Source organism: Balaenoptera borealis, assembly GCF_965194805.1.
Source record: "Balaenoptera borealis genome assembly, chromosome: 13".
NCBI classification, from domain to species: domain Eukaryota; kingdom Metazoa; phylum Chordata; class Mammalia; order Artiodactyla; family Balaenopteridae; genus Balaenoptera; species Balaenoptera borealis.
In genome coordinates this window covers 57,704,989-57,772,610 of record NC_138870.1, presented here as the reverse complement: position 1 = coordinate 57,772,610, position 67,622 = coordinate 57,704,989, and the positions used below count along the sequence as shown (strand labels likewise).

Sequence of the window (67,622 nt, the reverse complement as noted above, 5' to 3'; positions counted from 1 at the left end):
TACTTCTCAACTCCTGGACTTCAGGTGCACCTTCCTACCTTGCCTGTGGCCTCCTGTCTGTTCCTGCTGTGATCCACTCTACACATTGTTGCCAGATGAATTATCTTAAAGCATACTGAGCAAGTCACTCTCTTCGTCAAAGAGCATTCAGTTACTCCCCTGCCCTACTGAAGTTAAAAATGCTTGTATCTTATTTTTCCTTCACTTAAAAAATGCCTTACGGTCAGGCAGACTTCTCATCTTGCCCAGACATAGTGCTTTCCCACTTCTCTGGTGTGCAGACGTGATTTCCTCTGCCTGGAATGCCCCTTCCCACCTCTGCCCGTTATTCAAGGTCCATTTACTTTCTCCAAGAAAGAGCACCTCTTCTCATATTTCCAATTTAATGTGGTCTCTCCTCTATTGAATCCCCATAACACTATTGCTCTCTTTTTTTGTCACTTGTTTTCTACCTTCCTACTAGAACAAGGGCTTGCAAACTTTTTCTGTAAAGCCAGATAGTAAATATTTAAGGCTTTGTGGGCCAGATGGTCTTTGGTACAACTACTAAATCCTTTGTTGTGCAAAAACAACCACAGGATACATAAAGAATGAGTGTGGCTGTATTCTAATAAAACTTTATTTATGGACACTAATTTGAATTTCATGTAATTTTCATGTGTCACAAATCTTCTTTTTAAAGAAATCATTAAACATGTGAAAACTATCCTAGCTCATGTCTGTAACAAAAACAGGCAGTGTTTTTGTGTACCCTTTTGTACTCAGGGCCAGCTTCGTGGGCATGTGACAGGGACCTGTGCTTAGAAAGTCCCCATGATCCTTTTAATGCTCTGATGGCACCATCTTGAATTTTTTGTTTGTTTGTTTGTTTTTAATTAATTTACTTTTGGCCGCGTTTGGTCTTCGTTGCTGCACACGGGCTCCCTCTCGCGGGCTCTAGAGCGCAGGCTCAGTGGTTGCGGCTCACGGGCTCAGTTGCTCCGCGGCATGTGGGATCCTCCAGGACCAGGGCTCGAACCCACGTCCCCTGAATTGGTAGGCGGATTCCCAACCACTGCGCCACCAGGGAAGTCCCATCTTGGAATTTTTAATGATTTTTGAACAAGAGGTCTGCATTTTCATTTTGCCCTAGGTCCCTCAAATTATGTAGCGGGTCCTACTGGTACTAGGAGATAAAGTCCATAAGATAGGGATATATATTTCTCATGTTTGGTATGGTGGTTTTCATATAATAGGCATTGTTGAATTTTCTGTTCCTAAGGTACTGTGGAATAGTGGAGAACACGAGAGTCAGAGTTCAGCTCCACTGCTTATTAGCTGCATAGTCTTGCACAAATTCCTTAATCGTGTCGAGGCATAGTTTTCTCATCTGCAACGTGGGGATATATAACCTCTGCCTTACAGAACTGTTGTAAGAGAAAGTAGAGAAAATAGCCATGTCTTAGTCCCTGAGACTAGAAGAAGCTCAAAATTAGTTTTTAGGGGAAGTGAATTAATAGTGTGCTCACCCATAACTCTTGCTGTATTTAACCTGATATGGTATTTCTGATTTTCCATGTATTTGCCTCCTTAGAAGTTTTACTTCAAATACCATTTATATCTCATTAGTTTCATTTAAAAAGTCCACATAAGTAAAGGTCTTATTGCAAATGCAAAATTAGATTTTAAAAAACCTTCACATTTACAATTTTCCTAAGTAACAGTTAATGATTATTTGCATTAACAAGAGTCATGCTGTTTAACTTCCAATTAAGCATGGTTATCAGTAGCATTGAGAGTCATTAACCCTAAATATTATTATGTTATTTCATTCACAAATGAACAATATTGAAATTTGATCCTTCAAGGCACTTTGGTACCGGTTTTTCCCTCTGTTGTGTAAGTGTGTGTGTGTGTGTGTGTGTGTGTGTGTGTGTATGTGTATAGTATATGATTATATAAATGTAGTTCTATTTCTTTGCAACACCTTGCATAGCTGGGGTTGGAGGTTGAGAAGGATAAGAGGGCTGCTTGTTGATACAAAAGAGGAAAAACAATGACTTAAATCCCAAGTTAGTTTTGTTCTGTTTTCTTGGTCCAAGATTGTTTCAAACGCTATGCAGTTATTTTAGAAATTCTAGCACTTAATCACGTGAGAGACCAGGTAAGAGCATATTAGATCATTGCTATTATAGGAAAACAACTCAGGACTCATACTCTCCTAGGGTAGTTTGTGTTTCTCTAAGATTTCTGTTTTGGGGAAACCATGTACTTATAAATAAGAAAAATGAGGCAGTTTGGCATGTTTTCTACTCTGTGTAATAGCTATAATAACTGCTTATTTGTCTCAAGACATATTTTAAATTCTGTCTGTACTCTCTTTCAGCAGTTGTAGGCTTGACCACCAAACCTGCCTACACCACATTAAATAACTCTAACAGTTCTGTAATTTTGTCATTGATAATGTCTATGGTGTAAGGAACAGATTATACTTAAAATTTCCCCCTTTCTTAAGCTGTAGCTGAGAAAAACCATACAAATGAAAATGACATTCCCAGAGCCATCATGTAAATGAATGTTGAAGTAGAAAACCACTGGAAGAACCAGCCTCATGAAATTCTCCCTGTCATGAAATTTTCAAAAGAAATTTAAATTAAGAAAATCTTCAAAAACCGCATATAAATACTTTCAGAATCTGGGCTGTCTCCAAATCAAACAGCTAATAAAATCATGCCAAAGATGCTCAAGAGTTAGGCATCCCCTTAGAACTTATCATCATGATAGTCCTGGCTTCTACTCCCAGTCACTCCCAAGTCTTGTGTATGAATCACATACCTCAATAATGATGACCAAATTTCAGGAGGTTGGTTTGAATGATCCAATATACAGATGAGAAGCCTAAAGCTTAGGAAGGCTAAGTGACCAAGGCTATATATAAATATGTGGGCAGAGTTGAAATTTATATCTTAGTTTGCCTGCCTTCCTTTGGCACCATGCTGTGCTATTATTCCTTTGTTAATGCTGTTCTTTCAGCCAGAAAATCTCTCCTGTCTCTTTTGTATTTATCTAAATCTTAGTCATTGTTCTAGATCTAGTGGTTTCTTGCTTCTCTGAATCTCCCTAATAATTATTGTTTGTACCACTCATTTGGTACTTATCAGACATTGCCTTACTTAAATTGCTTTTGTCTTCTCTCTATCCTGAGATCCTTGAGAACCAAAAGCATATCGTACACTTCTTTGTATTTACCATACTGCCTGGCATCACATATTATAAATAAAATGTAGTCTGGGGGGTCTTGCTAATCTTGGTTTGATTCTCCAAGCTGATCATAGTGGATTTGTGACCTCTGGCAGTTATTTAACCTTTCAGAGTTTCTTATTAGTAATCTTTAAAAATGTACATAAAAGTATCTAAAGTGTAGGGTTTTAATTTTTTTAAAAATAAGGGACCAGGTATAAAAACGGAAGTAATACAGGGTAACAGTTAAGTGGATTGGCTCTGGAGTCAGGTTGCAAATTCAAATGGAGGCTCCATTCATCTTAGGGAATTTACTTCTGGTGCCTGTTTTCTCATTTGTAAAATGAATACAACAATAGAACCTACATTATGGTATTATTGGGAGGATTAAAAGAGTTAACAATACAAATAGAATAGTGCCCACCACAAAGTAAGCACTCTGTAAATGTTAGGTACGTCATCATGAAAAGATTCTCAATAAATATTGGTTCCTACTACATCCTCTGGCACAATAAAACTTTGTACAAACATGGTAAGAGTTCAACAGATGCTTGTTAAACTTTCCTTTTGCTTTGCTTATGACAGTCCTCAGTGAAGGATTGGTTGTGTTCTAAAGTTTCTTTATGTCAGTAGTTTGTAACTTGAAAATACTTATGCAATGGAAACAATGCTATAAAGTTTATGGTGTGGGTACCTTAAAATATTACCTGATTATTAAGAAAGCTGAAAAAAAACCCTGTTTTAATCCATTGACACTAAAAACACAGTTCCAAAGGTACTATTTCAACTGCTACTAATCAGCATTTATAACACTGTTCCCTTAGTTTTCATGGCACCTTATTCTTGAGGTTTTGTTCTTTTCTCTCTAGCTTTTTCATCTCCCCCTCTTTACGCTATCCCTTCTTCCTCCTGACTTTTAAGGGTCGGAGTCCCCAGAGCTTGATTCTGGGTCCTTTTCTTCTTGGATACTTTCTTCTAGGCATTTCTAGTCTTTCCCATGGCTTTATATGCCATTTAAATGCCAGTGGCTCATAGATCTATATCTGCAGTTCAGACTTCTTTGCCAAGCTCCAGTTGCATAGGGCCAATTGCCTCCTGGAAAGCTTTCCTTGGTTGACCTCTCCAAATATGCTCTTCCTCCAGGAATCCTCCATTCAATAAATGGTACCAGCTCCCTAAAACAGAGAACTATCACTTCCCTCTGCCTTATTCCACATATCAAATTCTTCACCAAATCCTGTTGATTCTACAGTTGACCCTTGAACAATACGGGGGGTTAGGGCCACTGACCCTCCACCCAGTCAAAAATCTGAGTATAATTTGTAGTTGGACCTCCTTATGAGGGGGGTCCTCCAGATCCTCAGTTCCTCATCGGCAGATTCACCCAACCTCAGATAGTGTAGAACTGTAGTATTTACTATTGGAAAAATATCCTCATAATAAGTGGCTCCGTGCAGCTCAAACTCATGTTGTTCAAGGGTCAACTGTACTTCCCAAATCACTAAAATATGACCACTTTTCTCCATTTTCATTGTCTGATTGGTTTATGTACTTTTGCCCTTCTTCCCATCCATTGTCTAAAAGTGGTCTTAATTTTTTAAAGAAGCTTTTTATAATGGAAAATTTCAGTTACACATAGAGGAGCCCCTATGTACACATCTCTCAGTCTCAACATTTATCCTAATTTTTGCTACTCTTGTTTCATCTGTCCCCTCCCTTTTTTTTTCCTAGTTGGAATAGTTTAAAGAAAATCCTGTAAATAATTTAGTATGCATTTCCCACAGATACGAACATTTAAAAAACATAACCACAATGCCGTTATCATACCTAACAAAATTTTTAAAGTTTCCTTAACGAAATATAATACCCGGTCCAAATTTAAAATTTCCTGATTGTATCAAAGATGGCTCCTTACTGCTGGTTTGTTCAGTTTGTCATCCAAAAAAGTCCAAACATGATATTTAATTGTTATGCCTCTTAAATCCCTTTCAATCTCTAATAGCCCCTCCTCCATTTGCTGAGTGGATGACCATTTGTATTCTGCTTTTGTGATGTGCCTTTCCTTATCTTTCAGCTTCTCTATAAATGATATCACTTTTGGTGGATATCTGTGGCAAAAATCCTATAGCCTTGACATTACACATCTTTATCTACAAATGCTAGATTGAGTAAGTAAGGACCTCCCTTTCATATATTTATGTTATGTGAAGAAAATATGGAAGATGGATTGAAAACTATTTATTCATATCAAAATCCAGATAAGAAGTGCATAAACTACATACTAAGAACTTACCTCACTTGATCCTTTAAAAAATCCTTTGAGTTTTTTATCCCTGTCTTCAGGTTAAGAAACACATTGAGAGAGGCTAAGTAAAAAATACGGGGCTATGGTGTCAGTCTGAGACAGGGCCAGGCCAGAATTGAAGCCCTGGACTCTTTTTCCCAGGGACTCATGGTCTCTTCATCCAGTCATGCTGCTGTAGTAATAAAGTAATGAAGTAATGAAGGATGGTTTAAATAGGGGGGAAACTACCAAAAGACAATTCTGGTAGATGCTTTACCGAGATAAAAATTAAAAAAAACAAAAAAACAAAAAACCCGAGTCTATGTCAGGGGGAGTAGATTATTTTGGTGTAAGGTGAATCTATTTGAGATAATAATATATTTGAGAAAATAATTACTCAGTGGGATTCTGATAAAAATTGGTAAAAGTCTGATGAAAGTTGAACAGTGGCAGAAGCAGCCTTCTAAGGGCATTTATCTCTGAGTGCCCTCCTGCTCTATCTGATTCTGTCCATTTCTTTTTTCTTTTTAAATTACATGCTTTTGCCTTTTTAAGACGGACTTTAACATCACTAATGTGCTTATACATTTCCTTCCTGCTTCGCTGTAGGCCTCAGAACCACAACTTCTTTTCACTAGGATCCCTTTCCTCTCCTAACTATATCTAAATTCTTCAGTGGCTTGTCATGTCCTTAATGCCTAAAAAAGCTTGTCAAAAGACCATGTTAGCCAAGGGAGAGAAATTATTTTTAAGATATAGTTGGCCTGAAAAGTTCTGTTTCACCAGTCTGCCTACATGTGCCTACATCTACCCCAGCTGTGAGTTAGCCCAGCCTCCTCCTGCTGTTCTTCATGCTACTAGTTTAAGATAACACAAGAATCTCCCTAGCTAATTACATGTTTATAACTGATTCATACATGGAGACATCCACAAACAACAAACAAAAAGCAAAGAGTAACTGACCAATAGCAAAGAGAAGGAAAGTATTTTAAATGTCTTGGTTAATGGATATATTCCCCCCAAAATTGAAATGTCAGGGAGAGTAGATTACTTTGTTCATAGCAGCACTGCTCACAATAGGCAAAAGGTAGAAGCAACCCAAGTGTCCACTGATGGATAAATGGAGAAACAAAATGTGGTGTATGCATACAATGGAATATTATTCAGCCTTAAAAAGGAAGGAAATTCTGATCAATGCTACAACATAGGTGAACCTTGAAGACATTATTATGCTAAGTGAAATAAACCAGCCACCACAAGACAAATTTGCATGATTCCACTTATATGAGGTCCCTAGAGTAGTCAGATTCATAGAGACAGAAAGTAGCATGGTGGTTGTCAGGGACTGGGGGGAATGGGGAGTTAGTGTATAATGGGTACAGAGTTTCAGTTTGGGAAGATGAAAATATTCTGGAGATGGATGGTGGTGATGGTTGCAGAACAATGTAAATGTGCTTAATGCCACAAAACTATACACGTAAAGATGGTTAAATTGGTAGATTTTAGGTTACCTATATTTTACCACAATTTAAAAAATTGGTTAAGAACCTGGGCTCTGGGTGAGAAAGCCTGGGTTCAAATTCTGACTCCATCACTTCTTAGCTGTGAGAATCCACACTATTTCCACATCCTGAGTTTGAGTTGCTTCACCTAAAAAATTGGAATAAGAAGAGTACATACCTAAATGTATGACAGGGAGAGCAACAATTCCTAACCAAACTTGTCTCCTCTCCAAAAAACAAACAAACAAAAGCCTTGTGAGGATTAAATAAAACAGTCTATCTAATATCCTTTGTACATTGCCTTGCACATAGTCAGCACTCAATCAATGTTAGCCACTATAATTTTATGATCATTTATTTACATTTAACTCACTTTTAAAGATTAGATGGGTAGATTTTCTTATGTGTTTTAGAAATTTACTCCAGATTTAGATCTCTTAATTATGTGGTTCCAGGAGGGTGATTTCAGTATCTAGATCAGCTACAAGGATAGCTGATCCAGAGATACTGATGAATAGCATGAAGTTCTGATGAGTTTGCAAAGTTTGGTGGAAAAAACAAAGGTATTGAGTAACGATAAAAGTATCCCTTTATGTTTGGGAAATGAAATTTTCAGCCACTTTCTCTCAGCTCTCCGAAAATAAGTAGCAAGAAAAATAATATTGATTTTTGAGTATCCTGAAACTTGAGATAGTTTTTCAGTTGTTTGGTAACATTTGTTGTGTAATCCAAGAGATACTCTCCAAGTTGCAACCACAGGAAAATTTCCCCCAGCCTAGATCATGGCTCTCTAGGAAGCTGGACACTGAGTATACATCTGCTAACTTGAATAATTACAGAAACATAATTGTGAAATGTCTCAATTTTACACTCAGAATTATGATCCCTTTGTGAATAATTTTGCATGTATGTGTGTGTGTGTGTGTGTGTGTGTGTGTGTGTGTGTGTGTGTGAAGGAGAAACAGTGGAAAAAGCCGTGGAGTTACTGCTTTTGGAAAAGGGTAAACCTGAATAATACAGAGGAGACAGTGTGCCAGGCTTTTTGCAAACGAATGAATCCTCAACCCTTCAACATTGCCACTATCATCCCTGCATTTTAAAGACGAGGAAGCAGGCTCAGAAGTTACCTGTGTGAGCAGTGAACTGGAATTTCAAAGTAGGTTGATTTGGCTCCAGGCTGTGTTCTTTCTCTCAAACCACACTCCCCAAACCAGAACTTCTTGCCACTTGTTACTGTCACTGGAGATAGTGTCACTTTTGGAGCTGCTCAGGTTCTGAAATCACCTTCTGGAGACTGCTGCTGTCCCTGGACGATTGTAATGGTGGCTCTTTGCTCACCAACCCACCCTCTGCTAAGAGGGAGAAGCTGCTCCTCAGAGGAGGTGAAACAGAGGGCACAATAAAGCCCCTATTGCCCAGAAATATTCCTTCTCCTCTTTTCTGACCTGCAGTGGCCACTATTAAAGCCACACAGTTTGGAAAACAAAAGTGCCATTGTCTTCAGAAAGCCCCTGTTACAGTATACACATGCTACCTGGGAGTCAGAAGCAGGCAGAGATTCTTCCAGCTCTCTCTCTCTGTCTCTCATTAGCACAGTTTAGTTTATCAGATAAACTCGTTGTCTCCTGGAAAGCCTAGAAAGACTATCTCAGGGAAGACATACTTGACAAGCAAGTGTCACCAGTGCTCCATGAGGCCAGCAGGTCTGGGTAGGGGTCCTGAAACCCACATAGTGATGGGACCCTGGGAGTGGGCCTCAGTCACGACTGCCTGGGGTGGTGATGGTCTGCTGGTTGCAAGTAGGAGATACCAACCGGAGCTACCTGAAGCAGAAAGGGAATGGATTAGAAGAATTAGGGAGGTGTCTCAGGGAACTGTGGAATTATGGGACAGCCAGGTCTCAGGAAGGGAGGAGCCAAGGAAAGTCCTGGGACTGCAGTGGCAGTTGGTAGAAGTCCTAGCCTATAGCACTCAGTGACTTGACTTGGCTCCTGATTCCAGTATATCTTAAGTCTCAAGTGAGAGTGAGAATATGATACGTTCAGCTTAGCTGATTGTTCACAGTTGGCTTGATCAGCAAGGGTTGTATGGGGGGAGGGGCAGAGATTGGTACAGTGAGAAGTTCACACAACAGAAAGAGGAACCCTCCCTGTGGGCAGATGAGGCGGTTTCCAGGTAAGAGGGGCTGGGCTGACACTGTATTAGACACCTACCACATATTCCTTAGATCTTATCTGGGGAGTCATTCTGGAGGGGGAATTGCTTAGAAGCAGTGCAGCGTGGTGGTTAAGATTGCTGGCTTTGGAACTGGATTGCCTGAGCCTGAATGTCAGCACCGCCACTTCCTGGGCAACTTGCTTAAGTATTCTGTGTGTCTGTTTGCTTCTCTCTAGAGTGGTGATAATAATAGTACTTACTACATCAGAGCATTAGGATTAAATGAGTTAATACCAGCAAAGAGCTTAAAACAGTGCCTGGCACACAGTTAGCCCTGGATAAAATCACTATTATTATCTGGCTTTTGAGGCATCATAATATTCATTGAAATTGTCAAACAGGTTCACCTTACTTTAAAAATACCCAGTGGGGCTCTTTTAACATGTAATTTTATGAAAGAAAGAGGAATGCAATGAGATAAACACTTTGTTATGAAATACCTGTTTGGCTGAACTCAGGCATAAATACAGATGAAACAAATATCAAGAAAAGAAATAAGACAAAGAAAATAAAAACACTAAAAGAAAAAATATGGTTGCAACATCAAAAGCACAGTCCACAAAGAAAAGAATTGATAAATTGGGCTTCATCAAAATTAAAAACTTTTGCTATTTAAAAGGTGCCATTAAAAGAATGAATAGACAAGCCAAATATTTTGAGAAAATATTTGTAAATCATATATCTGATGAAGAACTTGTATCCAGAAGAAAAGAACACTTACAATTCAATAATGATAATAAGACAAATAATAAGACAAATCAACTAATTGAAAAATGGGCAGAAGATTTGAAAGACATTTCACCAAGAAGCTATCTGAATGGCTAATAAACACACAAAAAGATCCTTGACATCCTTGTTTTGGGAAATGCTGATTTAAAATCACAGTGAGATACCACTATAAACTCTTTGAAATGACTGTGATCCAAAAGATTGACTTTATCAAATATAGGAGGTGTGGGAAAACTGGAATGCATACCTACTACTGGTGAGAATATAAAACAATGCATTCACTTTGGCAAATACTTTGGCAATGTCTTAAAACAGTAAAACATAAATTTAGCATATGACCCAACCATTCCTTTCCTTGGGTATATACCCAAGAGAAATAAATAACATATGTTCACACAAAGACTTGTCTAAAAATGTTCATAAAATCATTATTCATAATAGCTAAAAAATGGACAGAATCCAAATGTCCATTGACTGGTTAAATTGAATGTGGTATTATATAATACCATTCAGCAATAAAAAGAAATCATTAATGTATGCACAACATAGGTGAATCTCACAAACATCATGCAAAGTGAAGGAAGAAAGACACAAAAGATTATATCTTGCATATTCCTATTTATATGAAATTTCTGGAAATGGTAAATCTACAGAGACAGAAAAACAGAACAGTAATTGCCTGGGCTGGGCATGGGAGTGGGGATTAACCACAAATGGGAATGACAGAAATTTTGAAGGTGATAGAAATGTCCTAAAACTAGATTGCAGTGACAGTTGTACAACTGCATGAGTTTACCAAAATCACTGAAATATATACGTGTTAACAGGTGAATTTTATGATATGTAAGTTAGATCTCAATAAAGCTGCTTCTGTCCTATATTCAGTCATTTTGACTGTTACCAGTGAAAACTAAAAATAATTAAGAAAGAAATTTCAATTATTAGATTAAGAAATCTAAGAAATCTTAGACTGAGAAATCTCTGTCTTAGTCCAACACTATTTGCTGAACCTCGTTTTGGTTTCATAATGTTTTATGCCCAGTCCCACCCCATCCCCCCACTGATCCACCCTAGTGTAGTGACTTTCTGTTATCAGGGCTGGTAAATCATGTATAGACAATGGAGTCTAAGAGTACTCTGCATCGAAACTTTAGGGAGGGTATCTTATAAAAACTGTATTTATATAGCTCTAGCTATTCCCATTCTTATTTGCTATTGTACAGATTCAAGCATTACTGGAGTGTAAGAAACCATTCTCCAAGGAAAATTCTGATTTCTACAGCTGCCTGAGAATACCCAGGAATTTCTTTTCTCTCTCTTCAATGTGTCATACTGCCCTAACCATGACAGGAAGAAAACAACTTTTAGGTTGAGTGCGACATCAAAAATGCTTCTCCTATAACTGAAAAAAAAAAAAACAAAAAAATCATTTGCTTGATAGTTATTTCCTGTGTCAAACTATCAAATGTTTCCCCTGACTGCAGCCATCTGGGGGTTTGTTGTTTGTTTCACGCCAACATGTTAACATAAAGTACCTGAAGGGAACGACATTCATTCATTTATCCGTTCATCCATCCATCCGTCCATTGACACATTCGACAATGATTTCTTGAGTACCAGATATATATCGTACACCATGCTATTAAGGATGCAAAAACAAGTAAGAAAGACATGGTCTCCACCCTCACAGAGCCTTAAAGTCTGTTTTGGATGACAGCCAAAAGTCAGCACTGAAGACACATTTTTCCACTTTCCAGGTTTTCTCGGGCTGGCCTCAGCTCCTCCAGTGGCGGCACTGGTGGCATGTCAGGTGACCTGGTGACTATGTGGTACCTCTGGTAGTGGAAGCAAGGAGCTCCCTGCTGCCGGCAGTGGTTTTGATTCATCGGCAGTGTTACTGTGGCAGGCTTCGGAAGGACAGACTTTGAAGCAGCCTCCTCTTTAATGGCAAGTGGGAAAGTTTTAGGGGGTGGCTACAAGAGGTCTTAGGTGGCATCTGTGGCCTCCAGCACCTCTGCAAATTATGTAGAAGTCAAATGCAAGTTAGGAGGGTTTTTTAAAGTGAAAATATGCCTTCTGTACTTGCTTGGAAGCGTATCAGATCTGAAGGTAGAGATGAGAATTCATTTGTTTCTCAAATATTTCATATTTTTGTGAATACATAGTAAATCAAGGTTGCTCTACAACTCTGGCAGTATTTTCAGTTCAGTGGTGTGAGGTAGCTACGCAATGTCATTACATAATGTTGTCTTTAGAAAGGGAAATTAAAACTAATGTGCTCAGTTGGGCCTCTACAGAGAAAGACAGTAAGTAATCAGCCAATTTATAACTAGGACCAAAAGATAGAGTTCCAACCTTTACTTTTGAAGGAAACAATAAGAAAAAATACAAAAATGGGACAGTGCTTTATATAATATGTTAGTTAAAACCTCGTAAGAACACAGAATTTGCTGGATAGCATTTCTGGCCTAAACTGACTCTGCCGATGGTGGAGTCTGAGGCTTCTTGAGTTAAATGATTTGCAGAATGCTATAGAGTCTGATCTACTTAAATACATCAGTCCCGTGGAACTGCTATGGTAGTTCCTTTTCTCCTGCCCCTCTGGAGATTCCCACTATTGAAAGTACTTCCTGTGAGGTCAGGGATGACAAACACATGGCAGACATGCCCGTGCCCAGGGCACCAACTCACTATTATAGTCCTCTCTACCACTGAGCCCAGGTATGGCCTCAGCACCCCAGGTCCCACTACCAACCAGTTGGAATTAACACATGAGATGAAGCCTACTTATCACCCTTGGACTAGAGAATGAAAACAGTGGTGTTAACTTTAAAAGGTTATAGTGGAATGAAAACATACTTCCTGACAAGGAAGAGATTGCCTTGACCAGGAGTAAGAGCTTCCTTTCTATGAGATTAAGACTTGGTTCTGAAGAATCAGGATGGAGAGTCTGAGTAAGAGGAAGACAAGAATAATAGTGACCAGGTCTGGCAGCCTGAGGGGCAGGCACGGCCAGGGATGCAGCACAGAGAAGAGTGAGAGATGAGAGAAAAACCAAAAGTGGCTTCTTTCACAGTTCCCTGGGGTCATGATGCTCTAGCTCTGTCTTTCCTTAGCGCTATCCTGAGGAGTTCGGTGGAGAATGACTCAGAATGAGGGCTCTGAACAGTGAGTCACCTGCCACTTCCTGCATTACCTGGACTTTTTGGGAAGCTTTCCACCAAATACCTGTTAGACAGCCCAGCCGCATCCACCTTGTGACAACTAACAACATCGTGCTTTGAAGCAAATCTGAATAAATAGTCGAACATCCATGTGCCGATCATTCCAGTAAAAAGAGAAATAAAGCTTTTAGTGACTTCAGAGACAGTGAGGTTTGTGGCCTCACAACGAATGGCTTGAAGTCTCGTGAGCGTAGCCAGCCAAATCTGGGAACTTCCACTTAAAGTTCTCTGATAAAATAACTTAATGATGGGGATAATTTTATTGGCCCATTTAATAGAATGATAAAGACCATAAAGCAATCTCACAAAATGGCACTTTTTTTTTTACTAAATGTGTGGCCTTGGGCAAGTCTTTCTATTTCTCTATTTTCTTACCTATAAAGACGATTCCTTTCATAAAAAGAAAAGTGATAGCAAAATGTATTGAATATATACTGTCTGCAAGACACTGAGGTTGATCCTGGGGAGTCATCAAAGATGGAATAAGCATAGATAGTGGTCTCAAGGAATTTAAGACTTAACAAAGAAGAATAAAGACAAGCAGAGCAGTAACAATACAAGGCAGACCAGGAGATGGGTTTCAAGAGAAATGCAAAAATAAAAGTGGTAGACGATAGATCACTGACCGCTTCCCAGTCATTGAATTTATTTGGGTTGGAAAGGTGTTCAATAAGAGCTGGTAGAAGTGTTTTTTCATTTTTAGTTTTGTTTTTGCTAGTGGAGAAATAAAAGGCTGATTCCACGTATTTTATTCTCTTATGCATCATTCATGGAAGAAAAAAACAGTGAGGTGGTAAATAGTTTGAAATTAATACATATGAGGCTGTGGTGTATGTTTCAAAATTATAAAGAGCTCAGCCACAATACATTAACGCTGGGAAACGTCAAACTTCCACCGACATAAGCCAGAGGTTGGGAACTAGTAATGGTGTTGAACAAGGAACAGAACACAGGTCTGATGTCTTCAGATCAAACCGTCTGCTCATTAGAGCCAAGCTGCCGGTGTGAAAGAAACTTTAACCTTTTGTCAGTTTAAGAGACATTTACTCTTCTTTTGACTCCAAGCTGAAAGAAGCACTTAAGAATTTTAGGCAAGCTAAAAATAAACTGGGGATTCCCCTGGTGACACAGTGGTTAAGAATCCGCCTGCCAATGCAGGGGACACGGTGTTCAAGCCCTGGTCCGGGAAGATCCCACATGCCACGGAGCAACTAAGCCTGTGCGCCACAACTACTGAGCCTGCGCTCTAGAGCCCGCGAGCCACAACTACTGAGCCCATGTTCTGCAGTTACTGAAGGCCGCGTGCCTAGAGCCCGTGCTGTGCTCCGCAACAAGAGAAGCCACTGCAATGAGAAGCCTGCACACCGCAACGAAGAGTAGCCCCCGCTCACCGCAACTAGAGAAAGCCTGCACACAGCAATGAAGATCCAACGCAGCCAAATAAATAAATAAATGAATAAATAAACTGGTCTTCTATAGTCCTCTTCCTTTCAACAGTAGGATTCTACTGTTGAATTAACAAACTTACTTAAATGAAAATAAAATTGTGATCAGTTTCCTTACGTCTTCCTTCTTCTCTCTTCTGTTGAATCCCGCTGTAATTAGCATTTTAAAAAAAATATCTAACTTTAGTCAAGAAAACAAAATTGAGGATGTAGGCTGTGTAATTTGCTAGAATTTTATTTTGTTGATTAACACAACTCTCATCCAATGGGTTTCATATTTCTACAGTTTTGCACACATTTTTTCCCCTAGAACATGAAGAGTAACCCTAAAAGAAGAGACCCAGTAGCAAGAATTCTCTATCTACATCTCTTCTTATTCACCTTAAACATGGAGCAGATTACCATATTTGAAATACACACGTTTAGCCTCAACTCAGCTGAAACACATTGAAAATGAAGTCAAACAGAAATGGAAGAAATCATGTCACTGATATTTCATTCAAACTGCTTTTCTAAATTAAGAGTTTCAAATGCACTATGAGGGCCTAATAATTGTGGTTGTATCATCATTTCTAATGTATTAAAAAAGTTTAAATAATTTACTGTAAACCACATAGTAACTTAAATAGGGCTGAAACAGAGCCCAGAACTGGTGATTTCTAATGAGAAGGGGCACCTCTGCCCTGCGACATAAGATGTCACATCACCTGGCTTGTCCAATTGTCCACATTCACAAGCCTGCAGACTCCCTTCCCAATTCCTACTAAGTAATGTATTTTATTGCCTATGAAACCCTTATTTCCTGTTCTCATTTGCAGGACTAGATTGGTTCTTTTGTCATTAGAGCCACAGAATATATATCTGAATTTTAATATATATGATAAATATACGAACAGTATGCTTTTGTCTCAGTAATGTGTTTCATTTCTTTTTGTTTTTAAAGTATTTGATGGACATCTTTATTTATCTTTTAAATTTATTTTTGAAATATTTTCCTATTCATTTGGAGGTTTACAGCTATATCCTTTTGCCTTAGTTTGAAGCTGTCTTCCTCCCTTTCTTTTCCTTGCTTCCTTCCTTCCTTTCTTTCTTTTCTTCTTTCCTTCTTTCTTTCCCTTCCTTCCTCCCTTCATGCCTTCCTTCCTTCTTTTCTTTGTGGAATTTCTATTATTTGATAAAAATTATGTAACAAAAGCTTAGAAATCTAATAAGGGTCTCAGATGCCTAAGTATTTTCCCTTAAAATGTGACTAACCTTGCTTAATATTGCATTCAAGGGTCAAGTTCAGACTAAATTATTTGGTGTCAAAGACAAAAACAACAGCAAAAGTCTACTTACCAAATGTCAGGAGGACAAAGCCGTGGGTGTGATGCCCTCTCTCTCTCTCTCTCCCTCTCTCTCTCTCTCTCTCTCTCACACACACACACACACACACACACATACACATAGCTCACTTGATAAATGGTTGGCAATTTTTGTGGTGAATACTCTGGGGCGTGCTATTTAAAACAGACCTTATTCAAAGCTTTTTTACTTGAAGTAGGTCATTCTATACTTTTCAACATTCAGATACAATATTCTCTACAAAATCTAGGACTTTTGAGGCTAGAAATCAAATTCACTTCATCAAATAATGTGTTGACAGTTTCTTATTATAAATATTTAAAAATATTTACAGAGCTGAAAGAAATATATCTTTATCAAGTTTCTGTTTTATGTCAGGCATCTTACATTGAGTCCAGCACCTGAAGATAGACTTTGTAGATTGAAAACCGAGCCCTGCCACCCTCCACCTGCATGACCTGGGCAAATTACTTAATCTTACTGTATCTTGGTTTTGCCATCTGTAAACTGGGGGTAATGACAGGGCTCAGTTCATCTGCAGTTGTGAGCATTAATTAGATAATACCATACAATATTTAGCACAGTACCTGGTCCTTAATCAGCATTCATTCTTACTGTTGCAGTTAGCTACCTTCACTTAGAGTAGCTCCCGCAGTCCTTATTATCCTGTGAGACAGGCATTATTGCATCTATTTAACAGATGCGTAAACACATAACCAGTGAAGTTTAGTAACTGACCTCAAGTCCCGGAGCTTTGCACCAGCAGAGCTGGTATTTGCACTTCATCTGTCTAGTTCCAAAGCCTATGCACCTCACTGTACTGAGTTCTCCTTCTGCATATAGATTGTAAATCATTATAGTACATTTTCTATATGATTTTTGACTTTTAGGATAAATTAATAAACTTGAATTTATCAGGTATTCCAACAACCAATTAATTCCAGTAACAGGAATATTTGTGGCCATTCTAAACTTTTATGAGAAAGAAACAGATGATAAAAAAAATCAGTTGATAGGGAAATTTAGCTGAAGAAGATAGAGGAGAAAAGAAAGGAAGAGGAGGAAACACACACACACACACACACACACACACACACACACACACACACACCAAGCATGAATTCCAAAGTGCATTTCAAATTTGGGACAGATTCAAACCAATCTCTTGCCCCATTTACATTATGCAAAATTATTTTGAAGGCATCACAATGTGGCTTGAAGAACATAGACTTTGGAACCATATAGAATCCAGTTATTAGAAATCCAGCTCTGCTGACTTGTGGAGCTTCAGCCTCTGTTTTCTTATCTCTAAAATCAGGGCAATAGTATATGCTTCATAGGTTTGTTAAGAAGATTAAATGAGACCAGGTTTGTGAAATGCCTGGGATGGTGCCTAGGACAGATATGATGCCCAGTGAATGTCAGGCTACCATAGCATACATAGCTTTTATAATAAGTTTTTGAGATTGTATAAGGTTCTCAAAAGTCTCCTTAATAATGTTAAAGGATGTTCAATATTAGCATAATCACAACACTGTGGAATTTTAGAGATGGATGGTAAATTAGAGAGCTTTATAGTTCAATTACTTCATTTTATGTTTGAGGAAATTGAGACCCAAAGAGACTAAGGGAACTGCCCCAAATCACATAGCTAATTATAACCAGAGTTGGGACTAGAACCTGGCCTCTTAATTAATGGTTCCCCTAATATTTTTAAAGTTCTCAGTGAATGATCATACCACTTGAGCAATAAATTATGAAATATGAATATCTGTGAGCAGAGTTTAGGATTTCAAAGAACAATTATAATAAAGTTAGACATATATTTAATGATAGCCATAAATATTATTGTGCTGCATGATAACACGGCATAAATGGTAAGTAGTTCATATTAACGTGTCATAATTATTTTGCACAACCAAGCCTAGAGAGGGGAAAATAAAAAGAAGAGCAGGAAACTGCTCGGAGTGCCTCTTTGTAGGCCTGTGAATCTGGGGCCTTGGTAGCTGTGGTTTTCTGACAAAAGGTAGGGGGGCTGAGAGGTGGTTTTGGAAGGAGAAGGGACAGGAAGTTCTCTTGAACTCTTCTTCTCTTGGGAGGAGGGACAAGCACTCACCTCCTTCCGTACTGATGGAAGAATCAGCCAGCATTCTCTTCCTCTTTCTCCATCAGCTTCTTGCTGGGATCTGGAAGTTTCAGCTACCAGAATCCAATCCTTAGTCAGCAATGCCAGAGTCAACACCCAGCATGGAGTGATGGACTAGCTCTGCTTTTAGCAAAACTATCACCTGTTTTCTATTATCACTGTGTCTGGACTCCTGACACTTCGTAGTCATCACCCTGATACACTGAGGGCCTCCAAGAGCACCTGGGCCATGGAGCACCCCCCAACTTGGCCACATGGGGAGACTTGGCTGCATAATTACCCCTGTGGTCCTTGAAGAAAGCTGTAGGTTCTCCAATTCCTTCTTCTCTTACTCCCAAGAGGAATGGGTGAGACCGCCCTTTCTCCCCTCTCCATCAGGACTCGCTCAAAGATGTGCTTGAGGGAAAGGCCCTCAACACAAAGCTATTTTCTCCACAACGCTCACCTGGTTCCTATCAGACATTCATCTGGAGGGGTCCCTGAAGTAGGACGTCTATCATTTACACTTGGGATAAGTGAGTTTAAGCAGAGTGCTTTTCTAATGTTTAAACAGGGGGAAAGGGACTTCTGAGGAGGATGGGGGAGGTGAGGGAGAAGCAAGAGGTACATTTTGAGTGGTGGGAGTTTTAGGGGAAAAGAAGCCTTTATTGGGGGCCCTCGAGGGGAACTTTGGGTAGCCAGATTGTGGGGATGAAAGAGAAAACGTGCCAAGGGATAGGGGACATGCCGATGTGCAGAGAAGGAGAGGAAGAGTCTAAAGACCAACTTCCTGTGCATGCCAAATCTTTCTAGGACCTCCCTTTCCCTCCCTTCTGTCTCTGTTCCTACTCTTCCTAAGGAAAAAAAAAAAAAAAAAAAGCTGATATTTAAATCTGTTTGAGTCTCTGACACACATCATCTCTGGAGGGGTGAGACCATACACATTGCTCACTCAGGGATGATTTGTGGAAAGATCTTTGCAGAGACAGGCCCAGGACAGCTCTTGGGCAGTGGGTGAGTCTATGTCTTAGAAAGAGTATGAGGATATTCTCCGCCTGTGCCTGGGTGCAGTTCAGCTGGCTCTGTCACTGGTGACCCTTCCCCTGCACCTTGCTATTTGGGTCGAATTGGTGCCTATGTTCATTGATAGGCCTGCCTTCTTGATTCAGGTCACCCAGTCAGTGTGTGGGTAACTAAGTGGGTTGTGGGGAGGGCCCAGGTGGGCATGCACTCTGGGCCTCCTCCGAGCTGCGTTACTTGGGCCTGGTGGCAACTCTAGCTTTCCCACAGATATTGTTATTGTCCCGGCCACCTCGTCGTTGCTCCTGTCACTCAGGCTGTCATTTTTATTGTTCTTGCTTTATTCCCCCTTTTACTGCCACCACAAGCAATGCTGTCAGTGTGAAGACACTAGCTCAGCATTGCTGCTCTTGCTGGGCTGACCCTGGAATCAGAAGAGAGATTTGCCTCTAGAAGGTGATGGCTCTTCCCATCAACCCGGGCTAGTCTAACTTTTAAGTGGGGAATGTAAGTGTAGGTTTTGGAACTGGGAAGACCTGCGTTTGAATCTTAGCTCTGTGTAATCCTGTGACCTTGGGCAAGTTATTCAAAATTTGGGACTTTGTTTCCTTACGCATAAATTGGAGACAATAATGCCTCCTCACATGATTGTTATGAGAAACAGAGGTACTTTATGAAAGATACCTTGATGGAGCAGAAACTTAGTTAATGGTGACTGAGATCATTATTTAAATGGGCACAGTTCTTTTGGTCAGTATGAGATAGATAGACCAGAGTTCCTGAGGTGGTCATGGAAACTAGGACACTTCTCATGACCTTGTTATAGTTGATCGGTGATTTATGGATGGTGTCTAGGGTAATCTCTGTTCCCAGGAAATGTAGCTAACTTCAAGATCTTATTTCTGAGGCATTCTGGATAATGGGATTTTATGGAAAAAATTTTTCACCGCTAACAAATTAATAAATCATTGGACTGTTGAGCCTTTTCTTAATGAACCCAGCTTGAGCACAGAAATAGCTGGTCTTTTTAGAGTTGGCCTAGTGGTTGTAGGGACCAAAGGCAGTGTGACTGTCTCAGGTATGTTTAGTTCCTTGCCAGTAGGATATCACTGAGAGAGACATATTATTAGTATTGCATGGCCCTATTGCCTGAACCCAAAGACAATGGCACTGGGTCTGTGGCCATGGCTGTATGTAGCCATGGAATTGTTGATTTGGAATCCATCTCTAAAATATGCCCAAAGAAAGATGGTGGGTCCCAGCCCTCATCTTCTTTGAGGCAAGGCAGGAAAGGAGTTCCTCAGAGCAACAGCATATTAAGGAGGGGTTCCTCACCCTGTTGGGTGTTCCAGGATAACATCATATATACTGATACCAACATTGATATCCAAAACAATACAAATGCCCCTACTAACATCAATATTCTATTAATGCTGATGCCAACACCAATTCCAATATTATTAAATGCCAGTACTAATGCTCCTACTATTTCTGATACAAACTATCATTTCCTGAGCATTAATGTATGCCAGACACTATGCCAAGAACTTTGGAGGTAATATCACATTTAATCCTCACAAGACTTTTTTTGATGATAAAATATATAGTGCTTGGAATATGCCAGACGTGGTTCTAGGCGTTTTACAGTTATTTATTTACTTAATTCTCCTAACAACTCTAAGAGACAGGAACAATTGTTATCAGGAAACTGAGGATCAGAATGGCTAAGAAACTTGCCCAAGCTCACACAGTTAAGTTAAATATGCGGCAGAGGAAAGATTTACATTAGGTTTCTCTGACTCTAAATCTGTCAGATTTAGTATTGTGTAGTGCATTTCTGTGTTTAGAATTGCCAGGACATATTTATATATTTTCTGTAGATTTCTGCATCTATTAATGACATTTCTGATAAATTATCTCAACAGAATACATCTTTTTGTTAAAAGATCATTTCATCCTCAAGTTTTGCTCCACTTAAAAATATCTTTTAAATAAGAAATATTTTCTCTTGGTTTTTTTTAATTTCACTGAACTTATTGAAGTTTAGGCTTCCAAAATTATGCTAAGGCTGGGATATTGTCCATTTTTATAAATAACACTGAGGCTGTCTTTTCAGGTCTCCTGTATTTTTGAAAAAATTTCAAACATATTCTTTGTGATGAGAACTTGATCATCTCTTACTTGGGTATGTCTCTTTAATAGTAGACAAAGACACCAGAACTATTTCCTTCAACTGTTCTTATCAAGCTTCACTTTACTGTAGAAATTTCTTTCACTAAATTGGAGTTTGGGGAGTAGAGCTTAATGTTCATGGGGAATTTTTGAAAGAATTTGATTTTTATTATTTTTCTTAGTTTCATATTTGACTTTAATGTTCAGAAGGATGCACCCAATAAGGCCTTTGAGACTGAGGTCTTTTATCTGCAGATAAGCCAAAACATAAGCTGTCCAGAGAAAATGTACAGCCATTTTCCTGGGTCTCAATGAGCCACTAAAGAGATCCTCAAGGGGCTGGCTGGTAGTTCATGTTTCCTTTAATCCATGCACTGGCCTATAACTGCAGTCTGATGTCATTTGTCGTTTGCAGTGGAATTAACATTTTACAACACAGGCCTCTCTGGATGACAGTGGCTGGAATCAGACATCCATACATTACGGCTTTCACAAGGTTCTTGAACTGTGAAAGGTGCTAAAATCCAGGACCAATCTTGTCAAGGCATTAATCGTCTCACAAACCAGAATTCCTATGTGGTCTCTGATGGAATGCAGAAATCACGAGGATTCTTTCATGATTTAAAGTAGGGTTCTTAACCTGGGAGTCATAGACTCCCAAGGCAACTGTGTTAGAATTAAGTGGTCCATGGACCTGACTGGAAAAAAATCCATATATTTATTTTCACTCATCTCTAGCTGAAACTTAGAATTTCCTTTCCTTGTGAAGGTAGGCTACAAACCACAATAGTATTACCTATTGATAATACCTGTGATTCTGTCTCCAATAGAAATCATAGGTATTTTCCCTTTATATTACAGTTGTTACCAATGTCACAAAATATCATTTATCCTCCTCTCTAAGTCATCGTAATTATTTGACATTACTGTACATCTTAAAATTTAATGCTTTAATAAAGAAGCACATATATTACAATATCAAATTCAAAAAATATGTTGATAACCGTACTTCGATATTATTGGCTTGCAATCCTATTACTTTAATTTCATAGATTTGAAAACATTTTTCTAAAAGGGCTCCACCAGATAAAAGGGAGCCCTCGTACATGTAGGAATGTAAACTGGTGCCACCACTAGGGAAAACAGAAAGGAGGTTCCTTAAAAAACTAAAAATAGAACTACCATATAATCCAGCAATTCCACTCCTGGGTATATATCTAGAAAAGTCAAAAACTCTAATTAGAAAAGATACATGCACCCCAATATTCATAGCATCACTATTTACAATAGCCAAAACATGGAAGCAACCTAAGTGCCCATCAACAGACGATTGGCTTAAGATGTGGTGTATATATACAATGGAATATTACTCAGCTGTGAAAAGAATGAAATATTGCTATTTGCAGCAACGTGGATGGACCTAGAGAATATTACACTTAGTGAAATAAGTCAGAGAAAGACAAATACTATATGATATCACTTATATGTGGAATCTAAAAAATAGTACAAATGAATCTATATACAAAACAGAAACAGACTCCCAGACATAGAAACAAACTTACGGTTACTGAAGAGGAGAGGGAGGGTGGGGAGGGACAAATTAGGAGTATGGGATTAACAGATACAAACTACTATATATAAAATAGAAAAGCAGCAAAGATTTACTGTATAGCACAGGGAAATATACCTGAGGGCACTCTGGTCAAATGTAGCCTCTAAGCCAAACTCTCTGTGTGGTGTCCAGAGCATCTTATGAAAGAGGAAGAGAGCCTCATTAATCTTTCCAGCTTTCAGCAAGGATGATTGACCCTCAGTCTAAGAGATCTGAGTCAGAACTCTTGAACATAAAGAAGACCAGCCAGCCCATGGCCAGGGATGTGAGCAGGTCCCAGGGGTCAATAGCCAAGGTGCTTCTATCCACAATATACTAGGCATGAATCCAGGTGCATTGTGGATTTCTGTATAAGTCCTCCTATACCAAGACTGAGGGGAATACATAACATGTATAATATGCTGACTCAATTTAAGTCCTTATTCTTAAAGATGCATACAGCTTTTACTCTTCCAAATTTCATACGGATCTAACAACATATCCAGAGGTTGACTCTGAAATTGGGACAGCTATTATCTTGAGACAATCACCCCATTCTCTGATTACTCATTGGTGACAGCATTTATTTTTAAAAAACATAACCTTATGGGACTTCCCTGGTGGCGCAGTGGTTAAGAATCCGCCTGCCAATACAGGGGACGTGGGTTCGATCCCTGGTTTGGGTAGATCCCACATGCCACGGAGCAACTAAGCCCGTGTGCCACAACTACTGAGCCTGCACTCTAGAGCCCGCGAGCCACAACTACTGAAGCCCGTGTGCTCTAGGGCCGCATGCTGCAACTACTGAGCTTGCATGCTGCAGCAACTGAAGCCCACGCACCTAGAGCCTGTGTTCCGCAACGAGAAGCCACCACAATGAGAAGCCCGCACACCGCAATGGAGTAGCCCCCGCTCGCCACAACTAGAGAAAGCCCGCGCACAGCAATGAAGACCCAGAGCAGCCAAAAATAAATAAATTTATTTAAAAAAAAACCCATAACCTTAAAATAGAAATGATTTAGGAAAATTATGTGTATCAGTTAGGATTAAGATCTGCTGCATATAATTGGAAACCCCACATCACAGTAGCTTAAACAAAATAGATATTTATTTTCTCTTGTGTAAAAAAAAGTCCAGAGGTAAGAAGTCTAGGAGTAGCACACCTCTGTAAAGTCACTGTCTCAATTTGGGACATCTTGGATTGAGGTGCCAGAAGACATCCAAAGGAAAGTGCCAGGGAAATGGTTAGAAATGTTGGCTCAGAGCTCAGAGGAAGTGCCTGGTGAGAGGTACAGGGCCAGGAGCTCACTGTGTGTAAAATGATGGGCACCCAGACCAGGGGTGTGTGAGATGGCCCTGATCTAGCGAATACCATTAAGAGAGGGCCAAGGAGAGAAACTTGGAAACATTAACAAAATTAAATTTTTTTCAAACAGAAAGATAAAAGAGTTCTTCTCTCAGCTGACTTGGCTTCTTTTTAGCAGCCTTCTCAGTAAGTAAACTATTCAACACTTCTGCTTATATTTCATTGACCAGAACTTAGTCACACTGCCCCACCCAGGTTTAAGGGAGACTGGGAAATGTAATCTCATAATTAGGTGTCTTGTTGCCTCCAATTAAACTAGAGTTTTACTTCTAAAGAAGAAAAGAGAATGGATACTAGGTGGCAGCTATGGTTCCTATGACAGTATATACATGAGGACTTGGGTATATATATGCTTCAGAGAAATACTCGAGAAAGAGCATCGGACTAGCAGACAAATGCCCTGGGTCCTATCCCTGCCTCCACCTTAAACAAATTACTGAGCTTTCTTGAAGGTTTAGTTCTTTCATTTTTAATGTGGATGTGACCATTCTTTTCCTGGTGCTTTCCATTTGTTGTGAACCTTAACTGTGAAAGTGCTTTTACAGCTAACTATAAAAGCATTGCATAAATGCAAGGTATGTTGTGTCTGCAGGATGCCTGAAGCTGTAATCAGAGAAGAGTAGGTTCAGCAGATCTCTCAGTACACCAGTCACACCTGAAACCCTGAGCCAAGAAACAATCCCATCTCTATATTGACCTGTCAACTTCTGATAATGCATTTTCTGAGTCTAGGTAGAAATTAAACTATTGTGTCATCAAACCATTAAATGATGCCAGCTACATGTCCTATGATTGTGATATAGGTAAAGAAAGTGATTTTCAAAGATAGTATCATGTCTGATAAACAATGCCTTAAATGCAAGTCTTGGTCACTATTGAGAGGACAGAATTAACTCTAACAAGCAGAAGCAGAATGGAAGGTATTGCAGGATTTTAAATGGCTTACAGAATCACTGGGGAGAGGGAGCTGAAGAAATAGTCCCTAGGCTGAGCTTCAACGGACAACTACCAAAGCCCCCAGAGAATTGCACTGCTGCTCCTGCCATGATCAAGAAACCATCTGTTAAACCATGAGTCTTGCTTGAGGTCCTGGCTCCAGGGTCACACAGCTGCAGCCTATATCAGATCCAGCCTGATCCACACTAAATGGTGCCCCGTGCTCTTTCTCCCCTCACTTAATTCCAAAATCAGTTCCCGCATGATTGGATCTGATGGGTAGATGCTCAATCAATCCAGAACCCTAGCTTCAAGAATGTAAGAAATAGAGCTTTTGCCTTTACAACCTATACTAGAAGCATGTTGGAATATATGCTATATGGGCCAACTGTCAATTCACAGTGTCTGTCAGAATGAATTTTATGGGTACCTGTGAAATGGAAATTGCTATGTGAGGTCCCAAAACACTGGCTGCATGACTTAGAAATGAAATGATCTCAATGCAACATAATAGAATGAGGGCAGAGGAAATTCATTTTACTCAAATATGGATTGAATGAAGAGGAAGAAAACATAGGAAACATTCATGTACATATATCTGTAGCAAGTTATTCTTAAGTTAAAACATTTGCACCAGCATTAAACACAAGTTAGGCAAGTGGATGGTTCATTAAGGATAATATTTGCTCATAAGTATAAATTTCTCCTTACTTTCATTGATTAGGACCAGAACAACTTACTCATTGTAAGGTATTTACACATATGATGAAACCACAATAATTCAAGTTCAACACGTGCATGGAGATGATCTAATGAAATTTTATTGACTAGGAGACGTCCCAATAACTATCTTTCGCTTGAACAGCTTAGCTAATACAACAATGGGCTAGAGTCATAGAAAAATGGCCACAGTTCTTAATGATTCTAAAAATATTGTGGGAGAAAAAAATGTATTCATTAGAGTGAGAAGGTATTTTTGTTGTAGTAGGTCAGAGCAGCTTCCGAGAAGGGCAGGTTCTCCATTTGATAATGCAGAATTTCCTCTGTGATAAAGCCATGACCTGCCACTGAATGGTATATGGGAGAAGCAGACAAAGATGGCCAGCAGATGGAAGAATTAGATGGACATTTCTAAAGATTGCTTAGGCAGGGCTGCTGGAGAAGGTGGGAGAAAAGGGAAGACTGGGCAATGGGGCAGTGAGAAGATCCTTCTTTCTAAAACCTGTTTTGTTTTCCCCTAAGAGAATGGTTCTCAACCTCTTTAGTCTCAGGGTCCTTTTAAATTCTTAAAAACTGTAGAGGCCTCCAAAGTTTTTGTTTTTGTAAGTCATATCTATCAATATTTACCATATTCAAAATTAAAACTGAGAAATTTGTAACTATTTAAAAGAACAATCATAAAACTTTTACATGTTAACATAAAGGTTAGTTGCGATCTGAACCCATAGCAATAAACTTTTTGTGCTCTGTTACATTAAAAGTCAGTGGTTTGGGGAATTCCCTTGTGGCGCAGTGGTTAAGAATCCACCTGCCAATGCCGGGGACATGGGTTCGAGCGCTGGTCCAGGAAGATTCCACATGCCGCAGAGCAACTAAGCCCGTGCGCCACAACTACTGAGCCTGCGCTCTAGAGCCTGCGAGCCACAACTACTGAGCTCACGCGCCTAGAGCCTGTGCTCCGCAACAAAGAGAAGCCACCGCAGTGAGACACCTGCACACCGCAACAGAGTAGCCCCCACTCTCCGCAACTAGAGAAAGCCCGTGCAGCATCAAAGACCCAACGCAGCCGAAAAAAGAAAAAAGGTTATTGGTTTATCTCATACTTTGTATGAACCTTTTACAAATTTTGATTTTGTAACATCACTCATTGGTCATTTGGAAAATTTTGGTTCACTGAATTATGCAAATATCTCAAAGACTGACACAATATATCATACACTATCAAAAAAATTACATTCGTTAATGTCACCATTGATGTCATCAGGAAAGTCTTTAAGCATTGGGAATCTGTCACGCTTAATGTGGTGGACATAAATTTTCCATAACTCTTATTTTCACTTTATCCTTGAATTCTATCATTGGCAATAAATACTGTGAGGTATTTTCCTGGAAGTGACAGTTTCACTTCGTTCCTTTTTTGAGAAATTGTCTGCCAAATACCCAGGTCTGAATCATGATGGTTCTTCTGTCAGTTGTTCTTTTAAATAAAAATGGTGGTCCATGAAAAAAAGTGGCTTGTACAGCGTTGCAACTCAAACAATTGTACAAATGCTTTTTCTAGAGACAGTCATTGTACTTCGGTATACAGAAGTGCTTTATGCGTACTTTCCATTTCATCACACAAAATGTACCCAGAGGTCGAGGTGTAAGAAACTAATACTTTTTACTGCTTCATCAAGGACATTCTTAAGTGGAAGCAGCACAATTTTTTTTTTTTTTTTTTTTGCTGTGAATGAATGGAGGTGATGAATGCCATGACTATTATTACAGTTAATGTCACTTCCTTGATTCGTACTAAGGTGCCAGCAATTTGGTCCAATGTCATTGTAAATGTCAATAGAGTGAAAAAGACAAATAATGCCTTAGTTTTTCCATGAAAATAAGTCTGGTCTCATGAATTCCCTGAAATACTTCCGCAGTGGTATTTGAATTGATGGTTTCTAGGTAGGTCCCATACTGGGATCTGCAGTAATTGACATTGGCAGGGACATTTGGGTTTGCAGTGAGGAAACCACCATCTTGTGCTAGTCCCAATGCATGAAATATTGAAAGAATATTAGATTATTATTTGTATATCATTAACCGTAATCATGAAATGTTACCTGAGAAACACTTCCAAACAAAATTCATTAGCTTGATAAAAACTTAATTTTGTTCGTGATTCTAAGGTTCTCTCCTTGGCCCTCTTCTAATGGTATACACTCTTTCTGGGTTATCTCATCCACACCCCTGGCTTTCATTTTGTACACAGTTGACCCCTAGTTTGGTACTTCCCACCAGGCAGCTCCTCTGAGCTCTGAATTGGCATATCCAACCATATCCCTGGCACCTTCCCTTGGATGTCTTCAAGGACCTCAAAGTCAAAGTATCCTGAAGTGAACATCTTTCTTCTCAAATCTACTTTGCCTTCTCTAGTTCCTCTCTTAGGTGCCCAAACCAGAAACAGAAGTAAATCCTAGACTTGCTTTCCCCCCAGCTCCATTACTAACTGATCCTTAGATCTTGTTGACTCTATTTTCTGGCCTTTGAATCACCCTGCTAACCTGTAGCTTCATTGTGAGTCCCTGGAGAAGTAACTGCCTCTGGTATCCTAACTGATCTCTCTGCTTTAGATTTGCCCTACTACAATTCAACCCTTTTTATAGACACTAATATTTCTTTTTCCTAAAGCCAAAAAGACTGTGTAACTCCTCTGCTGAAAATCCTTCACTGGCACTTTCAGGACCAAAGGGAAACTCCTTAGCATGGCATACAGCATCCTTTAGTATCTACTCTTGTCTCTTCTAGCCTTATTTTCCTTTATGTCCTCTGTGCTCCCAGCCACAACATTATTCTAATAGTCCCTTTGAAGTACCAAACACTTTCCCACCTTGGTGATTTTGCCCATGCAGTTCCCTCTGCATAGAAATTCTTTCCCCTTCATTTCCTTAGCTGTATTACACTTATTCTTCAGTATTCAGCTTAAGTACTCAGCGGACACATTTTGACCCTTCAATCCATGCCCTCTAGTATATTCCTAAAACTTCTTGCACAAATCTCTAGTAGAGTGCTTGCTATACTATATGGTTATCATTGACTTTCTTGCCAATCTCCTCCAGGACACAATTTTTTAGTACTGAATTTGTCATGTAATGTTCATCTCTTTCCCTAGTGCCTACCATGCTGTTGGGCACATAGACAAATTTTTAAAAAATTGAACTAGTTAAATTGGGTAAAATAATTTTTAAAAAAAGAATTAAAAAATTTTGTCTTTACATTTTTTTAGAGGGGAAGTATCTATATGATTCTACATCAGCATAATTAACAAATTGCGGTGGAATAATGCCACATTTTTATACAATACAATTTCACAGTTCTTCTCTAGATTTGATTGGGTTTCAATTGGTTTCATCTACCTAACTCCTTTGTGGAAGCAGCATCATGTAATGGATAATAAAGGGTCCCTGAGTTGGGATGAGGTCAGTAAGAAAATGTCTTGGCTTCGCATAAACATTTCCCTTTTCAACAAGGATGGCCAAAGTACTCCTGTGTAGTAGTTTCCAACTGCTTGAGGTAGGCTGGGTAGTGTAGGGTTTGGGTTGGGCAAATCTTACCATAAAGCTTAATCCTAGAGAGAGGAGAATCTAGAAGGTGGGGTCCTTTTCCCTTGCTTATCTGGGAAGGTTTTTTGAGAGCACTCTCCTGGAGATCAAGGCACTCATGATTGCCATGAATTGGCTTCAGGTTGATTTGCATCCTAGCTGTTCTCAATTATGGCTGAACTATAGAGGTGAGAGGCAGAATTAGGAATTCCACCAGGGATTGAATGATGCTGTGGAAGCCACATTTGGGAAAGCTTCTTGAATACGCAGGAAATGAAGTGCGTGTGTGATGTCCTGCGTGTCATTAGGAGAATCTCACAGTCTTATGTTTTCTCCTGTGAATTCGTAGAAACACACAGAAATTATTTACTGAATGTGAGGAGTCTTCAACATTTCACAGCTTGATGGTTAGAATTTACTTTAGTTGGTTTGATTTAGCCACTACAGACTCCTACTCAAAATTAAAAGGCCTCTCATGTGAAGCAGAGGAGAATTTGATTTCAACAAACAATGTTTCTGACTTATCACTGGGAGGGCCCTGGTTGGGGTGACTATGGAAATCTTCTGATATTTCAGAAACCTTATCACAATCTTTTCTTTAGTCTACTTTTCTTCTCTCCTCCTCTCCCTTAAAAAAAACCAAAAAACAAAAAAAAGTCTTGTTCAGGTTGGTCCCTCCTTCTTTATACTTATTGTCACAAGATGATGAAAATATGTTTGGTCCATACCCTTTTTTAGTTGAATACACTATCTTACACAAAGCTAGATCTTTTCCACAGTAAATACTTAATTTTCTGTCAGGATTTTTGAAAACAAGGTATCTCTCATTTTCAAGAATAATCAAATTTACTTTTTAACCTTACAGTTTTCTATGTAATAATATATGTTCATTTTTGTTGAGGTCTGGAGTGGTTATATGTACATTCTTTTTTTTTTTTTTAATTTATTTTTGGCTGTGTTTGGGTCTTCACTGCTGCGCGCGGGCTTTCTCTAGTTGCGGCGAGCGGGGGCTACTCTTCGTCGCGGTGCGCGAGCTTCTCCTTGTGGTGGCTTCTCTTGTTGCGGAGCGTGGGCTCTAGGTGCACAGGTTTAGTAGTTGTGGTTCGCAGGCTCTAGAGTGCAGGCTCAGTAGTTGTGGTGCACGGGCTTAGTTGCTCCGCGGCATGTGGGATCTTCCCGGACCAGGGCTCGAACCCTGCATTGGCAGGTGGATTCTTAACCACTGCAACACCAGGGAAGCCCTATATGTACATGCTTTTACTCCTTTTTTGGGGAATCTCGAATGAGTCTCCAGTCTATCAAATGTGTTTCCTATGGTATTTTTGTTTTTCGTATAATCACTAAATGTGGAATAATGCCTTACCTGCCAGTACCTCTGTTAAATCACGTCTCAATATTATTTTTGTCATTTTACCAAAATTTTTCTCTAATCCCTAAATATAGATTTTAATTCCCCAACACATTTTGTTTTCTAAGTTTATGTATCTCAATTTGTATAGTTTCTATAAATTACATGGTTTCTATAACTACTTGAAACAATGGGTTCATAGACTGTCAAATAATGTCACAAGAAGGAAATGCATAGAACTAGAGTTCCCCTGCATTTCATTGTGTTATTGATTTAGCAGTAATCTCATTAACTGTGTTACTTTCCAAAGTGACCACAAACATTACTTCAGATTGCTAAGCAGAGAAACTGTCCTTTGGAAATGAGTACAGATAATTTGCAGAACGGACACAGTCATTGTAAAGCATGTTTTAGCTAAAAGCTAAAGCAAACAAAACCTGCAAATGAACCAATAAAAAAGAAAAAAAAAGGGTTTGCAAAATAAATCCTGTGATGCACTTAGGGAAGAGCTGTATGACATTTCCTTTTGCTGTAATAATGGTATTCTATTTGGTTGACCAGCTGGCCAGCCAGCCCCTAAAGCCTTCATATCCTGTTTTCCAATTATAGGACTACAAATTAATGCATCTCCAGTGTTGAGCAATGACATTTTGGATCATTTAACTAACTCCTTTGTACAGGTTACCTTCCTTTATCAGCACCATAAAAATGAGACTGACGGCAGCATTTACAGTCACTGCAAAGAGTAGCCTAATAAGCTGGTTGAGTCATGAACTCATTCTTTTCTGTTGCCCAGCATTTCTAGCAGAGCTGAAAGGTTGAAGGAAAATGAACCATACATTTTGTAAACAGACAAAGAAACGTGGTGCTAGGTTGTCTTTGACAATTTTAAAGCTAGGATGAAAAATCATTTGTTCACCATATTTTAAAATTAAGGAAACCATTGCTTAATAATGAGGCTCAAATTTACGTAATTGGTAGAATCATGACATGTATCAACTGACAAATATACTGAAAATCATCTGGAGCCATAAACATCTGCAGAATTTTTTCCTCTTAGAAAAATGTCTCATAGGCAGTTTATTTTAAACCATATTTCTGTAACATTTTAATAATTTCAGAAATGATGTTAGGATATTAAGTTAAATTTTTTGTGTTGCTACTATCATAACATTTGACAAATGAATAATATGAATACGCTTGTGCTCTGCCATTGACTTGACTGGCATAGTAAAGGCTTCTTTTGTCTTCAGGGTTTAAATTGTTGGATTGGACAGTATGGGAGAAATAACTGCATATTGCATCATAAATTCTTCTTGATGGGATGATGCTTTCAAAGGAACTCAGACTCAAGCTCCCTTCTTCTTGTGAGATTTGAATGGTCAAATTGGAAATCCAAAATCTAAATCTACCTTTTTCTTCCTTGTTCTAGAAGAAAGCACATTGTCAAGTACTTTTTTCCCTCATAGGGAATAAGGTCTTATCATGTCTGGGAATAGTCATATTCACAAATAGCATGAAATTTGGATTTTTGATGTGCCACCACCAAGTGTGGTCATATGTAGAGTTTCAGTGCCAGATGCAGTCTACGACTTTAAATGTGCATATTATCACTGTGTATCTAATCCCCATGAATTATTGTTTTAGAATAAATCCTGCAATTATCTTGTGACTATCACATTGTTCGGGGGGCGGTGAGGTGGGAAGAGTGTTAAAAGTATCACGTTGCCAAATGTTAACATTTATGTAATTTTTGTAACCCCGTTCACGTACTTTTTTCCTTTTTAATGAGACAAGAGGCTCACAAAGAAAAAGAAAGTGGCTCTTTTTTGAACTCTGAGAGACTTCAAGAATATATACAAAGAAAAGACTGATGACCTAAATGATTTTTCCCTAGAAATACTCAAGTGTGTTTTTTAGAACAGTGAAGTAATATTCAAGGAAAGGCAATTAGGGAAGAGAAGTTGGAACTAAAAAAAGAAAAAGGACTAAAAAAGAGAAAGGACTAAAGCTATCAAAATATAAACATTAGCCAGCCATGATTTCGAGAAGCGTTGTTCACCTTTTGATTATCCAAGCACTGACTAGGACACACTTGCACATTTTACTCTCCCGTTTAACCTGGGAATGCCCTTTTTCAGCAAAGCACAAATGCAATTAATGTTTGGACCCTACACAGTGTTAGTATTCTAAGTTTAATACCAGGGAAGCTATTTTCCTTCTTGTAAACTGCTTCATCAAGCATCCAAATTGTAAATTGTAAGTGGTGATATTTTTCTCACAAGTACTTTCTCCCATTGTGTCTTCAGTGTTTCTTGTTCTTTTTATGATGCTGCTTCCTGATGCTGTTTCTTTTATATCTACCCTATCCATGACGATTTGCTGCTCAGAGCTCTGTGTATAGCCCTACGTGTGCTCACAGTCCCAGGCTCATATCTTATTTCCCCCTGATGGCACCAGTTGCGATATCTCCCCAGATGTGCAGAACTGATATATACTAAGTTCTCAAAGTGTGGTCCCTGGACAAAGAGCATCAGCATCACCCAGGGACTTGTTAGAAATGCAGAATTTGGGGCCCTACCCTAAAGAATGAGAAACTCTGGGTATGGGGCCCAGAAATCTTAGATTAAAACTCTACAGGTGATTCCAATGCATGATAAAAAGTGAATATTGATGTTTTAACAGGAGGCAATATCTTCACCCAAAGAAATGCATTTTTTCGTAGAAGAATTCCACAGTTCAGGTTATCAGGGTCAAAGGGAAGTTATTCTACTGTCTTCAGATTATAGCACTAACTCCACCCATGCATGAAATGGATGTTGCTTTGGGTGCAAATGCTAAAATAAATCATTTAAAGCTGCAACCATTCAGATGGTAGGCAGGTAAGAGTGGGTATAGTTGCTTAGAAGTAGGTTGGAAAAGACTTGGTTTCAGTTAATTGAAGTAGGGAAAAGATTGAAAGGAAATTTGCTACTTTTTTTGCAAACAGGGCAAGCTTTGTTTTTGTTTTGTTTTTGTTTTTTGCTCTTTTTGCTTTTGACCTTGAATGATTACAATAATGGCTACAAAGCCTCTAAAAATTAAAGCTCATTTTGCTACAAAGAATTTTTATGCAGTAGCTTTAATGTTGAACTTAGATTGAACTAGATTCCAGACTGCATACTGTTATTAACTTTCTTGGTAGTTTAATGTAAATGAATTAATTTGTCTCTCAATTTCTCTTTCAACTGTAGATGTTTTCAATATATGGGCATAGTATGGGAATAGAGACCGTTAATAAAAACTATCAGAAAGTGTTTTTATAATACTTTACTCTTTCTAAGACATGATCATGAATATCAGTGTGCATATTATATTGATGTAACTAAAGCATGTTTTCTCTTTTGTGTTTTTTACACAGCTACTACTTGTTAACTGCAGTTAGATTACCTTGGCAACCTGGGGGGATTATATGAACTATATACTAGTCAAACTATCACTGTGGTTGAGAGTTTACGCACTGTTTTCAGCCCTGGTTGTGTACTGCAATGATACGTAGATGAAAAATGTGTAAAGGCACAATCTCCTTAACAAGAACAAAATGCAAAAGCAACTCCAATGGCTGATTGTTTTGTGGGAACCAATCCCCTTTCCCCCCTTTTTTTGTGGGAACATGTAGCTGGCACACAGTAGTAGGCTTATGAATTGAATAATTGAATACTTTATTAAAATAAAAGCAAATTAAACAGAAAGGATTTATCTCATCTTTAGTTAAGAACACGAGTGACATTTAGCTCTGGGAGCATATGCTGGAAGGACAGAAAAAAGTGATCACCTGGGCTTCCCTGGTAGCGCAGTGGTTAAAAATCCACCTGCTAATGCAGGGGACACGGGTTCGAGCCCTGGTCTGGGAAGATCCCACATGCCGCGGAGCAACTAAGCCCGTGCACCACAGCTACTGAGCCTGCACTCTAGAGCCCGTGAGCCACAACTACTAAGCCTGCGTGCCGCAACTACTGAAGCCCGCGCGCCTAGAGCCCATGATCTGCAACAAGAGAAGCCACCGCGATGAGAAGCCTGCTCACCGCAACGAAGAGTAGCCCCTGCTCACTGCAACTATAGAAAGCCCGCACGCAGCAACGAAGACCCAACGCAGCCAAAAATAAATAAATAAAATAAATAAATTTATATAAAAAATAATGATCACCTAAGTGATCAAGTGAGGATCCATGAGGTTTTCACATAGATCCTGCAGAGTTCAATTTGATAATTATGCGATTGCATTTTTTTTACCTGCTTCTGAAAGAGTGTTCAGAATTAAAGGGCAGTTTAAGGAGCAGGGGAGAATGAGAAGAACACCAACTTTCCCAGAAGCTGGCAAGGTAGTGACTATGGCTGGGATACCGTTAATATCTCGCAGGGATATCTAAACCAGCAGCTTCACGTAAGGGCCCAAAGTTACTGACACGTGGGTGACAGAGCAGTCAAACCAGTCCAGTTTATGTCTGATCCATCTTGTGGCAGAATAATTTTTTTAAGCTAGCATTTTTCTTCTAATTCTCTCAAAGTACCATGCAAATAATTATTGATCTTCCCAACATCTGACAAAGAAGATAGCAAAGCAATGTATTTTATAAATTGCTGGTGGGTGGATGGGTATACTAGGAAGGAATTTAGTCATCTCTTGGACTTCACGTCCTCAGTTCTATCTACCCTATGGTGCTACCTATGTGATAACATAGGCAGTAGGTGATAGAAGAAAGAGTGACCTTTCCAGTCAGAGATCGGGGTCTGCACCCCAGACCAACCACTTAATTAACCTTGTGACATTGGACATGTTACTTAACCTTTCTGAACCTCAGTTTCTTCATTTGTAAAACAAGCATAGTAATGCTAGCTTTTATAAACATTAAAAATGCTATGTGTGATCAGTCAGAATGGCCATCATCAAAAAGTCGAAAAGTAATAAGTGCTGGAGAGGGTGTGGAGAAAAGGGAATCCTTCTACACTGTGGGTGGGAATGTAAGTTAGTGCAGCCACTATGGAAAACAGTATGGAGGTACCTCAAAAAACTAAAAATAGAGTTACCACATGATCCTGCAATCCCACTCCTGGGCATATACCTGGACAAAACTATAATTCAAAAAGATACATGCACCCCTATGTTCACAGCAGCACTATTTACAACAGCCAAGACATGGAAGGAACCTAACTGTCCATGGACAGCTGAATGGGTAAAGATGATATGATATATATATAATGGAATATTACTCAGCCATAAAAAAGGATGAAATGATGCCATTTGCAGAAACATGGGTGGACCCAGAGATTACCATACTAAGTAAAGTAAGTCGGAGAAAAATAAATATCATATGATACTACTTATATGTCAAATCTTAAAATAACGATACAAATGAACTTATTTACAAAACAGAAACAGATTCACAGACATAGAAAACAATCTTATGGTTACCAAAGGGAAACTGGGGGGAGGGATAAATTAGGAGTTTGGGATTAACAGATATACACTACCATAGATAAAATAGCTAAACAACAAGGACCTACTGTATAGCACAGGGAACTACATTCAATATCCTGTAATAACTTATAATGGAAAAGAATCTGAAAAAGTATATATATATATATATATATATATATATATATATATATGGCCCTAACCCTAGCTGAATCACTTTGCTGTTTACTGGAAACTAACACAACATTGTAAATCAACTGTACTTCAATAAAAAATTTTTAAAAAATGCTGTGTGTGAAGTGTCTGGTGTCCGGCAAGTTCTCAACACTTAATAAAAGCTACAACAGTTATTTTATCTTTAACATTATCTATTATGTCACACGAAGAGAAAATGCTCACACTTTCTGATCTCGGGCATCTGGCATTTGCTGTCTTCAGCAGGATTTCTCAGTTGTGCATAGATCACAGTCCCGAGTCAACTTTTTAACCCCTATGACAAGGCATCATAATGAAAAAAATTCTAATTTTATGTAGGATGTATTTGTTAATCTGTGGTCAACTTCTTAGCCAGATCTTTTGCAAGATTCCTTTGAAAGTCCTCAAAGAAAGAATTCATTTGGTATTTACACTTGATCACTCACATTTTATGTATTTCAAGAGTAAGCAACATCTGGAATCAAGGTCTATTTATACAGTTTGTTTTTCTTTTTTTTTAGCCAACAGATGACTCCTGCTGGCACTCTTCTGATGTGACTTGGTCCAAGCCTGCGGGGTGATATCCTGGGGACCAGCCACTGCCCCCTCACAGCCTCCTCTGAGGCAGCAGGCCCAGCTGACCTCTGCTGGGCTCCCTGGGTCTGGCCCCTGCCTGGCCCTCTCTCCCTCTCTCCGGGCTGTCCGCTCGGCCTGGCCCACTCCAGCTGCTTCCCCTTCATTTCCCGGCTTCATAGCTTGCAGAGGGTTTGGGAATACTTCCCAAGTGAGGCAGTGATCCGCATTCTTCACAGCGGGCAGTCTTCCGGCCAAAAGGGAGTCTTTCTCCTGCAGCATCGCCCACCTGTGAGCAGCTGAATCGCTTCTGGAGGCGTCCCAGGCAGCCAGAGCTCAGAGCACGTGACAGACCTGAGCGGAATTCCTGCCTCCGTTGTCGGGAGGTCACCCACTGCACACTGGAAATCCCCCCTGCTCGGCTTCCCACCTCCGACCCGAGGGGAAGCATCATCTAAGCAGATTTCTACACCGTTCCTGTTCTGCCCTGGTCCCATTTCCCCAAATGAGAGCCCCGAGGAAGGTCAGCAGGGCTTGGAATCAGCTAACCAGGGTTAAATCACGGGAAACACCAGACAGGAAACAGGAGCCAAGAGTGGTTTCAGATAGTTGACAAAAATCAGGATGGGCTGAACATTCACCGCTGTGGATAAGTGGAGCCCGCCTCTGCCCGCTGCGATCTTTGTGCCTCCGCCGCCGGGGAACTCCAAAGGCTTCACGCAGTGCCTGAAGCTCTAGTTCCTAGCCCAGCTTCCTTTTTCCAGTAAAAGCAGGGTGTGGTGCAGCATTTTCCAGAGTGTTCTGTGGAACAAGAATCCCCTGAGATGCTCCTTGAAGGTTTCCATGGTTGAACAACATTGTGCAACGCTGCACACTGCCTCTGGCTCGAGCAGATTTGCAGAGCGCCTTGCTAGGCTAGAGGCTCTTGGAAGTTCTGCTTTACCTGGAGGTTCTGAAAGTTACTGGACCACAGAATGCTTCTGTCAGGTAACACCTCATAACAACCAGTAAAATTAGTGTACAATGAATATCCTGTTCTTTCAACCTGCCAAGCACACACCCACCTCAGGGCCTTTGTCCTTGTTGGTCCCTCTGCCTGGAATGCTGTTTCTATGGATATTCACATCACTAACTCCCTCACTTGATTGAGGTCTCTGCTCTAGAGGTGTCTTCCAGGACTATTCTATCTAAAAAAGCCTCCTCTTTCACCCCCATCCACTCACTTTCTATTTATCCCCTTCCCCTGCTTCATTTTTTTTCATAGCACTTATAACTCTCAGCAAGACAAGTCAGTTATTTGTTATTATGTAAGAATTAATTTAGTTTTGATAAATCTACTGTAATTTAAATTAAGCTCCATGAGGGCAGAGACACTGCTTTGCTCTGATGCAGCTTCAGCTCTGGAATGGTGCTCAGCACAAAGCTGACATCACAACAAATAATTGTTGAATGAATCCATGAAAAGTGGAAAAGGGCAAGGGATCTCAAGCAGAAGACCTGGCATTAAACCCTGACTGTACTCCTTTCTTTCTTGATGTGACCTTGAGCAAATTCCTTCAATGCTTGGACCCTTGATTTCTTTATATAAAATGAGGAGAAAAAAATAACACGCATCCTGTCTATCTTACAGAAACATGAGAAGGATCAAATGAGGACTTGGCTATCATGGTGCTTTGTAAACTGTTAGGGGCTGTCTTAGTCCATTCAGGCTGCTATAACAAAAATACCACTAACTGGGTGGCTTATATGAACAACCGAAATTTATTTCTCACACTTCTGTAGGCTAAGTCTAAGATCAGGGTGCCGGCAGATCTGGTGTCTGGTGAGAGCCTGCTTCCTGGTTCATAGATGGCCTTTTTTTTTTTTTTCTCTGTCCTCACATGGCAGAAGGCAGGAGGGAGCTTTCTTGGGGTTTCTTTTATAAGCACACTAATCGCATTCATGAGGGCCCCACCCTCATGACCTAATCACCTTCCCAAGACCCCACCTCCAAATACAATTGCATTGGGGATTAGGTTTCAACATATGAATTTTGGGGTGATGCAAACATTCAGACCATCCAGGCTAAGCAAATATAGGTTGTTATTATCAAAGGTAAAATGCAGAAAAGAAAAAGGGAGGTAACCCCCATGGTGGGGATCAGATTCTCTGGTAGTGTGAGGATAGGTCATTTTGACAGAAGGGAAAGACAGAAGAGGTAGTTTGATCTAGAGAGGAAAGACCCCTTGATATTGTCCTCAGTTGCAGGGAGCTGGGAGTACTTGGGAGTGTGGGTGGGGGAGAAAATGCACAAACAGAGGCTGGTGAGTGCTGCTACGCCTCTGATACGTTGCTTTTCAAACAGAGTTTATTTAATTCATCTGAAAGCCCTGATGGGGTAAGTGTTTTATTTATAAGGTAACTGAAGCAGAAGGGGTTTCAATACTGTAGTCAGGGCCATATAGAAGTGTGAGTCCAGATCTCAATGCTGCTCTGAGGCTGTGTGACAGTGCAGTCTTGGCTCCCACAGAGCCTAATGGGGTCTGCTCCTCGCCCTGTTTGGAGGTGGCCCCGTAAGAGCAAGGGCAAGGGCCACCAGAGAACATCTGTTAGCCTCTTCCTCAGCTCTTAGAGAAAAAGAGTTTGAACTACAAATCTACAGATACTGCTGAGACCTAGGACCACCCACTGGGGTTGCTCTCTGGTGGAGGGAGCAGGGGAATGAAAGAGGAAGGTAGGAAGTTGTTAAGATGTAGCACTGGTTTTGACTTTGTTTTTAGCGGAAATGTGCATATGTTCAGAAAGCGGAAATCGGTGAGGCTGGGGCAAGTGGAGATTGCAGGTCGCTTTGTTTACTTGTTATTTTCTGTTGCTAGGGCTAATTTCTTCTCATATCTTGTTTCTCTTTATTTTTTAATCATGTGGGTTTATTATTGTTTGCATTAACTAGTTATCTGTGTGTCTCCATCTGAGTCAACCTAAAAATCATAAATGACTTCAGTAACAAATCTGGGAATTGTGTCAACTGAATGAGATCTAATATTCTTCTCTGTGTTACCAATGTTTACTTAATCAGGATTTAAATCAACTTTGAAAAAACCTTAATGTATTTGGGTGTTAAATTCAATAAAGTTTTCCTACAAATCCAGCTGTTAGACCTGATGTGTGAAACTTGCCCCCACTGAAGATGCTGGGAACTTTGCCCATAAAATAGGGGACCATGGTTGGAAATCAACTCTTGACATTTTTAGAAAATGGAATAAAATGAGCATGATTAATGTTGTTTCTACTCCATGGAGCTCATTTTCCTTATAACAGTTGTCAGAGTGAGTCTGGAGGGAAGATTTGATTATATGTGTAAAGTGGCAAATCTAAGCAATGATCAGGATAATTCAGCCCCCAACCCAAACCTTTCACTTGAAATAAATAGGTAACTGATATTTGGAGGTGAGAATGAGCAGAGGGAAATGTTTTTCTCTTTTTTTTTTTTTTTTTTTTTGTGAATAACTCCTCAGTCTTCTCAGTTCAAGTGAATGGACATTCTGCTTGTGTGTGTGTGTCTGTGTGTGTGTGTGAGAGAGAGAGAGAGAGAGAGGAAGCATTCTAAGCTTTTCAAAATTTCTCTCCCGCTCACGTCACGTCATGGGCTCCCCACTCCCCACAGGCCCCACGCACATCTCTGTCTCTGTGTCATGATCATGATCATGGGTGCTGTCAAGCACTTTCTTCTGGCCTTGATGCAGTTTTTAACCTCTCTGTCTCAGTTTTCTCATCTGTAAACGGGGATGATAACAGTCCTTATATTTCCAGGTTGTGTTGAAACAAATTTCTAGGCTCAAGATGAAGCTCCTCCTGCCCGGGTATCACGTCAGCAAACAGAAACTGAGATAACTTTTGTGTCCCTGTGAATGTTCCTCTTGACCAGAAATGCAGGCTGTCCAGTCAGCCAATCCCCAAACGCCAAGCCAACTCTGGGCCTTCTCACCCCCAAACAAGGCGGACTATGTAGACCCAGCCAATCAGATATTTTCTCTTTGTCTTTCCTTGTTGTTTATTCTCTAGCCTATCAAAGCTTCCTGCCTTCTGTCCCTTTTTGCAGTTCTCAGGAAACTGAGAAACTGTCCACTTCATGAACTGTTAAATAAAGTTTGTTTGTATCACCTAAATTGTCTTCTTTAATCATCTTTTGAATAGTTGTCATGAAGATTATATAAGATAATTCTGTGGGGCATCTGGCACATGGTAAACCACTCAGTAAATACTAGTTAGAATTATTCTTACTACTAAGATATTCCTTTCTTGAGGGAAAGAACTATTTTACTCATCTTGTCACCCTCACGGGACCTTGTATGTGGTAGGTGTTTAATAACTGTCTATTTAATGGAATGGAATCCACATTTTAACAAGACTCAGTGTGTTGCAACTGGCCCTGGGGTTTCTCAAAAATACGCCATAATCTGCATATTCTCCTTGCAGGTATTGTCAGGTGTCAGGATGAGAGTTTGAACGCTCCACGGCCCTAAACATAAATTCATGGTGTATTTCTCAAAAGCATATCCTATGCATCTAAATGTCACCTTATTTTTTGAACTTGCACTGAGGTAGATTGGATCCTACTGTTCTGTGGTCTTCCCTGGGAGCCCGATCTTTATGGAGCTGGTAGGGGTCCTGGGCACATGAACAGATTCGCAGTTGTGGAAATCAGACAATTGAAGTTCTAAACAGCTTTGCTGAGAAAACAGTCATTTCTGTTTCTTCTAGGTTACATTCTTGTCACCTGCTTTTCCATGAGATGGTCAAACAGAGGCAGAGGAAAACTAATTAGGAGACTTATTGCTATTATTATTAGTACTATTAATACCTTTGAAAGGCTTTGTAAATTGGGTGTTTGCAAAGGAAAACTGCTTTAGAAACAGTACAATCATTCACTGTCCATCTGGGACAAATAATTCTGTGGTACTGACTGCAGAAATCATTTAGGTTGTACAGCTCAAGCTCCAGGAACAGCATTTCATTGCAGAAAGATGGCAAGAATTGACTGTCTTATTAAGAAGCAATGTGATGGTAAAACATGATTAAAGTGAGTCAAAAGAAATTACCAAGCAGCGGTCAAGAAAGAACGGAGGGAGGCTTGATCATGGATATATAGGCCCAGATAAATTAATTCTATGGGCATTTGTTTATAATAATTATGCATAAATATGTGAATAATAATCACACCCCCCAGTTAACTGAAAATTATACTCCTTTCAATTACATGAAGTTCACATGCCCGTTATCAACTGAGCCAAGGAACATGTAACGATGTGAAAACTAAGAGCCCATGAAATGTTTCCATAAAAAATGACAGTCAGTTTTTCCTTTACTTACATCTACTTGTCAATTTCAAAGGACTCAAATTTCATTATACCTTATAAATAAAGTATCCTGAAGGCACTAGCTCCTGCTGTTTCCGAAAGCTATCCTATATTTAGAAGTTTTCTGTGGCTTTCAGATAAATGTAGTTCCTTTAGAAAGCAGTTCTCATACCCTAACCTAAGTGGACAGAGCAAGGGCTGTTTCTAATGAAACTAAGGAATTCGTGATGTCATCTTGTGTGTGGCAATCCCTCAATTAAGAGGGGAGGATCAGAAAATGCAAAACCCTATGATTACACCGAGCAACTTAAAGGAAATGCATCAAAAGCTCCTTATGCATGGTGACAGTTTGCAGAACCCTCTAGAAAGTGAAAAGGTCTGCTCTTTCATGTAACTTGGCTTTGGAAGCCGGAGGTGACAAACTTCACAGATCCACAGCCTCCCCTTTGAGCAAATGTAGAAAACCACTTGTTGGTTCCTCCCCTCCAAGCACCCCTCCCTGTGGATCCGCTTCGTTTTTAAACTACTTTATTTTTGGTAAAAGTCAAGCTTACCGAGCTCTAAATTACACGGAACCTCCTGCTGTCCACTCCAACACTGCAAGCAGCCCCAAGATGAAAACTGGTGCATCACGTGTAACAAGGCGGAGGAAAGTTATTTTATTATTAGTTGGCACCAGAATTCCTCCTAGAAAGGGAAATGTATTTACTTTGAAAAATACCCTGATAAGAGCTGAGAGAGTAGAAGAGAGCTCCGGAGGGGTTAGGGTGTGGGCGGAATGTTTCTGAGACAAAGGGAGCAATTTGGCAGTAACTTCCCAGAGCAGCATCAGGAGAGACAGGGGAGGGGCCGCAGCCACTGAGAGGGCGGAGAGCGCCTCGCATCTGCCCACGTGACTCTTCTTCCCCTCACTCCCGCACCCAGCTTTGCTGAAATTTACTGAACTGATTAAATATTTGGTGCAAGTCTTTTATTTATTTGTTTATTTACTTATTTATAAAAACTTGTGTAAGGGCTCGGCCTGGGTCTAGATTCCAGAGTAGAAAAAGAGTTAAATTGTGTGGACCCAAGAGTGGAAGCAGAGAAAAGCCTCTGAGAATAAGTGTTAGGGATTTTTAAGATGCTCACAGATCTAGATGGGTTTACTGAAATCTCTGAAGGGATGAGAGAGCCCCTCATGGCATCTTAAACAAGCTACTTTACGGGCAGAATCACTACTTTGTGATACTGTCGTCATCGATGGGAAGCTACTGTGTGTCTTAAGCTACTTCATGGACAGGTACATGGAAATTGATGTAGTAAACACCAAGCATCATAGTTGATTTTGCAGTCTTTGAATTGGCTAGACTTTAAAATAATGTTAATTTAAGAGGCTGGCTGACGGAAAATAATGCTTTTAGTAGAATATCAAAGAACTTTAAGATCCCAGCCTTACTTTTCATAAATGTCGAACAACACCAGTTTTTCAAAATCAATTCAAAATCCTGGAGAATGAGGGATAAGTTCAGAACTATATAAATTGGGTATCTAATATTCCCAAGGGATTTTTCATTACCCAGATTGCTAAGGTGCAGGTGAAGATGGACCAACAAATTGGTCCCTCTGCACATGATTATCATACCTGTTCTAGCATCAAACCTAGAGGACCACAGTGTAAACCAATGGACAAAAATATATTTGATTATGGTTCACAGTGTGTCTTAGGACTTTTGGGGTATAAAAATAATAATGGTACATCACCTAAAGAAATGATCCAATGTCATTAGATATTTCTTCCAAATGGAATGATCAGACCCAAAGTTTCAGATTGTATCATCTCCTGAGAGATGCCTTATCTGACCACCACTTACAAAGTTTTTCCCTGCACATCACTCTTTGGATTTTCTTCACAATACTTAGCACCACCTAGAGTGATCCTGTTCATTTATTTTTCACCTGCTTTTGGTCTGTCTGCCAACCATTGCAATATGAAGACCATGAAAGCAGGGAACTGACACTCCTTGTTCATTTCTGCTTCTCAAGATCGAGGATAATGCCTGGAGCACAATCAGAACTCGATAAAATATTTGTTGAATCATTTAATGAATTTCACTCAGCATCTAATCTGTAAAGATTATCAAAATCCTCATAGGCCACTACAAATATAGTGTGGTTATTATTATAAAGAAAAGACATACTGGAGGATTCAGTGGTTGGTATTTTGATTTAATTCTTTTTGATTATCATCCTAATTTTGGATCATGTAAATGATGATCACATTATACCCATCTGGATACTTTGCAAGAAAAAAAAAATTCAGAATTATAGCTGCTCTGCACTCCAAGTATCTAGAGGTGCAATTAAATGACAAAACAGTAGAGTTCATTTTTCATATAGAGGGATGTCTTCATGTTCAATTTTAGCTTTAGGTTAACAGCATTATTAGATTACATTCTTGGGTCATTAGAAGAATGGGTTCACTTTTTTTTAAATTAAAAAAAGTTCAGTTGTGGAAGCTGGAGAGTAATGCCTATTTATGAGATTTAGCAAGATTTAACATTACTTTTGATGTAAAATTTATTTGAAACTATAACTGTGAACAGGGAATGCATAAATTTCTTTGAAATGAGAACAAATAACAAAAATGTTCTTTAGCTCCATATTGTGGATAATTAAAAGAATATACAGTGGTCCCTTGGCCCTTGGTTGTGGGAGATTGTTTCCAGGATCCCCCACCCCTGCAGATACCAAAATCTGCAGATGCTCAAGTTCTCAAAGTCCTTGGATACAGAGGGCTGACTGTATTTCAAAGTACAAATGCATTGTTTTGAGAGAGTGGAACTTTTTTTTGGATGATCTTATTTGTGATATGATGTCATAGGGGACTTGTTTTTTAATGTAACTAGACTTATTAGACAAGGAAGTTATTAATTTTATTCTGTGTATACTATTTTTTCCATCCTCATATGAGAAAAATACAGAAGTACTGCTGGATTAAGCTGAGTGTATAAAAGAAATTTCCAGGAACTTTTCAAAATTTCCTTTCTGGAATTGGTAAGTGCCTATTTATTACTGGTGAAGTAAAGAAAGACCTGTTTTCAGGTGTTTATCTATGCACAAATTGTTTTGGTTTTGTGTCCAAAACAGTACTGTAATCATTTTAGTTATCTATTTCTGCATAACAAATTACCACAAAATTTAGTGGTTTAAAACAATAATAAGCATTTATCTCTCACGGTTTCTGTGAGGAATTAGGGAGCAGCTTAGCTGGATGTTTTGGCTGGAGGGGTGGTTTCATGAGGTTGCAGTCAAGATGTTGACCAGGGCCACAATCATCTGAAGGCTTAACAGGGGCTGGAGGATCTGCTTCCAAGATGGCACACTTACATGGTTGGCAAATATGTGCTGGTTGACAGGAGACCTCAGTTCCTCAAGATGCGTACTGTCTGTAGGGTTGCTTGAGTGTGTTTACAACATGGTAGTTGACTTCCTCCAGAACAAGTGATTCAAGTAAGCAATGTGGAAGTTGCTATGTTTTTTTATGACCTAACCTCAGAAGTCACACACCATCACTTCCACCATGTTCAACGAGTCACATAACCAATTCTTACATAGCATGTCAAGGGACTACAAAAGAGCATAGATACCAGAAGGTAAGTATCATGGGGAAAAGTCTTGAAGGCTGCCTGTCACAGTGAAAATTATCAGGGTTACCTTAAAATCTCCCACCAACTTTGAATTGGTTACCAATGTGCACTAAAAAGTGCTTTGCAAATTATGGAGTGGTACAAAAATGGTAATAGCATTTAACAAAATGGCCTGATAAGTGGATAAATAACATTTCCCTCCAAATATTATGAACAAAGTATATCATCATGTTGCATAAAGCAAATAAGTAAATACTGTCAAATCTGTTTCATAAGATTATAAACATCCTCTACTTTTGGTGGGGAATGAGATCAGATAATTGAAAAAAAAAAGATGGAGGAAGGGAAATATTGGAGAGCAGAATAATAGGGTCCAGAGCAGGGGTGGAGGGGGGGAAGTAGTAGAGAAAGAGAAGGGAAAGAAATGGGGATAAAAGGGATGAAAGAAGACAAATAGGAGAGATAATTGCAGAAGATATAGAAGACAAAGATATGGAAATAAGCAAAAGAAGTGTAGGAAAAAGAGATGATCTGTAAAAAAGAGAGAGGAAAGGGGGAAACGATCAGGAGGAGAGGAGAGAGAGTTTTTTAAAAAAAGCAAAATAGAGATTAGCTTTCTCATTCTTTTCCTCTGTCAGGGCCTTTTCCACCTCAGAACAGGGCCAAGGACTTGTAGCTTCTCTCTTGGTTTTTCTCGCTGTTTTTCCTGGCTTCCCTGGAGTTCCCTTTAAGGCCTGGTTCCATTTAAGGCCTCATTCCCTTTAAGGCCTGGTTCCCTTTAATGCTCGATTTTCAGCTTGTTGCTCAGACTGGGTTGGCTAAGGGTGTCTGAAGAGGAGAGAGGAATGACCATTTTATTTAATATCCAACTTGTTCTTCTTAAGGACACATTATCTTGTTAGATAATATTTTTCTAAAAGTATTAAAAACATAATACATCAGAAAGAAGAAAAACTGGCACAGGCAAATGATTTTCTTAGAGAATTTTGGTTCTGTAAAAACTTATTACCATATTTGGCTTTGGTTCCCTTTGTGTTTCTGCAGATTAGTATAGTTCATTTTGGGTTTTTGATTCAGGGTTCATTTTAGTTCAGGTTCCTGACTCAATTTACGTTTCTGTGATTGAACCAAAGTTCCAGTAAAAAAGTACTCAGTGGGCTAGGCTAGATTCCTTAGCCAATACTTTTTTTTAAAACATGAGAACATTACATAATACGTGCTTCAATAATGTTTGACTTCTAGATTTAAGGGAAATTTGGATAAACATTTTTCATATATTAAAATATTAAATAAGTAAATTGATTTTTTTCATATATTTTCAGTGTACTTTCTGATGTACAAGTTAACTCACAAAGGTAAATTTAATCAAAGTAGCTCATATAATATGCAACCTTCTTTTTCGACTGTCTCTTGCCCCTCTCTTCCCAAACTGGTTTCTTTTGCAAAAAGCTATTTAAATTTAAAATTTTTTCAAATATGGAATAAATTCACAAAGTTCAAAATTTATCCCTCTTGGAATTCATTTGGACTTCTTGAATTTGTGGTTAGGATCATTCACTTGGGAAAATTCTCAGGTCTTATCTCATCAGATATTGTTTCATTCTCACTCTTTTTTTCCTTCTGGAACTCTGATTAGAGGCATGTTACTTTCTCACTATCTTCCATGTCTTTTAATCTTTCTTTCATGTGTTACATCTCTTTGCCTCTTTGTGCTTCTTTCTAGACAAGTTATTCTGGTCTATCCTCCATTTCAACAATTCTTTCTTTCTTTCTTTTATTTTTTTGGCCTGGGTATTTTATTTTTTTAGTTTATTTTTGGCTGCGTTGGGTCTTCGTTGCTGCATGCAGGTTTTCTCTAGTTGCGGCGAGCAGGGACTACTCTTCATTGCGGTGCACGAGCTTCTCATTGCGGTGGCTTCTCTTGTTGCAGAGCAGCGGCTCTAGGTGCGCAGGCTTCAGTAGTTGTGGCACATGGGCTTCAGTAGTTGTGGTGCACGGGCTTAGTTGCTCCGCAGCATGTGGGATCTTCCTGGACCAGGGCTCAAACCTGTGTCCCCTGCATTGGCAGGCGGATTCTTAACCACTGTGCCACCAGGGAAGTCCCCTTTTTAAAAAATTTTTATTGGAGTATAGTTGATTTACAATGTTGTGTTAATTTCAGGAATACAGCAAAGTGAGTCAGTTTACATATATCCATTCTTTTTTTTTTTTTTTAGATTCTTTTCCCATACAGGCCATTACAGAGTATTGAGTAGAGTTCTCTGTGCTATACACCGGGTTCTTATTAGTTATCTATTTTATACATATTAGTGTGTATATGTCAGTCCCAATCTCCCAGTTTATCCCTCCCCTCCCCCCCAATCTCCTGGTAAACATAAGTTTGTTTTCTACATTCATGACTCTACTTCTGTTTTCAACAATTCTTTCTTTAGGTATGCCTAACAAGCTGTTAAAACCATCCATTTAGTTTTTAATTACAGTTATTATAGTTGTCAGTTTTTGAGGTTCTATTTGATTCTTTTTAAAAATCTGCTTGGTTATTCTATATGGTTTCTTATTATCTGGATTTATTTTCAAGCTTGACTTTTTAAAAAAATTTATTTATTTATTTTTGGCTGCATTGGGCCTTTGTTGCTGCGCGTGGGCTTTTCCTAGTTGCAGTGCGCGGGTTTCTCATTGCAGTGGCTTCCCTTGTTGCAGAGAACGGGCTCTAGGCCCCTGGGCTTCAGTAGTTGCAGCACGTGGGCTCAGTAGTTGTGGCTCACGGGCTCTAGAGCGCAGGCTCAGTAGTTGTGGCACACAGGCCTAGTTGTTCTGCAGCATGTGGGATCTTCCCGGACCAGGGCTCGAACCCGTGTCCCCTGCATTGGCAGGCGGATTCTTAATCACTGTGCCACCAGGGAAGTCCCTTGACTTTTATTTAATAGAGTAATCATAGTTATTTTGTAATCTGTGTCTGATAATTCCAGTATCAGAGGTTTTGCAACTCTGTTTCTGTTATTTCTGCTGGTTTTTGCTTTAGTGCTTTGTCTCTTAAATGACTATGAGCTGCTCATTTTCTTTATAAAATTATTTGTGAGCATTCTCTGAGGCCCTGGATGATGGTGGGTTCTTCCAGTGGGGATTTATGTTTGCCTTGGCTGTGCCTGGGACCACTATCAGTTCTTGACTTTTTCTTGGATCATCCAGGTTGTGTGAATTTGTAAATCCTCATGAGGGCTATCTGTTATTACAACTCATCAGGGGAATTCCTTTCCTTTATTCTTGCTTTCTCTGGGGCAGGAGTTGTGGGATTTATTTTTGATTTATTCTTATACCAAAGGTTCATCCTTTTACCAGTCCTCGGGGATCTGAGTATCCTATTTAATTCCCCAGGTAGGCTCTGGGCTTTGGCTTCTGTTCTTCCACATTTCCTGAGGCCATGGAAACCAAGGCTGAGATTGGTGAGGTTTGGCAAATGCCCTCAGTGTCCTATTCACTTCTGGGTTCCTACATTCACCAAGAGTTAGGCTTAATAATTTCTTCTTAACATTCCTTTGATGCTTTTAAGATTTTACTAGTATTTTATCTAGTATTTTCAGTTGGAGGGTTGTTCCAATCATTTAGCCCACTCTATTACTGGAAATGGAAGTCCTGGTAAAAATTCAACAAGTACAAAGGGGTATAGGGTAATAAGTCTCCCTGTTATTCCTGTCTTCCTGATTACCATATGATCATCTCAGTAGGTGCTGAAAGAGCATCTGATAAAATTCAGAACTCTTTTACACACTCACCCACTCACATATACAGACTCAGAAAACTACGAATAGAAGGGAAACTTTAAAAGCCTGACAATGGTTTACATCATGCTTTAGAGGTGAAAGTTTGGAGGCATTCTTGTTCAAGTTAAGAGCCAGACTAAGAGGCTTCTGGCACCACTTCTATTCAATGTTGTATTGGCAGTCCTAGCAAATGCAATAAGAGAAGGAAGAGAATTAATATATAGAAGAGGAAAATAAAAACTTTCTCTTATTTGTAAAGGATATGATTGTCTATAGAGACCATCTAAAAATTCAGCAGGTTTGTAAGACACAATAGCATTCTTATATTGGTAATTATTGTTTAGAAAATTAGTAGAAAAATATATAATTCATAATAGTAACAGAACAATAAGATATCTTTGAATAAATCTAACAAAATATCTGTGATACTTTATGGAGAAAATAGAACATCACTGAATCACATTAAAGAAGATCTGAATAAATAGAACTATATACCAATTTTGAGAGAAGGAAGATTGGGTATTATAATTATGTCATTTTCTCCAAATCAATCTAAAAATTCAGTGCTTTCTGTGGAACTTGTCAAGCTGATACTAAAATTCATTAGAAAGAACAAAAGTTAAGCCAATTTTGAAGAATAATTTGGGGGACTTGTACTACCAGATATCAAAGCTTACTATAAACCTAAGGCAACTAAAATAATATCATATTTATGCAAAGATATAGAAATACAGTCATCCTTCAGTATCCATGGGAGATTGGTTCAAGGACCTCCCCAATACCAAAATTCACAGATGCTCAAGCCCCTTATATAAAATGGCATAGTATTTGCATATAATGTATGCACAGCCTCCTGCATACTTTAAATCATCTCTAGATTACTTATAATTCCTAATACAATGTAAATGCTATGTAAACAGTTGCTGGTGCACGACAAATTCAAATTTTGCTTTTGAAATGTTCTGTAATTTTTTTTCCCAAATATTTTCAATTTGTGGTTGGTTTAATATCTGCATATGGAACTCGTGGTATAGAGGGCCCACTATACATATATGTAACAGGATAGAAAGCCTAGAAAAGAGCCACATATGTTTAGAGATATAGCATATGACGTTACAAATAATTGGGAACAGGACAAACTATTCAAAATATTGTCTTGGAATGGATGGCTATCCACACAGAAGAGAAAATTGTCACACTGTACACTACAGTGTTAATTGCAGGGGGATTAAAGACCTAAATATGAAAAGCCTTTAACATTTTAGGACATTTTAGGAGAAAATGTAAGAAATATGTTTTTGATCTTGGGACAGGGAAGGATTTGTTGACTAAGACAATCAAAAGCATACACCATAAAGGCAAAGATTGATAAAATAAAAAACCTTTGCTTAACAAAGACACCATAATCAAAGTTGAAAGAAAAGTTCAGAATGGGAGAAAATATTTATATCACATACAACTAATATAAGATTTATATTCTAAATATATAAAGTACCCCTACAAATAAAAAAGAAAAAGACAAGCAAATCTAATAGAAAAATGGGCAAAGATATGAACCAGCTGTTTAGAGAAGTGGCTAATGTAGTGGGTAGTGCAGCTTTAAGGAAAATCTATGTATGTGCACAAGAGTTTTCATCATAGCACCGCGTATAATAGGAAAACACCAGAAACATCCTAAATGTCTCTCGGTAGAAGAATGAACAAATGCAAGTATAATATATTCATAAACTGGAATACCATACCTCTATCAAAATAAGTAAACTAAAACTATAGACATCAGTAATTATAAATGTAAGATTTTTTTAAGTCAAAAAACAAAGCAAAACCAAGCTGCAGAATGATAATACAGTATCATGCAATTTATATACAGGTTGAAAACTACTGCATAGTGCTCCATATTACTGATGATTTCTTCACATTTAATATTATAAACATGTCCATGGTAACGATAAACTTTTAATTCAGGGTAATGGCTATATCTGAGTAGGGAGCAAGGGGAATGGAATCTGGGAGAAGTATATAAGGGACTTGCCTGTACTGATGAATTTCCTTTCCCCCCTCCAATTACATAAGTGTAGCAAAATGTTCAGATTTGATAAAGACCAATGGCAAATAATACACAGGTGTTTAATATATACTATATTAACTATCTATTAAATATAAGATATAAGTATAATACAAATTAAATATATGTAATACTGTCTAGTATGTTTGGCATATTTCATAAGAAATCATCAAATGGAACCCTATAATCAATTAGGATGATTGAACGTCGGTAAATATATTAATGTAATTCATCACATTAGTAAACTCAACTGGTAAATTAAAGAAGTGCTTAAGAATATAATGAGCAAGAAATGGGTAAAATTTATAAAAATAAACCCAACAAAACTTTAACTGAGGACACAAGGCAAGATTGGAATAAATAGAGAAACGACCATGTCCTAAGGTAGGACAACTTATATTGTAAAATTACCAATCCTCTCCAAGGTGATATGGAAACAATGCAATTCCAATTGGAACTTTGATGTTTTAAGTATTTCAAATTAATGAGTAAGAGGGGGAGCAGGACACTTGGCTATCCATGAGGAAAAGAGTAAAGTTTGTCTTATCTTACCCAACTTATAAAACTAAGTTTCAAATTGATTAAAGAGCCCAATGTCAAAAAAAATAAAATTATAAAATCATTTGAAGGATATGTGAAAGAAGTCTTTTAAAATCCTGGAGTGAGGGACTTCCCTGGTGGTCCAGTGGTTAAGACTCCGCACTCTGAATGCACGGGGCCCGGATTCGATCCCTGGTCAGGGAACCAGATCCCGAACGCTGCAACTAAGAGCCTGTGTGCTGCAACTAAAGGAGCCCGCATGCCGCCACTAAAAAAGATCCTGCAAGTGGCAACGAAGATCCCACGTGCCGCAACTAAGACCCGGAGCAGCCAAATAAATAAACAAACAAAAAAAATCCTGGAGTGAGAATTACCTTTCTGCACCTGATATTAGAATCTTTTTGTAACAGACTCACAGACATAGAGAACAGACATGTGGTTTCCAAGGGGGAGGGGGGGCAGGATGGAGTGGGAGTTTGGGGTTAGCAGCTGTAAACTATTATATATGGAATGGATAAACAACAAGGTCCTACTGTATGGCACAGGGAACTATATTCAATATCCTGTGATAAACCATAGTGGAAAAGAATATAAAAAAGAATATATATATATATATATAACGGAATCACTTTGCGGTACAGCAGAAATTAACACAACATTGTAAATCAAGTATACTTCAACAAAAAAGAATCTTTTTCTATAAGAAAAAGATTGACAGATTTCACTGTATAAAAATGAAAAACTTTAGTATGCTTTAAGACAGATTAAAACAAAACAAAATGAAAAATTAAAGAGTAGAGTGGAAGAAAATAATCACTGCAGATAAACGATTTCTGTCCATCCTGGTCAGTGAGCTCCTATGAATTGCTAACATTTATCAGGCATTTCTCTTTGTGCCTGGCATTGTTCTAAGTGCTTTTTAATTTTAAGCCATTTAAAATTCTACAACAACCCTACGGGTTGTAGCGTCATCGTCATTTTATTGGTGAGGAAACAAGTACAGAGAGGTTAATTAAATTCTCCAGCATCATGTACCTACTAAGGGGTGGAGATGGGATTTGAATCCAGCTGGGCTGGCTCCAGCTTCTGTTCTCTCAACTACTCTCTTGCTTATAAAGCAAAAGCGAACAAACAAATAAGCAAAAAGAACAACCCACGTGAAAAATAAGCAAAAGGAAAAAAGAAATTTCATGGAGGAAGAAATACAGTGGTTTACAAATGTGTGAAAATATGCTAAACCTCATGAGTCATCCAAGAAACGAAAATTAAAAGAACATGAAATGTCACCTTTTGCCCTCTAGAGTGGTAAAAAAAATTTATTTTTAAAAGACTGTAATAAGGAGATAACATTAAAACTAAAAAATTGAATTATGGTAATTGGTAAGGATTTGTAGTTACTGACACATACTTTGGTGGTGGGAAATAGGTGGCTTTGACACTTTAAGGAAGGCAATTTGGAGGTATTAATCAAAATGAAATTCGCACACCTTTAGATTAGCAATTTACTTTTGGGAATTTAGTTAACTATTCTTTCAGCAATATACACAGATGTGATGGAGCTATACAACAGTGTGACTGAAACATTAGAAATAGTGCAGTAGATCTATATATTCTGATATGAGAAAATATCCAGAGTAATGGGTATAGCTGATATATTTGGGTTAAAAAATTCATACATCTGTGTCAAGAGCAAGCCCCTCCGTATACTCTCGGGGACTGGTGCTTTTCTCGGAGTCTCTGTGGTGGCTTTCTAGAATACCCCTGACTTTTCTAGTCTTAGTCCCTCTACAGGAGGGATTAGTATTGAGTGTCTGCTGGGGTTGCCTGTACTTATGACCCCTCTGGACACAAGGGTCCCTTCTCCAGCTCAGATCGTCTTTGATGTTGCTAATAAATGTTTGTCCCTTTGCCCCAGTTCCCACTGCTGATGTAGGTTTGCTCACATAGATGTATTTTTATTTCCTGGGTCATTTCAATGAGATTATAGGAGAGAGGCAGCTGGAAAGACGTGTTCAAGCCACTGTATTACCTGTAATGTTTTTCATACCTTCTTTTCCCCTCCATTTCCTCTAACTACTTAGGGATATTTTGGGAGTTGTAATGCCAAATAACTAAACATTTGGAAGAGTGCATATCTGGAATTTTGCCAGAACCAATTAAAAAAGCAAAGTTTTGATACAGAAACTGATAGAGTGTGGTAAAAATGAATGAAAACTTATTTAAGGAACATAGTTTATTTCGCATAGTTAGAATGGACTTTATCTGTCTGCTTAAGACTGTGCAAGGATTTTAATTGAATACAGCTCTTTTACTGTACCAGTGACTAAAATAGGTCTGTTTTTAAAGAGCATGTGATATACGGTGATTATCATCAATAAAGCCAGCAGGAAGCAAGGAGATGGAAATGGTCCCAATGAAGACAAGAAGGTATTGTCACTCATTAACGGGGAACATATCCATCAGCCTTGCAAATAATTAGAGATATTGAAAATCACAACTGAAAGAGCATATGGGGAGCTCTGCATTAAAAAAATAAGTTCATATTTGTATATTTCACCTGAGTTTATAATGTGCTTTCACATACATCATCTCATAGGATCCTTACAACCATCCAGGTGAGGTGAGCAGTGTATTATTATCCCTACTGTGTAGATGAAGAAATTGCTAGTCAAGTGGTTAAAAGATTTAAGGTCACACATTTAGTTAGTAGAAATTCTCATATATAAAAGCTTTTAAATCAGATCAGTTTTTTTTTTTTAAATTTTATTTATTTATTTATTTAGGCTGCATTGGGTCTTCATTGCTGCATGCGGGCTTTCTCTAGTTGCAGTGAGCAGGGGCTACTCCTTGTTGTGGTGAGCGGGCTTCTCATTGCTGTGGCTTCTCTTGTTGTGGAAAACGGGCTCTAGGCGCACTGGCTTCAGTAGTTGTAGCATGTGGGCTCAGTAGTTGTGGCTCGTGGGCTCTAGAGCACAGGCTCAGTAGTTGTAGCGCATGGGCTTAGTTGCTCCGCAGCATGTGGGATCTTCCCAGACCAGGGATCGAACCTGTGTCCCCTGCATTGGCAGGTGGATTCTTAACCACTGTGCCACCAGGGAAGTCCCCAGTTTTTTTTTTAAATATGAAACTTTCAACAGCTATAGGGGCAAATTAATACATGGTGATATTTTTGCACATTACTAAGTTTTTTCACATAAAAGACCAAACTAATGTAATTCGTTGAACTTTCATAATATTTCCATTGAGATTCAATCACAATGGCAAACCCTGAAATTGGCCATCAATCCTGAAATTCCTAAAAAAGCTGGGAGACATACCAAACTTCTTTTCCCCAGCCTAAGAGAAACTAGTAAAGCAAAAGAGAGCATAGGCTTATATGCTAATTCAAAGTGTGGTGTCCTGTTCTTCATCTATTCATTTTCCATTTTATTGATTTTCTTGAGAATCTGTGTTTGTAGGTGAATAGGAGTAAGCTGAACATAGGTGATTAACAAGTATTTGTTGGACACCCCTTATGTACCTAATGAATAAAGAAATGTACATAGCACTTAACAAAACATCTGGGATGATTGATATAAGAGAAAAAAGAAGTGGTCATGATTCCTGAGAAACATAGAATGTAAATAGGTAGAACTAAAGTGAAGGAGAAAAAGCACAAAATGATATGTGGAGAAGTATGAAATAATTTAGGCCATATAAAATACATCACTAATAGGAGAAACAGAGTAAATGGTCAAAGCAGAACTGGGCCAGTCTTAGAAAACTATCTTCAGTTGATGAATGTTGAACCAAAATTTGGAATTGGTTTTAGTCTAGGATTAATGGACATGAGTGAGATTGATTTCTTTGGTGTGGCAGGAAGCATGGGGCCAAGGGAGGGATGGTAAGTACAAAGGGATTGCGAGGAAAGATAAACACATATCTCTAGTGACTTGGGAAGTGATTTAAAGAAGTGAATCTGGAAAGACAAACTTAAATACACAATCTGTGACTCGTTTTTTTAAAAAACAAATCCTTTAAAAATGTTAGGGAAGGCTTGTTGTTTGAGAAGAACCATGTTCTGCATGAAACAGTTTGAAATTTCTTTTTGTTTTTGTTTTGTTTTGTTTTAATTTTTATTTTATATTGGAGTATAGTTGATTAACCATGTTGTGTTAGTTTCAGGTGTACAGCAAAGTGATTCAGTTATACATATACATGTATCTATTCTTTTTCAAATTCTTTTCCCATTTAGGTTATTACAGAATATGGAGCAGAGTTCCCTGTGCTATACAGTATCCTTGTTGGTTATCTATTTTAAATATAGTAGTGTGTACATGTCAATCCCAAACTCCCATTTTATCTCCCCCCCCCCACCTTTCCCCTTTGGTAACTGTAATGAAACTTGTTTTTGGTATTGATGATAGTGGGTAGCAGAGCTTAAATAAAAGACAAATAGCCAATATATATAATACATCAATAATCATATACTTAACAAATTAGTGCAACATACAAATGTCTCATTTCTGTAAGCTGACAAGTAATTGAAATAACATGGACATTTTTTGGACCATGTGTATATTTGAGATGTGCAGATGTGCATCAAGGAGGCAGTTGTGACAAGCTCTTGACTTGGAGTCAGTGGCCTGGGCTTCAGATCTTGGCTCTAATATTGATACTTAATATACCTATAACTTTGGGTAAGCTGCTTAGACGTATTCAAAGTCAATGTTACAGGTTCTGTGAGGATCAAATAAGATAATGTACGTGGAATTACCTGGCCTATGGTAGACACTCAATGTGTTTTTCTAGCTTTATTGTTTGCCTCAAGAAGTGGTGGGTCTTTATAGAGAATGTTGTAAGGCTTGGGTGGGAACAGAGATGAAGATGGAACATCTTTTAGGTGAAGCATGAAGCATGCCTTTTATATCCTCTCCATAGATGCATTCAGTATGTTCCAAAACTCTAAACATCACTCCTTTTCTGGAAGTGGTCTGGGTGGAAATAGGCCTGCTCTTAGCCAATCACAAGGATTGACCTTTTACTGCACAAAGCAAACATTTACAAAAAATAGCTTCCCCCCCCACCTCAGAACTTAGTTTATTGTAGAAAATTTTGGAAAATCCAGAATGTGAAGACCATCTGTAATCGCACTAGCCAGAGAAACCTATTTTGGTGAATTTTCTTCCGATCTCTTTTATATAACATATATCTAAATTGGAATCAACCATACATATCTTTTGTAACCTGATTTTTTTCATCTTTCACTATACACAAAGCATATTCTTATGTCATTGTACGTAAGAATTTTTTTAATGTAACTTTGAATGGTTATGTAGTATCCTATAGTATAGCTCTACCAATAATTTATCTAATTTTTCCCTATTTTAGAGGCTATTTAGAATATTTGCCATAATACATAGCACTGTAACGATATGTAAATCCCTGATTTCTTTAAAATAGATTTCAAGAAATGGAATTATTACTTCAAAAATTAAAACCCCTTTAAGCCTCTTAACTCATATTGAAAAATTATCCTGTGGAAAGGCTGTACTCCTGTCAGCAGTGTATGAGACTCAGTATTTCCTAGAACCCTAAGCATTTCTGTGAAGACTTCCTTCACAAGAGATTGCCACGCCTATCTGTGCTGATTAATTTCTGGAAACCTTTATTAATGGTCATTTACTAAAAATCATTGCCATTGTATTTAAGGCTTTTCATTTCTTGCTTATCTTCCTCATAATTTACATGTTTTCTTTTAAAAACAGCAAACCAGTAAAAGCGTTAATAAAACTAAAATGGAGATTTAATTTCTCAGATTAAAATTGAGACAGGCTGACAAATTCAGACTTGTGGGAAGACTGGATGGATGGTTGCCTGGGAAATATTTTATGAATCACTGTTTTTAAAACCTCCAGAGCCAGGAAGAAGGGGCTGATTAGCTGGGATGGGCTATCATATTCCCATTTCATATATTTCTAGAAATAGCACAGTTTTGTGCACGTGTTAAATGGTCCAAAATTAATTAATGATGATAAAACCAGGAGATGAGTTGCTTTAGGCAAATTTGGTCCCCTGACCTCGTCATGAACCTCTGTTAAGTAGGATGAGCAATCCTTCACCAATCTCTTATGTGTTTGTATTTACCTGTGTATATGTCTGTCTCCTTCACTGGCTAGTAGAGTTCCTTGAGATGGAGAATGAGTGTTTTCATGTTAGTTTTAGAGCTGTAGGACTGGAGAACAATATCTGTAAGAGAATCATGTAGGTGAATGATTACTTGATGGCTGGCTAGTAAAGGACTTTTTGAGCATAATAGCAATGGAAGAAAACCCCAAGGAAATTATTAAAAGATTTGAATATATGAAAAGTTAAAATGTGTCTATACTGCCCCCTCCTCCATAAACATCCAAGCCCATAAACAAACTTACATGACAAAACAAATAGGGAAAAATAGTTTCAATAAAATCAACAGCAAGAGATTTAACGCCTTTACTATATAAAGAACTCATAAAAATCAATAAGAAAACTATTGAGCCCAATAGTTAAATGGACAAAGGACAAGAATACATAATTCACCAAAGAGAAAATAGAAATGACTAACAAATATTAAAAATGCCCAACTTTACTTTTTTCAATTTTTTTTATCGTGGTAAAATACACATAACTTTCATCATCTTAATCATTTTTAAGTGACAATTCAGTGGCCTAAAGCTGTTTTAATTGAAGAAATGCAGAACAAAACAATCAGATACCATTTTTTGATTATTAAATGAAAAAAATCTCTTCAAAAATGATAATAAACCTAGCAAAAGCAGAGTTAATAGAAATGTATTTTGGTACCTTTCTGGAAAGCAATTTGGGAATATGTATCAAAATCTTGAAAGTATATTAACGCATATATGTGGAATCTAGAAAAGTGATACAGATGAACCTGTTTGCATAGCAGAAATAGAGACACAGACGTAGAGAACAAATGTATAGACACCAAGGGGGGAAAGGGAGGGATGGGATGAATTGGGAGATTGGGATTGACATATATACACTAACTAATATGTATAAAATAGATAACTAATGAGAACCTGCTGTATAGCACAGGGAACTCTACTTCACTTTCCTGTACAGTAGAAACTAACGCAACATTGTAAAACAACTATACCCCAATTAAAAAAACAAAAATCTTGAAAGATGTTTATACTCTTTGACACAAGAGTCCCACTTTTAGAAATTTATTCTAAGGAAACAATGTGAAAGGTGAGTAAAGATGTTTATAATACACAATGCTATTTATCTTACCAAAATACTAGAAAAATTTAAAAATTCAACAGTGAGAGATAATTAAATACATTTAAGCCAGATAATGGATTACATATTCATTAAAATAATGTTAATGGAAAAAATTTAATAACATGGCAAAATACTTAGAATTTGAATTGGAGAGTATTTATAAAGTAGACATTTATACATACTTGTATATGTGCATAGAAAAATTACTAGAAAGAAATATACCAGTCTATTAGCAAGAACTATTTCTGGATAGTGGAATTACAAATGATTTCTCCTTCATAGTCTATGTATTATTGAGCTTTTAACAATGATAATGTATTGCAAGTATAACTTGAATTTAACCGTAGAGATTTATCTTAGAGAAAGTTGGTTAAAGAAAAGCAAGGAATAAGCAAAAGGTGGAAGGGGACATGAGAGACATTTGAAAGCTATATGCTGCAGGAAAGAGGTAGTGAAGAGGGAGAAGTTAAAGGTCTGAGGAGAGGTTCTCCTTGGGGCTGAGGTCCGAGGGTATAGGGTTGGGTGAGACCTGAGGGGGCATCCTCTTCCACTGAGCTGTGAAGGAGGAACATGCAGACGAGTTAGTCAGTGGGAATAAGGAAACGGCAAGATTTTTGCTTGATGACTGCTATTATCCCTCAAAGAGAAACAAGTGAGATTCTCTGCTGGGCATCTTCAGTGAAGCTTGAGAAAAGTGTGAAGTCTGAATTTGCCACTGAACAGAAAGGAAGGAGCTCATGTGTTATTTCCCTCCAAAACCCGATCCTTACTCTTATTCCTCTGATCAGCAGTTGGCACCAATGAACCAAGACAAAAATCTAGAAATTATCTTCCCCACTCTTATTGCTCAACAAAGTTCTCATACTTCAACCCCCTAAATATCTCTGGAACCAGTCTTCTCTCCATCTCTTCTCCATCTTCTTGCTGGGGTTGCTGCAGTAGATTCCAAACTAGTCTCTCTAGGCTCATTTGTCTCTTCTAACTCCCCATCCACCCATCATACTGTTGCCAGACCCATCTTTCAAAAACCCAATAAGGCATTTTGTTGTGTCTGTATTTAAAATACTTTAAGGTCTTCAGTTGCCTTTAAGATAAAATCCAAATTCCTCTGCAGGATATGAAAAGCACTTCTTGATCTTGTTCTTGTACTTTTCAACTTTAATTTTTTCTCATCATTTATTTATCCATCCATCCTTCCATTGATTTAAATGCCTACCATATGCTAGCAAATGTGCAGGCTAGGTGCTACTGAAATAATACAAAGAAGTCTAGACATGGTATTTGTGTAAGAGCAACTTATGGTCTGGTGAGGAAAATAAATCTAAATAGCTGTGATAAATGTTATAGTCATCACAGTATATACAAGGTGTACTGAATACACAAAGGAATGGGTGTCAGGTCTCTGAAGGAGGGGTTGGGCAGGGAGATGAAGTCAGAAAAAGTTTCTTGAACTGAATCTTGAAAGGTAAGTAAATTTTGGGGTCTTTTTTTTGGTGGAGAAGATGGAAAAATGTATTTTGGGTAGAGGCATTAGTGTGAGCAAAGGCGTGGAGCACAGAGTGCAAGTGTGTGAAAGAGAAGGAGGCCAGGGCCAGATGCTGGAGTTCCAGGCTCTGTCTGAAGGCAGTGGGAAATAATTGACAAGTTTTAGACAGAAGAGTAAATGAATTAGATTTGGGACTTAAAAAGATCTGGTTGACTATAGAGTGGAGGATGGACTGGAGGGGTGTAAGATACTGGAGGCAGTGAGGCCATCTGGAAGGTTGTTATTTAGAGGAGAGATGATGAAGGCCTATGGGCGGAACTAAGGAAAGAAAGTGGGGTGCTTTAGAAACGTTAAGGGGGCATTATGTTCTACAGCAATGCATCTAAAAGTACGGTTCCTGAACTGATGACAGTCTATGAATTGTTTGTTACCATCTGCTGTGAGATAAATACAGAAATTGAGAGTAAGAATTAAGGAATCAGGGACTTCCCTGGTGGCGCAGCGGTTAAGAATCCGCCTGCCAATGCAGGGGACACGGGTTCAATCCCCTGGTCTGGGAAGATCCCACATGCTGCGGAGCAACTAAGCCCGTGCGCCACAACTACTGAGCCTGTGCTCTATAGTCCACGAGCCACAACTACTGAGTCCACGTGCCTAGAGCCTGTGCTCTGCAACAAGAGAAGCCACCGCAATGAGAAGCGTGCGCACCGCATCGAAGAGTAGCCCCCACTCGCCACAACTAAAGCCCGCACAGCAACAAAGACCCAATGCAGCCAAAAATAAATAAATAAATAAATAAATTAAATTAAATAAAAAAGAATTAAGAAACATTTGTAGCAAGTTAAAGGAGTAATTTTACATTTGCAAAATCTAACAGAGAACAAATTGGACTTGGATTTTGTAGATCTTTGCTTTTTATTTCATTTTTCTAGTTACTCATCTTTATTGTATTTTATAAAAGCATTGGACCACATGGGCAGGAAATACGAAGTGGACCACACTTGGCTGACAAGCACTCACCTACAGGACTTAGTGACTGAATGAATATGGGAGTAGGTGGAAGGAAGGAGTGTAATATGACTCTTGGGTCTGATAACTGGAGTGGTAGGTACAGAAAGTTACAGAAGCAAACATTTTTTAAAAAAGATGTTAAATTCCCACTTCCCTATTGTTTCATGCAACAGTCATATTTTTAAAAATGCATTTGGGGAAACATGTCACAATCTTTTATTCCTCTAGGTTTTTGCGTGCACCATTTTCTCTACCAGAAACATTCCTCACTCCCTTCTTCACTTGGCTAATACTTAATATAAAGACAAACGTTGTAAATTCATTTATGTATCATCAACATTGCACTAAATGCCTTACATTTATTATTTTTTTAATCCTCACAATAACCCTGTGAAGGAGGGGTCTGGTTTTGCAGATGAGAAAACTGAGATTTAGAGAGGTTAGGCAATTTGTTCAAGGTTATCCAGCTAGTAAACTAGTGGAGCTGGGCTTTGAACCCAAGAAATCCAACTCAGGAACCCATGTGCTTAATCACTGAAACGTACTGCCTCATGAAGACTCAGCTCAACTGTCACCTCTTCCAGGAATTTTTCCTTGTTGCCCTTACTTATGGGTGCATCTCCTGTGTTCCCACAAAGCACACGCACATGTCTATCTCCATTATGGCACTTGCCATTCCCTATTACAAGCGTGTGTTTGTTTGTTGCTTCCTTTTTTTCCCCTAAGCTGTGAGCTCCCTGAGGGCAGGAAGGATTCCTTACATCCCTGAATCCTCAATCCAGAGCACAGTGCCCGGTATTCAGGAGGAGCTTGGTAACTGTTGAATAAATGGAGGCATGAGAAAACCTAATATGTTATTGGTAGGATGTTGGATGAGGCCAGAAAATAGAGAATCTGGGCTAAACCTGTGCAGGAAGCTTGGGGTCAGATCGTGAAGAGTGCTATGCTGGGTTTAGAAACTTGCAAGCAACAGTCACAAAATCCTTTATTCTTTTCACATCCATGGATATTATACTTTTCAAGGTATAACTCTGCAATGGGAACACTAACCAGAGTTGTGCTAGCACATGTTTAACAGCTGCTTCCTTCCCTTTCCCTGCCAAAAGCTCTGATTTGTTGTATGTTTTTCAATTTTATTTTTTAATTGAAGTCTAGTTGATTTACAATGTTGTGCCAATCTCAGCTGTACAGCAAAGTGACTCGGTTACACACATATAATTTTGTGTTTTTTTTAATTACTTAATTTTCAAAACTTTTTCTTTTATACTGGAGTATAGTTGATTAACAATGTTGTGATAGTTTCAGGTGTACAGCAAAGTGACTCAGTTATACACATGTAACGTTGTGTTTTTTTGTTTGTTTTTTTAAATTACTTAATTTAAAAAACTTTTTATTTTATACTGGAGTATAGTTGATTAACAATGTTGTGATAGTTTCAGGTGTACAGCAAAGTGATTCAGTTATACATATACGTGTATCTATTCTTTTTCAAATTCTTTTCCCATTTAAGCTGTTACATGATACTGAGCAGAGTTCCCTGCGCTATGCAGTAGGTCCTTATTGGAAGGGATAGTTAGGGAGTTTGAGATTGACATGTACACACTGCTATATTTAAAATGGATAACCAACAAAGTTGTGTTTTTTTTTATTTCCATGGTGTACATGCTTCTGTCACTGCCAATTTCTTTTTAAAAAAATTTTATGTATATATATGTATATGTATTACTGAAACACAGTTGTACAATGTTATACTAGTTTCAGGTGTACTACTTAAGGATTTGATGTTTGCATACATTATGAAATGATCACCACAATAAGTCTAGTAACCATCTGTCCCCATATGAATTTGTTACAGTATCATTGACCATATTCCTTATCTGTCACAGTCCATTTCAAGCTACCAGTGTGACGTTACTGAACATGGATGTGGGAAGAGATCCACAGTATTATGCCATTAAAAAATATTTCCGGGCTTTCCTGGTGGCGCAGTGGTTGAGAATCTGCCTGCCAATGCAGGGGACACGGGTTCGAGCCCTGGTCTGGGAAGATCCCACATGCCACGGAGCAACTGGGCCCGTGCACCACAACTGCTGAGCCTGCGCGTCTGTAGCCTGTGCTCCGCAACAAGAGAGGCCGCGATAGTGAGAGGCCCGCGCACCGCGATGAAGAGTGGCCCCCGCTCGCCGCAACTGGAGAAAGCCCTCGCACAGAAACGAAGACCCAACACAGCCAGAAATAATTAATTAATTAATTAATTAATTAATTTAAAAAATCCCCCCCCACAGTTACAATAGACATAGATGACCTGAAGAGCACAGGTAAGAGTAACATGTAGTGAAATAATTAGGAGGTAATGAGTTTTGAGTGTTTATTACCTTTGTTTTTACTATGTTGTTAAGTTTATGTAATTTGATTTTTAATAATGACGGTGTTTAACAGCTGGCTTACAAAATTCCTTCAATTTTAACAATCGGCTCTCATGATTGGATAGGAGCTGACTCCTCCACACCACTGTCATTACTCCCTTTCCCTACAGATTCATGCCAGCCCAGTCTCCTGGGACTGGTCTTCTTCCTAAGCAGGTCACTTATACGAAGCCCTGGGTCAGTGGCTTTCTTTTTTCTTTTTTTTTAATAAACTTATTTATTTAATTTATTTATTTTTGGCTGTGTTGGGTCTTCGTTTCTGTGCGAGGGCTTTCTCTAGTTGCGGCGAGCGGGGGCCACTCTTCATCGCGGTGCGCAGGCCTCTCACTGTCGCGGCCTCTCTTGTGCGGAGCACAGGCTCCAGACGCGCAGGCTCAGCAGTTGTGGTGCACGGGCCCAGTTGCTCCGCGGCATGTGGGGCCTTCCCCGACCAGGGCTCGAACCCGCGTCCCCTGCATTGGCGGGCGGATTCTCAACCACTGCACCACCAGGGAAGCTCTGGGTCAGTGGCTTTCTGAGGCGGCATTAGCTCTCTCGTTGTATGTTCTAATCTTTGTGAGCCTCGCCCTCAGTACTCAAGTCTTTCTTTGTTTGCAACAACCAAGGTGTCCTACACAGACCACCATCCCTCCAGACACTGCTTTTTGTCCTGAAAGTAGTTTCCTTCTGATGCCTTCTTGACTCAGGGTTGATCAAATCATACAAGTTCTGCTCTGCACAGTGAGGCGCCGTTCACATATGGACTGCTTTCCTGACCGTCACATGCTACACTGCTTTCTGTTCCTTATTGCCCCACGCTACTGTCTCAATATGTGCCCTGGCATTTGGACTTGCTTTGACTCTATTTCCTGGTTCTTCTATCCTGCATATGCTCTTACTTTTGGATCTACCTTTGGATTCAAGGTTCCTTTTGCTTCAACAGCTGAAACCTGGTCTTATTCCATGATCTGATTATACGGCTGTCTGGCTTCCTGGCTTTGGCCTTGCCAACCACAACTCAAATCCAAATGCTGATAAACAGCAACATGAGAAAATGAGCTGACTTAAGCAGATATTACTGTTTTAGTGTGATCAATATCTGCCAATAGTTGCAAAAACCATGCTTGCCTTACTTCTAAACAACTCCTGGAGATTCAAGACTGCTGAGAGCTCTGAAGGGGGCCTAGGTTAAAATAATGGAGCAGCTGAATTAAACAAATGGCAGCTCTTCCCCAGCTGTCAGTTCAAAGAAGGTTCAGAGTAGATTGAGTAAATATGTAGGTCCTTTATCAATTGAGTTTCTCCTTGCCACTGCCCAGAGGAAGGACATATGGGATAAATCTAGGCTAAGCATTAAATGGTTTTGAAATGCACACTCTTATACTTTTCTGCTCTTTGAACCTAATAAAATCAAGGCTCTTCATTAAGAAAGGGGGCTTGGCGTTTCTCTTTGTGTTCAACTGATATTAATACTGGTAACCTAATAGTGATACAAAACTAATGTGAATAGATTTCAGCCTTGAATATTCTTGAATGATTTAGGAATCAATTTGCAAAAAATCACAAGGGAAAAAGCATGTTAAAAAAATTCAGTTGGTTCTCTCAATGGGAATAAAAACTTTTAGTTATTGGTTTAGGACTCATGCTGTTGGTTGGAGGTGAGGACTTGCTCAAGTGCCTCAGGCTTCATTGATGCTCTGTCCCTGCTTCAAGGTGACTGGGGCAGTTCCCAGACCAGGAAAAGGTTTCTGAGCTTATCATTGAACAGAGAGAATCCTTATTAACTCAAAGATTGATTTTCCCACATTCCAGGAGAGCAGTTATGTTTAATGACATACTAAATAACTGCCCTGGAATAGGAAGTTGGTTTTCTGAAGAACATTTTGATTCTCAGACTCTTTCCATAGAAGGAGAATTACTTTAAGTCTTTTCCTGGACAAGGTAGGGTTGGTAACAACTATTCCAAGAAATAAGTAAACAATTGAGTGAAGTTAGAGCTCTCTGAGTCTTACCTTCTTACCAAAGAAAAGATGCCCAGCAGGGCCAGCTTTGTGGATATGTGATGTGTACACACAGAGTCCTGCACTTAGAGGGGTTCTGCACTTGGCTTAATGCTGTTGCCATCTTGGAATTCTTAGTAATTTTTTCCAGTTTCATTTTCATTTTTCACTGGGTCCCGCAAATGATGGAGCTGGTCCTGATGGCAAGAGAGGTGGAAAAAAGGCTTTCAAAGAGGTCTTTGTTTTTGTTTTTGTTTTTTTTCTGTGAGGATGCTTCAGAACAATACTGAAAACATGCCTTGAAAAAAATGTTATAGTTTTTATTTATCCATCCAGGCAAGAGTAAACTGAGAACACGGCAATCACGAGTGGTGTTATACACATCCAAGTGCATGTAACAACAAACATTTATATGGTGCTCATTACCACGTGCCAGGCTTTGCATACATTAGCTCACTTAATCAGCATTTTATCCCCATTTTGCAGTTGCGGATACGAGGTACAGAGAGGGTGAGAAAATCACCAAAGTTCACATAGGTAAGTAAGTGGCAGAGCCTAGATATAAACCAAGGCAGTATGGCTTCAGAATGTTTTTTAATGTAATGTTCCTTCTTTCTACTAAATGGAATAATGACATTGGTTTGCTGAGAGATGCTTTTCAGTATTTCTGACTGTTCTGGTTATTACTTTTGAATTCAGAGAAAACTGATTAGCTAGGGCCCTTTAAAGGCTTAAGTCTACGTGCACTTGGAAACTAATAGTGAAATGCACCATAGGGCAAACACATCCTTTCCTTTGGAACATCAACTACTGACTATGTACTAAACATATCACACTGCAGTGTCTCATGACTGGCGTTCAATTTTGACTCAAAAGATTTTTAACTATGCTACTAAGCTTATATGCCAGAGGCCCCATGTTCACCCTTGGATATTTACACTACACTTTATTCCCTTCAAGGAATTGGAGTTTGGCTCATACTTGCTGGATATGTTAAATGATCCTGTAAAGCCATTTTTATATTAAAGAGTCTTCCTCAACTTCATTTTTCAAAATCTATGTAGGTACCAGAGCATATTG

At 38.8% G+C, this 67,622-nt stretch overlaps 1 long non-coding RNA gene across 1 annotated transcript; it reads right to left on the bottom strand.

The window, feature by feature from the left end:
* Nucleotides 1–30,398: 30,398 nt before the first annotated feature.
* Nucleotides 30,399–63,467, bottom strand: LOC309610289. The gene is made up of 2 exons (XR_014233817.1): nucleotides 58,501–63,467; nucleotides 30,399–46,836 (listed from the first exon to the last, which is right to left on the bottom strand). It is a non-coding gene; the product is annotated as an uncharacterized lncRNA (long non-coding RNA).
* Nucleotides 63,468–67,622: the final 4,155 nt, after the last annotated feature.